The sequence below is a fragment of the Pseudophryne corroboree genome, chromosome 1 (genome assembly GCF_028390025.1).
Source record: "Pseudophryne corroboree isolate aPseCor3 chromosome 1, aPseCor3.hap2, whole genome shotgun sequence".
Lineage (NCBI taxonomy): Eukaryota > Metazoa > Chordata > Amphibia > Anura > Myobatrachidae > Pseudophryne > Pseudophryne corroboree.
Genome location: NC_086444.1, coordinates 718,197,889 through 718,269,977, shown reverse-complemented (window position 1 = coordinate 718,269,977; position 72,089 = coordinate 718,197,889). Strand labels below are relative to the sequence as shown.

Here is a 72,089-nt window from a genome sequence, read left to right as displayed (position 1 = left end):
CCATCTTTCTTCTCCACAAAGAAGAAGCCTGCACTTAACGGGGATTTAGATGGCCTGATAAATCCTTTCCCTAGGCTCTCTTTAACATACTCATTCATGGCCACAGTTTCTGGTCCGGACAATGCATATAACCTTCCCTTTGGCAATGTGGCACCAGGAATTAGCTCAATAGCACAATCATAAGGCCGATGGGGAGGCAGAATGTCTGCATTGCCCTTGGAAAATACATCAACAAAATCCTGGTATTCCACAGGAATGGGTTCGGGAATGGCAGCAGCTATTCTGATGGGAAACGTAATACATTCCTTATTACAGATGGTACCCCATTGTGAGATCTCCCCCGACTGCCAATCAATGATGGGATTATGAAAGGCCAGCCAAGGGTGACCCAGAACCACTGGAACTGCAGGGCAATGGGTAAGGAAAAATTCAATCTTTTCGGAATGAAGAGCTCCTACCGAAAGTAGAACAGGGGGTGTACAGAGGGAAATAACCCCATTGGACAAGGGACTCCCATCTAAACCATGCATGGTGATACGCCTACCCAAGGTTAACTGAGGAATACCTAAGGCCTTGGCCCACGTTAAGTCCATAAAGTTCCCTGCAGCTCCACTGTCAACAAAAGCCGACACCGAAGAACAGAGGCTGCCAAAGGAAACTTTAGCTGGGACTAACAGGGAATTATTCGAGGAGAAAAGCTGCAGACCAAAGTGAATCCCCTCACAATTCACTTGGTCGAGGCGTTTCCCGACTTGTTCGGACAATTACGGGCAAAATGTCCCTTACCCCCACAGTACAAACAAAGACCAGAATTTTGCCTTCTGGTTCTATCTTCAGGAGACAGCTTGGAGAGACCCATCTGCATGGGCTCCTCTAAGTCCACAGGAATGGAAAAAACACAAGGAGAAGACCCGACAGGTGCTCCTTTTTCAGCCCTCCGCTCTCTGAGACGACGATCAATCTTAATAGAAAGCTCCATGAGTTTATCGAGAGTCTCAGGAGCGGGATACTGAAGGAGACTGTCTTTTATAGACTCAGATAAGCCGAGGCGAAACTGACTGCGCAGGGCGGGGTCATTCCAGCCACAGTCGTTCGACCAACGGCGAAACTCCGTACAATAAATCTCTCCGGGATTCCTACCCTGTCTGAGAGCACGCAACTGACTCTCGGCGGATGCCTCTCTATCAGGGTCATCATACAAAAGCCCTAAAGACCCCAGAAAGGCGTCTACAGACAATAATGCCGGATCCTCTGTTCTTAAACCAAAAGCCCAGGTCTGGGGATCCCCCTGAAGTAAAGAAATAATAATTCCGACCCGCTGAGATTCCGTACCTGAGGAGATTGGTTTTAAGCGAAAATAAAGTTTACAAGACTCTTTAAAATTAAAAAACTGCTTCCTATCACCAGAAAAACGGACAGGCAAATGCATTTTCGGTTCAGGGACGACCCTCGGGGAAGTCCGTAAAAGATCTTCCTGCGACTTCACCCGAAGGGAAAGATCCTGAACCATCTGAGTAAGTTCTTGAATCTGGCTAACTAGAAGCTGGCCAGGATTTGGCCCTAAACCAGTGGGATTCATGAGGCCGACAAATCTTCCAAACTGAAATAAGGGAAAAAATCAAACCTTGTTTAATTTTAAGTTTTGGTGTGGCCGGTTATAATGTTATGATTCCAGTACTTCTGACCAGAGGAGATCTTATGACAAAGGCCAGAGTACTGGAAGGGAATGCTGGTTACGGCAGCAGGAAAGCCTAGTAACCCCTGGCGCCCTAACTCCGTTGTCTCGCCCGTGTTATCTGAAATCCCCTGCGAGACTATGGTTGCTTGAGCCCATGGCAGCCGCGTTTGAAGGGCGGATTATGTCTGCCCATCTCCGATGCCCCCTCAGGTCTTAATGGGAGACAAAGGGAAATCCGAAACAGGGTGATAACAAGGGGCCCTCTGACTAAACAACCAGGCCAGGGGCTACAAGCTAACTAAACTTAAACCAGAAGTATGTGCGGACAAACCGCCAGGGAAAAGGACAACCAAAATCCACTAATCCGTTACTCCTACCCAGCACCGCTGGATACCAGAGTGGATTTGTGGGAGCGGAATCCTCCGCAAAAGCTCCGAGACTCAATATAACAAATAATAAATAGTAAGCGGTCAAGCCGCAACACACGGCTACGCCGCGACTCACGAACACCACAGGATGTTAAAGGTGCTCGGTCAGGACTCCAGGAACAGATGACAACTTCCGAGTACTGGACCACTGAGGACAGGAACGACCGGAAAGAGCAGGACTGGAAACACTCTCTGCAACAGATACAGCAAACAGGAAGCTATAACCGGCGTCTGTGAGAAGTCCTGAGAGTGCCTTTAAATGGAAGCCCTCCAATCAGGTGCCAGACAGGGCTAATTACAAACATGCCGTGCAGCTGCCATACTGCACGGCCAGGAACAAGTGTGGTAATTAACTTTGGACCCAGCAACGGGGAACGCGGTCCGACAGTGGCGTCCCCGTTGCTAGGGTCTGTGCGGCTCCGTGCGCCCGGCGTCTAGCGTTGCCAGGGAGCCGGCGGCTGTCCGCGTATGGCGTCCCTGGTTGCTAGGCGCCGGGCCGCACTGACGAGCGGACCCTCGGCGCCTAACACATATAATGCAAAGTGCATCACAGTGACTGTCACATAATACAGAGAGCAACCCAGTGACTACCATATCCTTCAAGGAACACTGCAGTGACCACTTTATAATGCAGAGAGCATTGCAGTGACCTCCACATAAAACAGAGATCATCGCAGTGACCACCATATAATACCCAAATATAACACAGATAATGTGAATACACCATCACACCCACCGCATGCAACATTAATACACCACCCCACTGTTATGTCCTGATGTACATATCTTTACTTCAATTAATCATACAGTATGAAGATTATGTATTTTATTTCTTATTGGTAAGTAGTACTTGCATGGTTATAGATAGACATCAACTCCACATGCTGCTCTCCTCCTTACTCTCCTTCTACTTCCTACTTCCTTCTACTTCCTGATCACATGTTCATCTGTGCAGCCAGATTCTTAAAGGTACACTACCTCATCTAGCTAATGCACATAAACTATTTACATACTGTAGATACTACACCCACCACAGATAGTATTAAAACACATACCAACACCCCCAGGTAAAGAAAAAACAAAATCACCCTTACTCATTGTATAAATATACCACCCCCATAGATAACATTAAAACATTTTCACACCACCACTTCTTCAGAGTAGGATCCAGCTGCCACTAATTAATTAGTTCACCAGTGGGGCGGCTTCTCCTAGCTGCGCCCCTGTTTTCTGATACAACCAGAAGATGCTGTGCACCATCAGAGTGGTAACTTGGCATTTTAGTGCCCTAGGTGAGGAAGAACATTGGTGGCACACTAGTGGCACATTGTGGCTGCCTGGTTCTGCTGCTGCACAAGAAGGAGAGCTAATTATGTCAGTGTGCTCTGACTGGGGGGCTCTGACAGAGGGGGACTTGGGGTATTTACTGTGCTCCCCCCCCTCCCTTAATCTGGCTATGGTGGGGGGCAGTGGATAGCGGTGAGGAGAGGTGTAGGAAGCACTGGGAAAACAGGACAAGGCTCTAACTAAAATATATATATATATATATTTACCCTTTTTCCATTCCTTTCCTCACAATCCTGGGATCCCAAGATTGGATAGTGGTAATCCAGAAATACCGGGATTACAAATTTATTTCAGGTTTGGAATCCCTACTGCTGACTATGGAGATTATATGCAGATTATAGTTACTGATCCTATAGGTTAAATGTAATAACTACAGGCACCCGCAAATTTTCAGAAATCTAGTGGGAATCATTTAAAAGGCAAAGCTAGGTTGGTTTTGTCAATTCAATTATTTACTACTCTAAATCTAGTGGCTAATTTACATCAGTCAGAGACCATTTAGTGGTGGATTACAGGGAGTGGCGGCAAAAATGCAGGCATGTAGTGACCATTTTCAGGGTGTGTCTCAGCCTACGTCTCTTATCTCATACATAGAAAATATGGCTCCAGCGTTTCAATTCTTGCAGCCATTCTGTATGACCACAGGGTTAGTCAAATGGTTGATTATCGAAGAATCTGCGAGCACCACTGTCTATTTGTGCACAGATGCTGACAGAGGCGTATCTACCCATCGGCCAGGATGGCACTCACCAGGGGCGCCAGCCAAGCAGGGGGCGGCGCCCGACGGTGCCTCCCTCAGCCAATGGGTGGAATCCCTTAAGCTGTAGTGTCTGGCAATACCTGCTGTGCCGAGCTGCCTGTGCATTGCCTGGGATGGAGGGCAGAGGATCGCTCAGCAGGCAGGAGCTGACGCCGGTGTCCGGCACTGCAATGCACTACAGGGAAGAAACTGAAAATAAACTAAAATTCCCAGCAGCCCTTGCAGTCGGGTGCTCCCGGCGGCAAGGGCTGCTGGGAGCTGCAGTTTATTTTCAGTTTCTTCATGTAGTTTGGTGCGGTGCCGGACACCGGCGCTAGCTCCTGCCTGCTGAGCGTTCCTCCGCCATCCATCTCAGGCAGCTCGACACAGCAGGTATTGCCAGACACTATGGCTATCTGCTGGGATGTTGTGGGGTGGGGACTAGGACTATGTGCTGTGGGGAGAGGCTATGTATGTTCTGGGAGTGGGGGAGACTACTACTATGTGCTAAGGGCGGACTACAGCTATGTGCTGGGAGGGGGATGGGGACTATGGCTATGTGCTTGGGGAGGTGAGGGGCTATGTGCAGGGAGGAGGGAGGGGGACTATGGCTATCTATGCTAGCAGGGAACTATTGTTATGTGATGGGAGGGGAGTTGGGGACTACTGTATGACTGTGTTGGGAGAGGTGGAGACTATGGCTATGTGCTGGGGGACTACGGCTATTGCTTGGGGAAGTGGGGGCTATGGCTATTTACTGGGAGGGGACTATGGCTATGTGCTGGGAGGGGGGTGGGGACTATGACTATATGACCTTATACTGTGGGGGCATATGTGTATCTGGCATTGTGGGGGCATATCTAGCACTGTGGGGGCATATCTAGCACTATGAGGGCATATCTATTGCCATGGGGGCATGTGTATCTGGCAATGTGGGGGCATATCTAGCAACATGGGGGCATATCTGGCACTGTGGGGGCATATGTGTATCTGGCACTGTGGGGGCATATGTGTATCTGGCACTGTGGGGGCATATCTAACACCATGGGGACACATCTGGCACTGTGGGGGCATATATTGTATCTGGCACTGTGGGGGCATGTGTGTATCTTGTACTGTGGGGGCATATGTGTATCTGGCACCATTGGGGGCATATTTGTATCTGGCACTGCACTGTTGGGGTCATATGTGTATCACTCCCCCATTTTCATTGGCCATGCCCCATGTGGCCACACCCACAGTACCACTTAGGATTTTTTTTCTACTTGCACCACTGGGTAGTGCGCTGCACTGCACTTCTTTGCCCTACTATTTGATTATACTACCTGGCCTTGGGTGGCATTGCCATTTCAGCCAGGCCAGGCACTGCTGATGTTTCCTCAGTGTTATAAGAATTACTGTGTGGGCATAATGTGTAATGGGAACTGCTACTGTGTGAGCATGATGTGTATAAGGGTTACCACTGTGTAGTAACCCTTTCCCACAAGATCATGTCCCTTTTTTGCACATGCACCTATTTCAAATATGAGGGGCGCCAGTCCCTTACTTTGCCAGGGGTGCCTGAAACCCTAGATACACTCCTGGATGCTGATATTAATGAGGCCGCCACACATATGATGCATACAGGATCACAGCTGCAAATGCATTTGCGTACATCTCTGACTCAGGCCCTCAATTTGTTCCAGAACATCTTGCAGTCCTTCTTTCTTAGTTGTCTTCATGAAACAAACATAAAAGAATCACCTTAGGGCGTGATTCAGAGATGTACACTAATGAAAACAGTCGCAACACATCTGCATTCTTGCCGCCACACCCCTTAACTGCCCCAAAACTGTCCCTGACTGACAATCAATTTGTGAAGAAATCCTGATAGAGACTTCGCAATGGTATATTGGCACATGCACAGTTGCTCAACTGCGAAACCATCGGAATAGCGTCATCTCTGAATCAGGCCCTAAGTCTCTACATTTAGAAGCATTTGTGGCATACACTCAACACTTTCTGTCTTGACTGTCTACATAGAGATGTCAATGAACTATTAATGGTTAGCAGCTATTGATGGTTTGCCACCGATGGTCTGCCATCCCTGGAGGAGATCCAATGTTTCTCTATAATTAATGGCAGAGATACACTGATGTTTTTTCCCCAACTACACAGTGACAAGCCCAGTCTCTGTCATGTCCCTTAACTCCACATCCTTCCCTGCTTATTTTGCTGCCGTCCCATTACCAACAATAGGGATGCCCATCTATGGGCATCATGGATGATGTAATGGTTAGCATTACTACCTCGCTGCACTGAGGTCTTGGATCCAATTCCCACCACAGCCCTAACTTTGTATATTTTCCCCTTGCTTGTACAAATGTTTTCCAGTTTCATCAAACACTCCAAAAATATACTGGCAGGTTAATTGACTACTAACAAACTAGTGTGTGCGTACATGTGGTAGGGAGTATAGGGCCTGGTCAGAGCTGTACTCTAAGGCATTCGCTGCAAATGTGTACACAGCGAATGTGATGAAAATATGCTACTGCTGTAGCTGCCTGGAAATGTATAAAGAGGCAGCACTCGTCGTACCGATCTGATTAACCCTATTTGCACAGAATGGCCACAGGAACTGAGACGTTGGTGCTATGTTCTCTGCATACAGGATCGCAATCTGAAACAGGGCCCGAAAATGGTAGTGACACATCTGCGTTTTTGCTGCCACTCCCAGTTACCTCTCCCAAACAGTCCCTGACTGTCAATCACTTTGGGAATGAATCCTCACTGCAAGTGAAATCACTAATACCCCTTTTACACTCGCATGAAAATCCCGGGATATTGCACGTGAACGCGAATCATCCCGGGTTTTTTGTCAGTGTGAAAGGGTACAGGGACAGTTTCCCAGGTCGAGCATCCCGGGATTTCAACCCAGGTCTCGACCAGGGTTGAATCCGGGACCGTCCCGTGAAGCTGGGTAGTGTGAAAGGGCCCGTCCCGGGATTCACTACCCGGGGCTGTTAAAAGGCCTCCGATTGGAGCTTTCATGGGCTCAGAAAAGATGATGTCAGCTTCCAGATCCCTGGGGAGCGTCCTGGATGCGTGTGAGGAAGGCAGCATGGCGACCTGGACTGACCAGGAGGTTAGAGAGTTGCTGAGCATTAGGGGAGAGGAGGAAATAATGAGGCAGATCACAGGCACAGTTAAAGATACAGTGATTTATTAAAACATCTCCAAGATGCTGGAAGCCAGAGAAATCATCCGCACACAGCAGCAAGTGTTAAACAAAATGAAAACTCTTAAAAAGCAGTTCCTGAAGGTGCATGACAACAACAGGAAAAAGAGCGGTGTTGGCCGTATCGACTGGCAGTACTATGACATCTGTGCCAATATCTTTGGAAACACAGCTATATGCAGTCCGGTGAGTCTGTCTTCCAGTTCACAGTACACTGCTACAGAAGGCACTCCAGAAGAGACACAGACAAGCAGTGACGTCTGTCCGTCATCCCCGTTGTTAATTGACGACACACCTGAGGACAGCGACACATCCTCCCAGCCGTCCATAAACACATCCAGAAACGACGACAGCATAACTGCAACCATTGAAGACGTCGTGGATGCTCAGACCAGTGACAGTGGGACTGTACAAAGTACCGTCACCCCAACTTTACAGAAAAACAGTAAGTACATGTTTAGAAAATAACACTCATAACACAAATCCACAATTGTTAATCATCCGGTTATGTGTGTAGTATGAGTGGCCAGTGTGGCAGCAGCGTGGCGAGCGCAAATGAGCCCCTTGCAGGATCACTGCGCTCAGCACGCTGCTGGCACGGTGGCACGCTTTGCAATTTCTGCCCCCACCCAGGGGGGCTTTGCATTTTTATAAATAGTTCAATGTTGCAGAGTAGCTAGTGTGTAGGTGGATTAATGCCACAAACACATGTTTGCGAACGCTGCTATTTTTATATACGCTCATTTTGTATTTCTTCTCTTCACAGTTTACACCGTACCGCCTAGAAGGAAGAAACTGAACAGAGCGGAGCAAGTGGCTAAAGCCATGTCAAATGTCCTTGTCGACCAACTCCGAAAGATGGACGCTACAATGTCCGCACAGGAGGATGCAAGGCTCGACAGGTTTCTAGAGGCAGAACGCCAAATGCATGATGCATTTCTTTCCCAAGTCATGACAATGCAGGAACGCATGAGTAGAGAGCAGTATGACCGGCACAGGGAATTGCACCAAATGACCATGGCGTTCTATGAGCGTATGAGCAATACCTCAAGAGCACCAATTCAACACCACAACTCACAATACCCTGAGCAGGGTTTTTCATCATTTAATCCTGGCCCATACTATGCCCCAAATACTGCACCATCTAGCGCGCAAAGCACAGAGTTTACTGTATTGCGCAATTTGCCGTGAAACACAGTGAATTTCTTATTGTTGTTATTTGTTGTTAAATAACCACAGTGTGGTCAGTGTTTATGCACTGTCAAAGTCAGAAAAAATATCTCTATGCACACTACCATATTTGCACCTCACACAGGTCCGTGCTGCGCATGCGTACGCTCTCCCGTACGTGCGCATACTCACAGTCGCGGGCACCCGCAGGCGCATGGTATGCGTATTTACGGTAGAGTTTATGCGATTGTAGCGTGCGACTCAATCATTACATATTTTCACTAATAATGTATTTTGTAGATCATGGTCCCTTTGATAGATTCTGAAAGTTTGGTTAATATAGAATGTTTATGAACAGAGGAATCCCTCTTTGTGTGATACGAAGGGTCAGACAGGAGTAATACAGTGGTGTTTAGTATCCATCGGAAGAATATTTAATTAGAAATATTCCGGTGTTGGTTTGAAGCAGATCAATCGCTCGTGCGAATAGTTATGGACATAAGAAGTTTATGAACATTTACTTTATTTGCACTTTATTACCCATGCGGCGGGAAACCCAGTTTCTCTCCCACCTGAGCAGTTGGAAATAGTCACAGCCCACCTGTATGAATCAACCTATGACCTTTTGTTATAATGCAGAGCCGAATTCCTGTGTCCAATGAACAATGAGATTGTAGGGACCATTGAATTGTATTGTGTGTGGGGCATAAATAGGCAGGCCGACCGTATCCAGTTCTCTCTCTTCAACGGTTCTCATTGCTGATAATCGGGAGCTGGATATCGAGGCGCATGCGATCGTTCCCCTTGTGCGTAAGTTTTCTCCGTAATCATATTGTCTTACTGTGAGCCATCTCTCTCTCTCTCTCTCTCTCTCTACTCTTTCTCTCGTATTTTCCTTTAATTGTATTGTATTGTATTTCCTGTGTAGTTTATCTGGTTAGTTGGTTTATGTTATATTGTAGTGTATCATTTGTACTGTGATTCCTTTTGCAAGTATAATAGTTATAATACATATAATAGGTTTCGGACCCTAAGCCCAGGTATCTGTGTATTCTTTTTAGTGTTAAGTATTCCCTGAGCGTCGGTGACGCTCAAGCAGCTTTGTAGTTAATCAAGGTTACACAAGGTTGCACTTACACTTTGTCTCTACACTAAGGTTTGCTGTGTATTTCATTGCCAAAGGTATAGATATAAAGGTTTAACGTTGTAAGCGTCTGCACCGCTGGTGATCTCCTCGTGGTCCCGAGCGTACGCTACGCTATAGCGAATCATCACGTTAGTCGGCAGCCAATAGCGTGCCTGCCTGTGATCACTGGGCCGTAAGCGAACGTGACGCTTGAGCGTCTCGACTACGGTTGAGCGATCGCTACACAACTTGCGTACCCTTACGGTACTTCTTACGTAGACAGCGTACAGTGTTCTTAGACCTCTTAAGGGTTATATATACGATAAATATTCAGCTTTATCAATTGGCGGCTCGCCCGTCCTTCACATATCTGCACTAGGTAGATCAGCAGACATTATCCCTCAGCAAAGGGCGGGAGGTTGTATCCCTCGTAGTGCTGACAGGATAAGCGTCTGCTTCGCTTAGGTAAAGAGTGCTGAAGGAATCCGGGAACCGGAGGTAAGAACAAAACGCTAGTGTCTTTTAAAACTGTTTATTTTTCTGTCTTGCGTACACACGCACGCACACATATATATATCTGCATTTCTTTTTCTTTTTCATTTTCGTATATCACTCTCCTGTCTGCCAGTTTTTATAGTTGATAGAAGTGCTAAAAGGGATTTGCCGTTATTTCATAGTTTAAGAGTAAAGATAATATAGTTAAAAGATAGACAAACACACAGTTTTGCCTGGGAGATAAGGCGAAGTCAGTGTGTTTGTGTGGTAGATGATCAAGGATCATCTACATTGATAAAAGTATAAATTGTGTTACGGTGGATCTTTGCTTTGCGTATACGTGTCTCTAACAAAGACTTGCGTACGCAATCCAAAGGCCGACGCACGCAGCGTACGTTACGCAACGGAGCGTCCGGTTACGCCCACGTAGCTCAAGTCACGATAAGTTGATTTTTAACGCAAAGCGATAAATAACGCAAAGCGATAAATACCGCGAGGCGAGAAATAACGCAAGTCTATTTTTGGGTGTCCGAAATTTAATTAACAGATCCTGCTCCTAATTGGTAACACACCTGATCTGAAGAAAAATTTCTGCGCAGAAATAGAAATAGAAAACAAAAGTGTACATGTGATGAGTGAGTGTTTTTACAATTTTTAAAGGTTGAACCACAAGAAAAGTCGAGTACTCGTGAGGTACATGCGTGTAAGTGACGTGCACGGTGGCTAGGGAGGCATCTCTGGTTAAATATACAATTTTGAGCATTAGAGTATAGCAGACCAGGAGGTCATACTGTAACAAGACCAGGAGGTCATACTGTAACAAGACCAGGAGGTCATAACAGACCAGGAGGTCCAGGTACAGCCGACAAGGAAGTCCGCTATACAGTTCACAGGCACAACACCGAAAAGGGTTGGTGCAACACCCATATAGGCCATATAAGCTCTGGCTGAAGGAATTCGCAGTCGTAAGTTTCGATTCCATTGGTCTTTCCGTACATAAGCTTAGTTGTTTGTGTACTGAACGACTGGACCGCACGTAAGTGTGTGCAGTAGTTAGTAATCTGACCTAATACCATTAGAGTAAAGGGGTCACAAACGCTATCTGTACACTCTAACGTGATTTGTGTAATTTTTTTTATTTTAAGGGAAGTTCGCTGCTCACTCAGGAACTATCCAGCAACCAATAGTTACTGGAAAGAGTAAGTGTTCTTCGGATAACCCTCGCAGGTTCCAGTAAATAGAGGTTCAGGTCGCAGGGGCCCTAGGTCGAGTACGCCAGCACCATATCGGTGTGATCAGGTCGTATTGGTCGGCGTGGGCGAGTGAGTGGGGTACTCGGTAAACCGCCACCGTCAGCCTATTGTTGGCATTTGGTTTTGCGTAAAGGGTTGGCTAAATAAAGCAACACTTTCGAACTATGGGGGCCACTTGTTCAGGTAGGGGACGATCAACCTCGGTTCGGGTTGATTCAGTGGTCCGACCAATTGGGTCGGCCAGGTATATAATGTGTGGGAAATATGGAAGTCACACAGAAACTTTATGTGATGAATGGGAGAGAATGACTGTACATGACGGGGAGAAATTCCCAAGAATAGGGAGCTATAGCTCAGAAGTGTTACAAAATTTAAGGAGGAGGATATGTCTCATAAAATCAACAAAGAGACGAATCCAGCATTATGATTATTTACAGTTGTGGCAACAGGAAGGTGAGATACAGAGAGGTTTGGCTCAGGCGGCGGGATCTGGCTCTAACAGAAAACTGATTGCCACGGCCCCGCCGCCACCATACATATCAGGAGAGAAGTTGATTGCGGAGAAAGACGCACTAAGGTGTAACACAAAATCACTTAGTAACTGTGTAAATGTTAATGATAATGTTAACCCATTGACCCATGCAAGTATTAACCCGTGCAAGTTGTACCCTGTTTTGAACTTTCCTCAGGAGTGTGATCAAGAGGACGAATCGGCAACGATTTCAGCGCTCTCTCTAGCAGCCACCATAGCAGAGACCACAGTAGGCACAGCTCCACCCACGAGATTAGTAAAGGCCCCTAGCGGAGGGATAGGTGAGGTCGTATCAACTGGTAAGTACGGCACCATGCATTATGCTGAAACTATTTCACCACAGCCTGTAGAATCTACACAGAATGAGGTTGTTAGAATTACACCTGTTAGAGTAATAGCAGTGCCAAATGGGAAAACAGACGCATCAGGAGCCACTCCCATTAGGAACATTGCCATGTACACTCCATTTTCCCGAATGGAATTAAGGACCATAGTGTCTGAATTTCCTGACCCTAGAAAAGACTTAGTTGCCAGTCAAAAATACATCAGAGACTTAGGTAACACTGTAGAGCCCAACAATAAAGACTGGCAGATATTGCTGAGAGCATGTTTACCCTCAAATGTCGACGCAACTCAATTTTTAGCTGATTGCGGACTAGATCATGATGTACCTCTTACAGATGTGTACAACCAAGATAATGTGAAAAGAATAAACTTGCAGCTAAAAGAGTATTTCCCAGCAGTAGCTAAATGGAATAAGATATTCTCCATTAAACAGAAGGAGTCAGAGACAGCTGCAGAGTATTTTCACAGAGCATTATTAGAAATGGCAAAATACACAGGTATAGAGGACATTAAAACAGACACAAACCATCGGGAAGTAGCAGTATCGGTACTGATGGATGGTTTAAAAGAGTCATTGAAGACTAGGGTACAGACCACGCAACCATGTTGGCGAGGTCTGTCTGTGGCTACTTTGAGAGAGGCTGCTATTGATCACGATAGAAACATCACCAGACACAGGGAACAACAAGGTGACAAATTAATGTCAGTAAGTATACAGGCTCTGACCACAAGGCAGCCTTTGTTTGTATCACCAAATCCTGTGGGTAAGTCAAGTATGGTTACTTGTTATTCTTGTCACAAACAGGGACACATGGCACGAGATTGTAGAGTAAAGAATCCACGAAACTCATACCAAACCCCTAGACAACGACACGACACACGACATTGGGAGCAAGGTCCGCAGAAACGGAGTTATGAGCCACATACAGGGGAAACAAAAAGATATCCCCCAAACAGAGACTGGCATGCCTCTGGTAGTTCCCAACTATCTCCCTCACAAGTAGTTGCTGCCAGCGGGATTCAGGGAGGTCACCATACCCAATAGGGGTGTGGCCATACCTGTAATCTGCAGCCAGTAAAATTAATTGCCAATCTTGGAAGTGAACCCGAGATCGCAATTAATGTAGCTGGTAAAACTTTAAACTTTCTTGTAGACACAGGGGCGGCCAAGTCAGTGATAAATTCGACAGTGGGCATGAGAACCACTGGTAGGACAATTCCAGCCATGGGAGTAACAGGAGTAGTCCAGCACTACCCTGTTAGCAAACCAGCCGAGATTACAATAGGGCCTTTGCATACCAAGCATTCCTTTTTGCTGGCTGCATCGGCACCAACCAATCTCCTGGGAAGAGACTTACTGTGTAAAATGGGGTGCGTCATTTATTGTACTCCTGAAGGTGTATTCTTGGACATACCTGAGAAACACGCTCAGGAAGTGCGAGACATGTTAGACTCCCCATCAAAATTAATGTCACATACCATTATGACAAATAGGAATCCATCCCAAATAGAAGAGATGACATCTCAGATACCAGAGTCACTTTGGACAAAAGACGGACAAGACACTGGATTAATGGCAAACGTAGCTCCAGTAGTTGTACAAGTAAAAGATGGTAGGATAGCTCCAAAAATCCCACAGTACCCTCTGAAGCCAGAGGTGGAGTTAGGAGTTTACCCAGTAATAGAGCGCTTGCTACAACAGGGCATTCTGGTAAGAACGTCCAGCACTGCTAATAGTCCCATCTTCCCTGTGAAAAAGAGTGGGGGGAGGGGTTACAGACTAGTGCAGGATCTAAGGGGGATTAACAAAATAGTTGAGAGTCAGTTCCCCGTAGTGCCAAATCCAGCTGTCATCCTAATGCAAATCCCTCCCACTGCCAAATTTTTCACTGTTATTGACCTCTGCTCCGCTTTCTTTTCGGTACCTCTGCACCCTGACAGCCAATATTTGTTTGCATTCACATACAGAGGAGTCCAATACACGTGGACTCGATTACCCCAAGGTTTCATAGATAGTCCAAGTATATTTTCTCAGGCTTTGCATGATTGTTTACAGTCTTTCCAACCAGACAGTGGATCAGTATTGATACAGTATGTGGACGATTTATTACTGTGTTCAGATTCACTGGAAGCATCTCTGAAGGATACGAAACAGCTCCTGTTTCATCTTTCAGACACAGGACACAAGGTGTCCAAAGACAAGTTACAATTATGCCAAACTAAGGTAAAATATTTGGGACACTGTCTAACACAAGGACTGAGACACCTGACCGCTGATAGAATCCAAGCAATTAGAGACATGACTCTGCCACAAACCCAGCAACAGATCAGAACGTTTTTAGGAATGTGTGGGTATTGCCGTAATTGGATCCCAGGGTTTTCCATTTTAGCGTTACCTTTGCAGGAAATGGTCTCCTCAAACAAACCTGATAGGATTTCGCATACAGACGAGTCCGAAACAGCATTTGAGAGACTCAAACAGTGCCTAACGCAGGCACCAGCACTAGGTATGCCAGACTATGGGAAACCCTTTGAACTATACGGAACAGAAAGTGCTGGTTGCGCGGCAGGTGTACTAACCCAAAAACATGGTGATGCCAGCAGGCCAGTTGCATACTACAGCGCTCAGCTAGACACGGTAGCGCGATCCCTCCCCACATGCTTGCGAAGCGTTGCTGCGATAGCATTGCTAGTGACAAAAAGCTAAGACGTCGTGCTAGGCCACAACCTCACAATCCATACGCCACATGCAGTATCAGCCTTATTGAATTCTGCCCAAACCAGACACGTCTCATCAGCGAGATTTACAAGATGGGAATTGGCACTAATGGCCCCCGTAAACATCACCATAAGGAGATGCAGTGCATTAAATCCTGCAACGTATCTCCCAGGTGTGCCTGGTCAGGCACAAAGGGTGGAAGGTGAGAGTGATGGGGAAGGAGGATTTAATACAAAGGAAGATACACATGATTATATGGAATATTTGACCCAAAATTTTACCGCAAGGCCTGACATCAGTGACAACCCACTGGAAGATGCAGAACTCACGTTCTACACGGACGGTAGTTGCCATAGACAGTCAGACTCGGGAGACTTGTGTACTGGATACGCAGTCGTAGATGACCAAGACACCATAGAAGCGGAACCGCTAGGCCCACCTCACTCAGCCCAGGTTGCTGAACTGGTCGCCCTAACCAGAGCATGTGAATTGGCTAAGGGTAAGTCAGCCAATATCTACACCGATTCTAGATACGCATTCGGGGTAGTCCATGATTTCGGAGCCCTATGGCGCCTCAGAAATTTCATGACGGCAGCTGGTACACCGGTAGCGCATGCAGCTCACATAAAAAGGCTTCTAACAGCGATACAGGAACCCGACAGAGTGGCTGTTATCAAATGTAAAGCACACACATATAGCCAAGACCCGGTATCACTTGGTAACAGCCGAGCAGACGAAGCTGCTAAGTTAGCAGCTGCTACCCCCATACAGACAGACACCACACAATTAATGGTATTTAATACCATTAACACACAGAAGTTGTGTGAAATGCAAAATTTGTGTTCCACACAGGAAAGGGCAGTCTGGAAGGCAAAGGGATGTGGCCAGGAGTCTTCAGGACTCTGGACGGATGGACATGGTAAACCAGTGGCCCCCAGAGCATATCTTCCATGTCTGGCTGAAGCAGCTCACGGGCTGACTCATCTAGGCAAGGAAGGGATGTGCAAATTGGTAAGAGCCTATTGGTGCGCCCCAGGATTCTCCTCTCATGCGAGTAAAAGAGCAATGTCATGCCTTACCTGTTTGAGAAAGAATATTGGAAAGGCAATACCTACAGAACCATCCCATATCCCACCTGCCGGCGGCCCTTTCCAGGTAATACAAATTGACTTTATACAATTACCCCCTTGTCGGAATTTGAAATATGTACTTGTTTGTATAGATGTTTTCTCAAATTGGGTCGAAGCATTTCCTGCAGCTACAAATACCGCTATGTTTACTGCTAAGAAAATTGTGCAGGAATTTGTATGTAGATATGGTATCCCTAGAATAATCGAAAGTGATAGGGGTACCCATTTTACAGGTGATGTCTTTCAAGGAATGTGTAAATTGATGGGAATTGATAGCAAGCTGCACACTCCGTACCGTCCACAGGCGAGTGCGAAGGTCGAAAGAGTGAACAGCACTATTAAAAATAAATCGAGTAAAGTGATGGCAGAGACAGGATTGACATGGCCAGAAGCTTTACCCATTGTATTGTACAGTATCAGAACCACTCCCAGGTCCCCTCTTAATCTGTCTCCCTTTGAAATCTTGTTTGGTCGACAACCGCATGTCATGATTAACCCTCAGGATGATTTGAAATGTAACAATGAAGTAACTGTAAAGTACTTGATTAACATGAGTAAACAGTTAAGGAATCAAAATGATAATCTGAAGTTGGTGATTCCTGATCTACCTGATAGTAATTGTCATGACATTAAACCTGGGGATTATGTAATGATACGAAATTTTCTACGCTCAGGTTGCCTTATTGACAGATGGGAAGGACCATACCAGGTCTTATTGACTAGCACTACAGCATTGAAAGTTGCTGAGAGAGAGACGTGGGTCCATTCATCCCACTGCAAGAAGGTTGCTGATCCAGAGAAGTCCCGTGATAAGGAACAGACGGTATCACTGACCTGGTTTGGGAGTGTTGTGGACTCGGGGCTTCTTCCGATGACCGGGAAGAGGAACCGCCACTGGGTCGTAGTAGAGATGGCCGGATGTAGGTCTTCCTCATGCAGAACTAAGACGGCAGGCGGGAGGCCCAGAGGAATTCTTGTAGGTCTCCTGTAAGACAAGACTTGTAGAAATAATGAAGGCTGGGGTACTGAGATATTGGAGACACTGTGGTATTGAAGGCACTGAGGTACTGGGAGTACAGGGAGTGCGGGGAGACCCTTGGAGGCACGGAGGTGTTTGGAGGCACGGAGGTGCTTGGAGGCACGGAGGTGTTTGGAGACACCGAGGTGTTTGGAGGGACGAGGTGCTTGGAGGCACGAGGTGCTTGGAGACACGGAGGTAACTGGAGGCACGGAGGTGCTTTGAGGCGCGGAGGTGTTTGGAGGCACGGGGTGCTTGGAGGCACGAGGTGCTTGGAGGCACGGAGGTGCTTGGAGGCACGGAGGTAACTGGAGGCACGGAGGTAACTGGAGGCACGGAGGTAACTGGAGGCACGGAGGTGCTTGAGGCGCGGAGGTGCTTGGAGGCACGAGGTGCTTGGAGGCACGAGGTGCTTGGAGGCACGGAGGTGCTTGGAGGCACGGAGGTGCTTGGAGGCACGAGGTGCTTGGAGACACGGAGGTAACTGGAGGCACGGAGGTGCTTGTAGGCACAGGATGCTTGGAAGCACAGGTTGCTTGTAGGCACAGGATGCTTGGAAGCACAGGATGCTTGCAGGGACAGGATGCTTGGAAGCACAGGATGCTTGCAGGGACAGGATGCTTGGAAGCACAGGATGCTTGCAGGGACAGGATGCTTGGAAGCACAGGATGCTTGCAGGGACAGGATGCTTGGAAGCACAGGATGCTTGCAGGGACAGGATGCTTGGAAGCACAGGATGCTTGCAGGGACAGGATGCTTGGAAGCACAGGATGCTTGCAGGGACAGGATGCTTGGAAGCACAGGATGCTTGCAGGGACGAGGGAGCTCTGGATCATAGCTTCCACAGGAGAAACGAAGATACTCAGGCATCGGATCTCTGCCTGGTATCTGATTTTAAATTCCCCGCCCTAGCCTGATTGGCGGAGCAGGCAGGTGACGTCAGACCTGCTCCGCCTCCTTGCCCTTGCTTGTGATGGCGGCGCCCTTGCTTCCGGGAAGCCGCCGGAGAGCAGCGCCGACCCGCCGCTGAAGCCGGAGACTGACAGGGGAAGAGAGGCGCCGGGCAGACCAGGCCACCCGCAGGGACAAGCGCGGTCGCCGCTGCCCGAGGTTCGTGACAGTACCCCCTCCTCCAGGAGTGGCCCCTGGACACTTCCCGGGCTTAGTCGGATGTCTGGAGTGGAAGATCCGAATCAGACGAGGAGCCGTTACTTCAGTAGCCCCAATCCAACTTCTCTCCTCAGGTCCATAACCCTTCCAGTCCACCAAGTACTGTAATTTTTTATGAAGATAACGAGAGTCCAGAATAGCTTTGATTTCAAACTCCGCTCCAGCTTCTGCCACTACGGACGTTGGCCTTGGGAGTGCTGAGTGGAATCGATTCAGTATGAGGGGACGGAGTAGAGAAACATGGAAGGCGTTAGGTATGCGAAGATGGGCAGGCAAACCCAGTTTACAGACCACAGGATTTAAGACTTGTAGCACAGGGTAAGGACCGATGAACCTTGGAGCGAATTTCATGGTGGGCACCTTCAACCGGAGATTCCGTGTGGACAGCCATACCCTGTCCCCAACTTTATATTGAGGTGCGGCTTGCCGTTTCTTATCTGCAAAGAACTTGTACCGAACAGAAACCTGCTTAAGATTAGCATGAACCTTTCTCCAAATTTGTCCAAAGTGTCGTAGAGTGGACGCTACAGCAGGAACCTCTATTATCGGAAGGCTTGGAAATTCCGGAACACGGGGATGGAACCCGTAGTTGACGAAAAATGGTGATTCCCCAGTGGAAGAATGAAACAGATGGTTATGGGCAAACTCCGCCCAAGGCAACAACTCCACCCAGTTGTCCTGTGAAGGAGAGAGATACAACCGAAGAAAAGTCTCTAGATCTTGATTGACTCGTTCCGTTTGTCCATTTGTTTGGGGATGATAAGCCGACGAAAACTTAAGTTTAATGTGTAGAGTTGAACAAAGGGCTTTCCAAAACCTGGCGGTGAACTGTACTCCACGGTCAGAAACAATCTCTTGTGGCAACCCATGCAAACGAAAATGTTCTCGGATAAACAATAGAGCCAGTTTCGGTGCTGTCGGAAGACCAGTCAAGGGCACAAAGTGTGCCATCTTCGAAAAACGGTCAACGATAACCCAAACGGTGTTGCAACCCTTGGAACAGGGCAAGTCAGTGATGAAGTCCATGGAAATGTGAGTCCAGGGTCTCACAGGGATAGGCAGAGGACGAAGTAACCCTGCAGGAGGCAGACGAGGAGATTTATGTTGTGTACATTGGGGACATGAATTAACGCAATCTTGTACATCCTTCCTCATGGTGTTCCACCAGTAAGACCTTTGCAGAAACTTGTACATCTTCTGAGCGCCGGGATGACCGGAAAACTTGGAGTTATGGACCCACCGTAGTATTCCTGGGCGGAATCTAGCTGGTACGGACATTCTTCCAGGAGGAGGAGCTGGAGTAGTTAAAGCAGCAGAGACAGAAACTGGATTCAGAATTAAACCCCGCTCCGGAGGTTCATCCTCGTCTGTGGGAACCTGTGAACGGGAAAGCGCATCTGCTTTAATATTGAGAGTCCCGGCACGGTACTTGATAATGAACGAGAATCGGGAAAAGAAAAGTGCCCATCTCGCCTGGCGAGGATTCAAACATTGTGCGGATTTGATGTACAGTAAATTCTTGTGATCCGTGTAGATGGTAAACACATGTTTAGCCCCTTCTAGAAGATATCTCCATTCTTCCAAGGCAGATTTGATTGCCAAGAGTTCCTGGTCTCCAATAGAGTAATTTCGTTCGGCTGGAGAGAATTTACGAGAGTGGAAGCCACACGGATGTAATTTCTTATCAGAGGAATGCTGGGAGAGGACAGCCCCCACCCCGACTGAAGATGCATCAACTTCTAAGAAGAAGGGTTCCTCGAAATTTGGTTGTTGGAGAACTGGAGCCGTCGTGAAAGCTAACTTTAAGCGAGAAAAAGCTACAATGGCTTCCGGAGGCCACAAACTAGGATTAGAACCCTTTCTCGTCAGGGCAGTAATGGGTGCAACAATGGTGGAGAAACCTTTAATGAATTTCCTGTAGTAGTTCGCAAAGCCCAGGAACCTTTGTATTGCTTTCAGGGAAAGAGGCTGAGTCCAATCACGAATGGCCGACAACTTTTCCGGATCCATGCGAAGCTCCGTCCCCGAGATGACATAACCGAGGAACGGAATAGATGTTACTTCAAAGGTACATTTGGAAAGCTTGGCGTAGAGATGATTCTCTTGTAAACGGTGTAGCACCTCTTTGACTTGAGTCCTGTGTTCGACAAGATTCTTGGAAAAAATCAGTATGTCGTCCAGATATACCACAACGCTCTGATACAGCATATCACGAAAGATTTCGTTGACGAATCCCTGGAAAACCGCGGGAGCATTACTAAGACCAAACGGCATCACCAAGTATTCGTAATGCCCATCTCGGGTATTAAAGGCAGTCTTCCATTCATCCCCCTCTCGGATGCGTATAAGATTATAAGCTCCTCTCAAGTCGAGTTTTGAAAAAATGCGGGCACCACGAACCCTATCAAATAACTCTGTGATTAGTGGCAAGGGGTATTTATTCTTAATAGTAATGTCGTTTAGGCCGCGGTAGTCGATGCATGGTCTCAACCCCCCGTCCTTTTTCTTCACGAAAAAGAAGCCTGCACCAGCAGGGGAGGAAGAGGGGCGAATGAATCCCTTGAGCATATTGGACTTAATATACTCCGACATGGCTTGAGTCTCGGGAAGAGACAGAGGATATGTGCGACCACGAGGTGGCGTCTTCCCTGGGACAAGGTCAATAGGGCAGTCCCAAGGCCTGTGAGGTGGTAACAGGTCAGCAGCTTGTTCCGAAAATACGTCCTTGTACCCTTGATATGCCTCCGGAATGTGCTCTTCATCCGTTTTGGAGGTAACACGGAGCGGACAAACAGGAGTAAGACAATTAGTGTGACAAAAGGAACTCCAGGACAGAATTTGTGACGACTTCCAATCGATGTGGGGGTTATGACTTTTCAGCCAAGGCATTCCAAGAACCAGATCATGGGGCATTTCTGGGATTACCAAGAGTTCCAAATCTTCCTGATGTAGGGCCCCGACCCGCAGCTTAACTGGCCCCGTGCGCCACATTATGAGACCTTTGGAAATTCTAGTCCCGTTGATAGCCGTCAGTGAAATTGGCCGCTCGATAGGCCGTAACTTTAAACCCAAACTTTGGGCACAGAAGGAAGAAACGAAGTTCCCTGCAGCTCCGGAATCCAATAGGGCTTCACAAGACCTGGAGACTGAATTGGAGACTAGAGTTACTGGAAGCAAGCAGTCCGAAGTTGGAGAAGCTTTTGTCGTAACTCCCAGCTTGACTCCTCCGGAACAAGCTAGGTCTGCCCGTTTCCCGGACGGACTTTACAAGATTTAAGAAAATGATCTGCGGCTCCACAGTAAAGGCAGAGTTTACCCTCACGACGACGCTGTCGTTCTTCCGGAGACAGTCGGGAGCGGTTAATTTGCATGGGCTCATCTGAGCTAGGTGAGGCCACCGGCCTAGGAGTAGGATTCCGGAACCTGGAACGATCCGAACGGTTACGTTCTCTTCCACGCTCCTGCATCCGAAGATCCACCTTGACGCAAAGGGAAATCAAATCTTCTAATGGATCCGGCAGATCTCTAGTAACCAGCTCGTCTTTCAGCCGGTCGGAAAGACCGTTCCAGAAGGCAGCTCTCAGGGCATCATTATTCCAGCGTAGTTCGGAAGCAATGGTCTGGAAATGAACCACGTACTGGCCCACGGAACGGGCGCCCTGCCGAACACGGAGCAAATCGGAAGAAGCAGTGGTCATTCTGCCGGGCTCGTCGAAAATCCTTCGAAAGGACGAGATGAAGTTGGTGTAGTTGGAAACCATGGGATCAGATCGTTCCCATAATGGAGACACCCAATCCAAAGCAGAACCTTCCAACAGAGAAATAATATATGCTACCTTGGACCGGTCTGTAGGAAAGTTGTGTGCAAGTAGCTCGAAATGTACCTCGCACTGGTTCAAGAAACCACGACAATTTTTGGGATTCCCATTATAGCGGGACGGAGTAGGCAACTGAAGGCGTGGAGTGACACCGGCCGATGGTTGAACATTGCTGGCAACGGCAACTGGTGCGACTGCTGGAACAGGAGCCGGAATTACTGAGGCCAGAGACGCCTGAATCTGATCCAGACGCCCGGACAACTGCTGGAGGTACTGCATCACCTGACCTTGTGCTGCTTCCTGACTTTGCACTCGAGAAGCCAGGTTCTGGATGGCACTAGAGTCCGTGTTCCGATCCCCCGAGTCCATGGGGCCTGAGTATACTATCACTGACCTGGTTTGGGAGTGTTGTGGACTCGGGGCTTCTTCCGATGACCGGGAAGAGGAACCGCCACTGGGTCGTAGTAGAGATGGCCGGATGTAGGTCTTCCTCATGCAGAACTAAGACGGCAGGCGGGAGGCCCAGAGGAATTCTTGTAGGTCTCCTGTAAGACAAGACTTGTAGAAATAATGAAGGCTGGGGTACTGAGATATTGGAGACACTGTGGTATTGAAGGCACTGAGGTACTGGGAGTACAGGGAGTGCGGGGAGACCCTTGGAGGCACGGAGGTGTTTGGAGGCACGGAGGTGCTTGGAGGCACGGAGGTGTTTGGAGACACCGAGGTGTTTGGAGGGACGAGGTGCTTGGAGGCACGAGGTGCTTGGAGACACGGAGGTAACTGGAGGCACGGAGGTGCTTTGAGGCGCGGAGGTGTTTGGAGGCACGGGGTGCTTGGAGGCACGAGGTGCTTGGAGGCACGGAGGTGCTTGGAGGCACGGAGGTAACTGGAGGCACGGAGGTAACTGGAGGCACGGAGGTAACTGGAGGCACGGAGGTGCTTGAGGCGCGGAGGTGCTTGGAGGCACGAGGTGCTTGGAGGCACGAGGTGCTTGGAGGCACGGAGGTGCTTGGAGGCACGGAGGTGCTTGGAGGCACGAGGTGCTTGGAGACACGGAGGTAACTGGAGGCACGGAGGTGCTTGTAGGCACAGGATGCTTGGAAGCACAGGTTGCTTGTAGGCACAGGATGCTTGGAAGCACAGGATGCTTGCAGGGACAGGATGCTTGGAAGCACAGGATGCTTGCAGGGACAGGATGCTTGGAAGCACAGGATGCTTGCAGGGACAGGATGCTTGGAAGCACAGGATGCTTGCAGGGACAGGATGCTTGGAAGCACAGGATGCTTGCAGGGACAGGATGCTTGGAAGCACAGGATGCTTGCAGGGACAGGATGCTTGGAAGCACAGGATGCTTGCAGGGACAGGATGCTTGGAAGCACAGGATGCTTGCAGGGACGAGGGAGCTCTGGATCATAGCTTCCACAGGAGAAACGAAGATACTCAGGCATCGGATCTCTGCCTGGTATCTGATTTTAAATTCCCCGCCCTAGCCTGATTGGCGGAGCAGGCAGGTGACGTCAGACCTGCTCCGCCTCCTTGCCCTTGCTTGTGATGGCGGCGCCCTTGCTTCCGGGAAGCCGCCGGAGAGCAGCGCCGACCCGCCGCTGAAGCCGGAGACTGACAGGGGAAGAGAGGCGCCGGGCAGACCAGGCCACCCGCAGGGACAAGCGCGGTCGCCGCTGCCCGAGGTTCGTGACAGACGGTAGAGGTTGTATCACTGGAGTGTCTGTTCCAGGAGGACTGAGGCGGCACCTGAGCCTTGAAGACCGAGAGCTGTTGTCGACTCCCCACTCCCTTTTATTGTTTTTCTCCACTTCCCATCCCCTCTCCCTCAAATTTATTTTTCCTCCTTCTCATTCTTCTCCGTTTCCTCCTATAAGATATGGACTTGCCCCAAGAGACTGTGATCCGGATTTTCCTGTTGACCATGATGTTGACCAGAGCAGTCTGTTCCGGCGAGAGTACCATGGAGGTCGATAGAGGTTCTGGAATGGGTTCTGATGATAAAGATGGAGGCGTAGTTTTCCAAGATGAACCTAACCAACAAGCAAAGGCGAGTATCAGAAAACGATCCGATAGCATTGACCATAGAAGAAATTGTGACGGATTGTTAGCTGAAGAAAACTGTATCTGTAGGCTCTGTAACAATGTCATTGAAGATGGGTGCATTAAGAAATGCCAATCCAGTTTTAATATCCATATGGACCGGCATCCATTGAGTGACTATCACTCCTTAGTGGGTAATGTGTTAAACAAAACAGATTGTTGGGTATGCTCTCAAGTACCTCAAGGTCATAGCAAATCAGGGCTAGTACCATTTCCTTTAACGATAGGGGAGGTACTTGAGTTAAATGGTGGGAGACCGGTGGACAGGAGGTTTAATATCTCCAGCCCTCCTAGTTTGAAGCTCCACCAATACCATGTGGATAGGTCCCTATTATGTTTCAACATCTCCAATCCCAGAAAGCCGGGAAATTGGGAAGTGTCATGGAGTAACCACACCATGACCTTTTCGCATAGAGCAGATAGAATGCCTACAGATACAGAGCTTGTACGCCACATAGCCAGTAGAGGAAAATCTTTCCGGTATAGGTACACCTTAGGAAATAGGATTACGAGAGTTGGAGAAGTATCACCAGGATACTGTGCACATATCGTACAACCTGATACGTGTATTAAGCAGATGGAAGAATTAGGGTTAGGAGATTTCACCTGGAAGGTGTGTAATATGGTTATGTCCTTCTCCGTCCCATATGTTCTCCCCGATGATGCATATTTCATATGCGGGAGAAAGGCGTACAAGTGGCTTGCCCCAAACTCTGAAGGATTGTGTTATATTGGAAAAGTATTGCCTGAAGTAATGACTGTAACACATGATAAAATGAAAGACATACATCGTGGTGCCCAAGCTCCTTATACTCACACCCACTACGAGCACGTTGTTAAAAGGCACCTGATAGAGAAGACAGAGCATCCGGCCTCTGATCTGATAAGTGAATCCACCGGGATTCAATTCTTAATCGCGTTAGATTTCACCCGCACCGCTAGAGGAGTGCTAAATTATAGATACATTTCCGCACTCGCCAATTTGTTAGACAATATCACTGAAATGTATGATGACACGTTTAGATATACTGGAAGGGAACTTCAAGCTTATAAAACAGAACTGGTGCAGCATAGAATGGTTCTTAATTACCTCACAGCAGTGACAGGTGGATATTGTGTTACATTGGCAACACAGTACAGCGTGAAATGTTGCACGTATATCACGAATAGCACAGAGGATCCGGTCGAGGTCATAGACCAAAAGATGGACGATATTCTCCAATTGAAGTGGGAATTTCGCCGAAAACACAATCTCACTCTTGCTGCTGTAGGTAATGAGCTGACTGGTTGGGTGTCATGGTTGAACCCGCGAAATTGGTTCTCCGGTTTGGGAGACTGGGCTCAAGGAGTCATAATGGATGTTGGGAAGTTTCTCCTATGTATCTTAGGTGTTATCATAACGATCGGTTTGATATTTAGATGCGGTCAGGCTTTAATGAGGTGCAATCGTCGTACTAAGGTAATGAGTTTGAGGAGTGAGGAAACTGTAATTAACCTGGATTTGATTTATGACCTAATGATAGAAACAATGATGTGATGAAAATGCGATTATACGGTCCGTTTCTTTCACCTGTTTTTCTGGTTTTCCTCCAAGATAACAAGACCCCCTTGGACGAGGAGACGCTATACAGACAACGGATGGACCAAAGAAGGAGTTTTGACCACTTGAGATATGGACATTTGATGAACTTTGCCATGGATCCCCAGTTTCCCTAGAATTCTTAAAAATACGCTAGCCCAACATTTTTTTGTAAATCTAATGGCATTGACAAAGCTTATTGCTCACGCCTAATGAGCAAAACAGCGCAAAGAAGACGACTTTCAACTGATACCGAACAAAACTTCAACCGACAGATGTACATTAACCTGACATAGAATACCACCGCATTTACCGTAATTATGTCTTTTCTTCATTTCTACAACCCTCAGGTAATGACACACATAGTATAGGGAATACAGGCACAGATATCAGCAATCACATATTCCCCCATTCATGTATCATCAACTAAAATGTGCTCCCCATTTTGTTCAAAATCCGAAAAGAGCTCGGTAAAGTTTGACAGCCCATCCACAGACCCGTACCACGGGATAAGAAGGAATTCAAATGTATACTTCGCAATACCTCGAAGCTTGATTTACAACACGTACGGCACGATGATACATGACCCCCCAAACACGGATTCATACACACATGCTTCTGCTATCTCACTAGGTCATACCCTCTTCCCACCTACTCCTCTCTCCTCCCTTACCCAACCATGGAAATGAATTAACCCCTGACATATATTTTTCTCCTTTTGAAATGTTTTAGAAGGTGGCAGTTATTATTGACTGCCAAAGGGTGGACTGTCAAAGTCAGAAAAAATATCTCTATGCACACTACCATATTTGCACCTCACACAGGTCCGTGCTGCGCATGCGTACGCTCTCCCGTACGTGCGCATACTCACAGTCGCGGGCACCCGCAGGCGCATGGTATGCGTATTTACGGTAGAGTTTATGCGATTGTAGCGTGCGACTCAATCATTACATATTTTCACTAATAATGTATTTTGTAGATCATGGTCCCTTTGATAGATTCTGAAAGTTTGGTTAATATAGAATGTTTATGAACAGAGGAATCCCTCTTTGTGTGATACGAAGGGTCAGACAGGAGTAATACAGTGGTGTTTAGTATCCATCGGAAGAATATTTAATTAGAAATATTCCGGTGTTGGTTTGAAGCAGATCAATCGCTCGTGCGAATAGTTATGGACATAAGAAGTTTATGAACATTTACTTTATTTGCACTTTATTACCCATGCGGCGGGAAACCCAGTTTCCCTCCCACCTGAGCAGTTGGAAATAGTCACAGCCCACCTGTATGAATCAACCTATGACCTTTTGTTATAATGCAGAGCCGAATTCCTGTGTCCAATGAACAATGAGATTGTAGGGACCATTGAATTGTATTGTGTGTGGGGCATAAATAGGCAGGCCGACCGTATCCAGTTCTCTCTCTTCAACGGTTCTCATTGCTGATAATCGGGAGCTGGATATCGAGGCGCATGCGATCGTTCCCCTTGTGCGTAAGTTTTCTCCGTAATCATATTGTCTTACTGTGAGCCATCTCTCTCTCTCTCTCTCTCTCTACTCTTTCTCTCGTATTTTCCTTTAATTGTATTGTATTGTATTTCCTGTGTAGTTTATCTGGTTAGTTGGTTTATGTTATATTGTAGTGTATCATTTGTACTGTGATTCCTTTTGCAAGTATAATAGTTATAATACATATAATAGGTTTCGGACCTTAAGCCCAGGTATCTGTGTATTCTTTTTAGTGTTAAGTATTCCCTGAGCGTCGGTGACGCTCAAGCAGCTTTGTAGTTAATCAAGGTTACACAAGGTTGCACTTACACTTTGTCTCTACACTAAGGTTTGCTGTGTATTTCATTGCCAAAGGTATAGATATAAAGGTTTAACGTTGTAAGCGTCTGCACCGCTGGTGATCTCCTCGTGGTCCCGAGCGTACGCTACGCTATAGCGAATCATCACGTTAGTCGGCAGCCAATAGCGTGCCTGCCTGTGATCACTGGGCCGTAAGCGAACGTGACGCTTGAGCGTCTCGACTACGGTTGAGCGATCGCTACACAACTTGCGTACCCTTACGGTACTTCTTACGTAGACAGCGTACAGTGTTCTTAGACCTCTTAAGGGTTATATATACGATAAATATTCAGCTTTATCAGCACAACTGTTTGTGCATTCTTTAATTTTTTTTCTATGTTCTGTTTTGTATAGTGTCTACATTAAAGCACTTTTTATTTATTTTTTACACAGTAATAATATACTGCAGGGACACTGTGGTTTATGGTGTAGTATCTACAAGCCTACCAGTGGTTTTTTTTTTTATACCAATCAAAACTTGATTGCAAATCTATGCATAACATTCCCACTTGTGCGTAACAGTAGACCATGTTTTCAGTGTTTTCTACATTGTTTCTCCATATATACACAGGTGCTGGCAATGTGTTTTTTTTTTTGAAAATCATAAATATTGAAACCAAAGATCAAAGGTGGAATACAAAATAAAAAAAATGTAATTCACCAAACATGTTGTGCTGATTCTTAAACACTATTGTACCAGTGCTGCAAGGTTGGACGTAATAGTGTGGCGTATTTGTTCTGCAGCGGAGTTTGAGGCAGTCCCAAACAAAGCACCTTCCACATGTGGGTTCATAACCTCAGGGTCCAGCACAGTCCACTCAGGAAGGAATACCTCATTTTTCAGTTCACAGATGTTGTGCAGTATACAGCACGCAGCTACTACATTAGGCATATTCTTTAGGTCCACATCATTGCGCTTCATCAAACAACGCCATCTTCCTTTTAACCTGCCAAAGGCGTTCTCAACCACCATCCTTGCTGAACTCAGGGTGTGAGTATAGGTTTGTTGCTCTGGGGTTAACTGGACCTGTTGGGTGTAGCCTTTCATAATCCAGGGGCGTAAAGGGTATGCAGCATCCCCGATGATGTGGACAGGGATCTCCACCCCATTCACAATCTTTGCACACTCTTTGGGGTACAGCCAGCCTCCCTGCTTCTCCTCTACGATGTTGTACAGGTCAGAATTGGCAAGAACTCGGGAGTCATGAGATCAGCCTGGCCAGCCAATAAACACATCTAGGAAACTAAAGAACAGTAAAATTTAAAAAAAGTTAGAATGTAAAACTCACACATGCAACTCATCCCACCAACCCAAAAATAAACACTTACCAATATTTGTGGTCCACAACAGCCTGTAATATGATGGAGTGCCAGACCTTCATATTAAAATAGTCAGCATGTTTGTCACGTGGGGCAATAATGGGGATGTGTGTCCCATCAATCGCTCCTCCACACTGCGGATAGCCTCGCTTCATAAATCCTTTGATGGTATCCTGTAAGCGCTGTCCTTGTGGTAGAGATATGAAGCGCTTGTATAAGGTAGATACAATTGCTTTAGTCACCTGGTGGACTATGACACAGCAGGTGGAGATCGCAACACCGAACAAGCATGAGACTGAGCGGTACTCTCCTGGGGTAGCATACCACCACAATGTAATAGCTAGCCTCCTGCGTGCCTCGATGGGTCTCCTAAGCCTGGTGGTCTGCATGTCAAGTGCTGGGGTAAGTAATTCCAGGATGTAGTTAAAGGTTGCACGAGACACACGGAAGTTAGCCATCCACTCCTCATCCTGGTAAGCTTCCACGCTCCTCATAAAGGCTTCTCCGTGCCGGCGATCTCTGGACCAAAATGACCGGTTAGGCCCCATACTCACGCTCAGGATGGTACTCATCCTGGATGATATGAGGGCTCTCCTCCTGCGCAAATATTGGCGGCGACTAGTAGCCCTATCCACCATAAATTGCGCCCTCCTCCTCCTCATAAAATATATGTGCAGTATACTACACAGTGTGACAAGCTGCATCATGCTGTCACTGGCTGTATGAAACATCTGCAAAGCAGAAAGAATCATGAGCTCAGGCATACACACTGGTACTCCGTCGGCCATGACTGCAGTAATGGTGTGAGCAGGCACCACCCCTCCCTCTGTTGACTACTGTGACCTCATCTATGTGAGCCAGAAAAAGGCCATTTCTAATGACATACATATGCATTTGCAGGGATATCCCGGGATCAGTGTAAATGGGGCTGTCCCGGGTCGATCCCAGGTCTTAGTGCAGTGTGAAAGGGGTCAGTCCCGGGAATGCATCCGGGGACGCATCCCGGGAGTGACCCGGGTGTGCGAGTGTAAAAGGGGTATTAGATACCTTGTCATGTGCGCTATGTGACTTAGGGGAACACTTACTAAGCAGTGATAAGAGTGGAGAAGTGAGCCAGTGGAGAAATTTCCCCATCAACCAATCAGCATCTCTGTATCACTTTATAGTATGCAAATTATAGCTGTTACTTCAGTGCTGATTGGTTGCCATGAGCAACTTCTCCACTGGCTCACTTCTCTGCTCTTATCACTGCTTAGTAAATGTCCCCCTTAGACGGATCCTGTGTGCACACCAGAATAAGTCATGAAGAATGGCGTGACAGATTGCTTCATCCTTCATTTACATTTAACTAGGTCGCTAGCGCTTGGTTGGCCATGCAGCAGGGCTGATCGGGTAATGTCGCTAGCGACCGCTGGCACCCGCATATATGGGCACCCGCATATATGGGCATACAAACTGAGCGATATGCCCCATATGTCCTTCGATTTGGCCAGAAACTACATATCAGGCCGATAGTGTCTCAGTGTGTACCCAGCTTTAGACTCTGGCACTCTGTCAGAGTCTACTGCGCATGAGCAGGTCTCTGGGGAAATGGTGTGGTGGCCATTCATGTCGATTTTCCCACTGCATATGCGCAAAACACCACAAACATGGCGGCCACAACATTTCTCAGTGATTTGTGTAGCCGCTGCAGACATACGGAGAGGTAGGTATTCAAAGAAATGGGTGCAGACTCAGAGTGTATGGTGTAGGCCTACATGGACTCGGGGACCCGTGTACACTGCACACCCTGCATCCATTATAGATACGCCACTGTTTGCAATATATAAATTACTGGCAATAAATAAATAATGGATCCATCTATAAATGTAAACGCTGGTGACACCCTCAATGACAATTCATGTGTCTGCTTAAACCAGTCTTCCTCATTACAAAATAGGCTATCCATCTATGATTCATATTCATCGATGGTTTATGGCTGATGTTGAATGCTTTGCCATCGATGAGGTAGAACCAGATGGTTTCCCTCTATCAATGGCACAACACAAGGGCATAGCTACCATAAGTGCAGGGACTGCAGCTATGGGGCCCAGAGCTGAGAGGGGCACACCTTCCCTATCACAGTTACATGTGTTATAATAAGATTTTACTCACCGGTAAATCTATTTCTCGTAGTCCGTAGTGGATGCTGGGGACTCCGTAAGGACCATGGGGAATAGCGGCTCCGCAGGAGACTGGGCACAGCTAAGAAAGATTTAGGACTACCTGGTGTGCACTGGCTCCTCCCACTATGACTCTCCTCCAGACTTCAGTAAGGATACTGTGCCCGGAAGAGCTGACACAATAAGGAAGGATTTTGAATCCCGGGTAAGACTCATACCAGCCACACCAATCACACCGTATAACTCGTGATAATATACCCAGTTAACAGTATGAACACAACAGAGCCTCTCAAAAGATGGCTCAACAATAACCCTTGTAGTTAACAATAACTATATACAAGTATTGCAGACAGTCCGCACTTGGGACGGGCGCCCAGCATCCACTACGGACTACAAGAAATAGATTTACCGGTGAGTAAAATCTTAATTTCTCTGACGTCCTAGTGGATGCTGGGGACTCCGTAAGGACCATGGGGATTATACCAAAGCTCCCATACGGGCGGGAGAGTGCGGATGACTCTGCATCACCGAATGAGAGAACTCAAGGTCCTCCTCAGCCAGGGTATCAAATTTGTAGAATTTTGCAAACGTTTTTGCCCCTGACCAAGTAGCAGCTCGGCAAAGTTGTAAAGCCGAGACCCCTCAGGCAGCCGCCCAAGAAGAGCCCACTTTCCTCGTGGAATGGGCTTTTACAGATTTAGGGTGCGGCAGTCGAGCCGCAGAATGTGCAAGTTGAATCGTGCTACAGATCCAGCGAGCAATCGTCTGCTTAGAAGCAGGAGCACCCAGCTTGTTGGGTGCATACAGGATAAATAGCGAGTCAGTCTTCCTGACTCCAGCTGTCCTGGAAACATATACTTTTCAGGGCCCTGACTACGTCCAGTAACTTGGAATCCTCCAAGTCCCAAGTAGCCGCAGGCACCACAATAGGTTGGTTCACATGAAAAACTGATACCACCTTAGGAAGGAATTGGGAACGAGTCCTCAATTTCGCCTTTCCCATATAAAATACAGATAAGGGCTTTTGTCAATTCTGATACACGCCTGGCTGACGCCAAGGCCCACAGAATGACCACTTTCCACGTGAGGTATTATAGCTCCACGGATTTAAGTGGCTCAACCCAATGCGACTTCAGGAAATCCAACACCACGTTGAGATCCCACGGTGCCACTGGAGGCACAAACGGGGGCTGACTATGCAGCCCTCCCTTAACAAAAGTCTGAACTTCAGGCAGTGAAGCCAGTTCCATTTTGGAAGAAAATCGATAGAGCCGAAATCTGGACCTTAATGGAACCCAATTGTAGGCCCATAGTCACCTCTGACTGTAGGAAGTGCAGAAATCGACCTAGCTGAAATTTCTCCTTTGGGGCCTTCCTGGCCTCACAGTACGCAACATATTTCCGCCATATGCGGTGATAATGGTTAGCGTTCACTTCTTTCCTAGCTTTAAACAGCGTAGGGATAACTTCCTCCGGAATTCCCTTTTCCTTCAGGATCCGGCGTTCAACCGCCATGTCGTCCAACGCAGCAGCGATACATCTTGGAACAGACAGGCCCCCTGCTGCAGCAGGTCCTGTCTGAGCGGCAGAGGCCATGGGTCCTCTGAGATCTTTGTAACTTTTAGTTGAGGCGGGATGCCATCATGTCCACCTGTGGCCTTTCCCAACGGTGTACAATCATTTGGAAGACTTCTGGATGAAGTACCCACTCTCCCGGGTGGAGGTCGTGTCTTCTGAGAAAGTCTGCTTCTCAGTTGTCCACTCCGGGAATGAACACTGCTGACAGTGCTAACACAAGATTTTCCGCCCATCGGAGAATCCTTGTGGCTTCTGCCATCGCCATCCTGCTTCTTGTGCCGCCCTGTCGTTTACATGAGCGACCGCCGTGATGTTGTCTGACTGGATCAGCACCGGTCGGTGTTGAAGCAGGGGTCTAGCCTGACTTAGGTCATTGTAAATGGCCCTTAGTTCCAGAATATTTATGTGTAGGGAAGTCTCCTGACTTTTCCATAGCCTTGGAAGTTTCTTCCCTGTGTGACTGCCCCCCAGCCTCGAAGGCTGGCATCCGTGGTCACCAGGACCCAGTCCTGTATGCCGAATCTGCGGCCCCCTAGAAGATGAGCACTCTGCAGCCACCACCACAGTGACACCCTGGCCCTTGGAGACAGGGTTATCCGCCGATGCATCTGAAGATGCGACCCGGACCACATGTCCAACAGATCCCACTGGAAAATCCTTGTATGGGACCTGGCGATTGGAATTTCTTCGTAAGAAGCTACCATCCTTCCCAGGGCTCGCGTGCATTGATGCACCGACACCTGTATACGTATTAGGAGGTCTCTGTCTAGAGACGACAACTCCTTGGACTTTTTATCCTGTTCTGTGTCCAGAACCATACTCAGGAACAGTAGATGCGTCGTAGGAACCAGCTGCGACTTTGGATATTCAGAATCCAGCCGTGCTGTTGTAGCACTTCCCGAGATAGTGCTACTCTGCCGAACAACTGCTCCCTGGACCTCGCCTTTATAAGGAGATCGTCCAAGTACGGGATAATTATTTCGGCCATTACCTTGGTAAATACCTCGGTGCCGGGGACAGACCAACGGCAACGTCTGGAATTGGTAATGACAATCCTGTACCACAATTTTGAGGTACTCCTGGTGAAGAGGGTAAATAGGGACATGCAGGTAAGCATCCTTGATGTCCAGTGATACCATGAAATTCTCCAGGCTTGCAATAATCGCCCTGAGCGATTCCATTTCGAACTTGAACCTTCGTATATAAGTGTTCAAGGCTTTCAATTTTAGAATGGGTCTCACCGAACCGTCTGGTTTCGGTACCACAACATTTTGGAATAGTAACCCCGGCCTTGAAGGAGGGGTACCTTGATTTCACCTGCTGGAAGTGCAGCTTGTGAATTGCCGCCAGTACTACCCTTTCTCCGAGGGCAGCAGGCAAGGCTGAAGTGAGGTAACGGCGAGGGGGAGTCGCCTCGAACTCCAGCCTGTATCCCTGTGATACTATTTGCAGAACCTAGGGATCCACCTGTGGGCAAACCCACTGGTCCCTGAAGTTCCCGAGACGCGCCCCTACCGCACCTGTCTCCACCTGTGGAGCCCCAACGTCAAGCGGTGGACTCAGAGGAAGCGGGGGAAGATTTTTGATCCTGGGAACTGGCTGCTGGTGCAGCTTTTTCCTTCTTCCCTTGTCTCTGTGCAGAAAGGAAGCGCCCTTGACCCGCTTGCTTTTCTGAAGCCGAAAGGACTGTACCTGAAAATACGGTGCTTTCTTAGGCTGTGAGGAAACCTGAGGTAACATTTTTTCCTTCCCAGCTGTTGCTGTGGATACGAGGTCCCAGAGACCATCCCCAAACAATTCCTCCCCCTGATAAGGCAGAATCTCCATGTGCCTTTTATAGGCAGCATCACCTGTCCACTGACGGGTTTCTAATACCCTCCTGGCAGAATGGACATTGCATTTATTCTGGATGCCAGTCGGCAAATATCCCTCTGTGCATCCTTTATATATAAGACGACGTCTTTAATATGCTCTATGGTTAGCAAACTATTATCCCTGTCTTAGAGTACTAATATTATCTGACAGGGTATCAGACCACGCTGCAGCAGCACTATTTATGCTGAGGCAATTGCAGGTCTCAGTATATAACCTGAGTGTGTATATACAGACTTCAGGATAGCCTCCTGCTTTTTATCAGCAGGCTCCTTCAAGGTGGCCGTATCCTAAGACGGCAGTGCCACCTTTTTTGACAAACGTGTGAGCGCCTTATCCACCCTAAGGGATATCTCCCAACGTGACCTATCCTCTGGCGGGAAAGGGTACGCCATCAGTAACTTTTTAGAAATTACCAGTTTCTTATCGGGGGAACCCACGCTACTTTACACACTTCATTCATTCATCTGATGGGGGAACAAAACACTGGCTGCTTTTTCTCCCCAAAAATAAAACCCCTTTTATGTGGTACTTGGGTTCATGTCAGAAATGCGTAACACATTTTTCATTGCCGAGATCATGTAACGGATGTTCCTAGTGGATTGTGTATATGTCTCAACCTCGTCGACACTGGAGTCAGACTCCGTGTCGACATCTGTGTCTGCCATCTGAGGTAACGAGCGCTTTTTTGAGCCCCTGATGGCCTTTGAGACGCCTGGGCAGGCGCGGGCTGAGAAGCCGGCTGTCCCACAGCTGTTTTACGTCATCCAGCCTTGTAAGGAGTTGACATTGTCGGTTAATACCTTCCACCTATCCATCCACTCTGGTGTCGGCCCCACAGGGGACGACATCCCATTTATCGGCCTCTGCTCCACCTCCACGTAACCTTCCTCATCCCACATGTCGACACAGCCGTACCGACACACAGCACACACACAGGGAATGCTCTGACTGAGGACAGGACCCCACAAAGTCCTTTGGGGAGACAGAGAGAGAGTATGCCAGCACACACCAGAGCGCTATATAATGCAGGGATTAACACTATAACTGAGTGATTTTTCCCCCAATAGCTGCTTGTATAAACAATATTGCGCCTAAATTTAGTGTCCCCCCTCTCTTTTTAACCCTTTGAGCCTGAAAACTACAGGGGATAGCCCGGGGAGCTGTCTTCCAGCTGCACTGTGAAGAGAAAATGGCGCCAGTGTGCTGAGGGAGATAGCTCCGCCCCTTTTTCACGGACTTTTCTCCCGCTTTTTTATGGATTCTGGCAGGGGTATTTATCACATATATAGCCTCTGGGGCTATATATTGTGATATATTTGCCAGCCAAGGTGTTTTTATTGCTGCTCAGGGTGCCCCCCCCCCCCCCCCCCCAGCTCCCTGCACCCTCAGTGACCGGAGTGTGAAGTGTGTATGAGGAGCAATGGCGCACAGCTGCAGTGCTGTGCGCTACCTTGGTGAAGACTGATGTCTTCTGCCGCCGATTTTCCGGATTCTTCTTGCTTCTGGCTCTGTAAGGGGGCCGGCGGCGCGGCTCCGGGACCGAACACCAATGGCCGGTTCCATGCGGTCGATCCCTCTGGAGCTAATGGTGTCCAGTAGCCTAAGAAGCCCAAGCTACCACCAGTTAGGTATGTTCGCTTCTTCTCCCCTTAGTCCCTCGCTGCAGTGAGTCTGTTGCCAGCAGATCTCACTGTAAAATAAAAAACCTAAAATATACTTTCTCTCTAGGAGCTCAGGAGAGCCCCTAGTGTGCATCCAGCTCAGCCGGGCACAGGATTCTAACTGAAGTCTGGAGGAGGGTCATAGTGGGAGGAGCCAGTGCACACCAGGTAGTCCTAAATCTTTCTTAGCTGTGCCCAGTCTCCTGCGGAGCCGCTATTCCCCATGGTCCTTACGGAGTCCCCAGCATCCACTAGGACGTCAGAGAAATATCTTTTTCACCACTGGGTTATACATAGGGGCCCTTACACACTTTTACTTTGGGGCCTACAATATATCCAGTTACTTTACTGGTCCTGCTTATTGTAATTTGGTATGAAATGAACTGGAAGGTCTTTATAATGTTACATAATATGAATTGGGGCACGGTAATGTGGCATAACAAAAAGTGGAGGCACTATAGTGTGGCACAATATGAACTGGGGACCCTGTATGTTATACTGTAAATTGGGGGTATTGTGCTGCATAATATGTACTGGCAGACCTATACAATGTGACATAATGTGAACGAGGGCACTATTATGGGTCATAAAATAAACAAGGGCACTACTATGGGGCAGAACAGTAACTAAAGAGCCCTACACACTGGGCGATTTGAACAATGACCAATATAAACAATGAGCGATTGTTCAGTAACGATTTTTTGCATACACACTGAACGATTTGTTTGAACGATTTGACATCGCAAACATCAATATTGTCCAAATTGGCTTGCAATGATAAACGGTGATAGACCAACGATAAACGACTGCAGGGACATGCATCGTTCATCGTCGGTGCCTGAACGATATATTCAGGGCCGGTTCTAGACCTTATGGCGCCCAGGGCGAAAGTTTCCTTTGGTGCACCCCCCCGACAGGCAAAGTAGGTTAGTGTGTGCCAAAGGCGCGCATCAAAAAATAGGGCATGGCTTCATAGGGAAGGGGCGTGGACACAGTTATGCCCTCTGTAGTTGTGCCCCCTGTAGCTGTGCCCCCAGTAGTTTTGCCCCCTGTAGTTGTGGCCCTACTAGCGCCACTTACAAACACACACACAAAAAAATACTCACCAGCCCCACTCCTGCTTCCCGACCACTGATGCTGTCTCTGGACGGCTGCCCGCTCCTCAGATTGAGCTCGGAAACGAGCACCGTACAGACACTAGATGTCAATTAGGACCTCTAGCGTCTGCGGTAGCGCCCACAATGCTGTGCGGTGCGCAATGACGTCAGGCGCACCGCACGGAAGCATGAGAAAGTGGGAGGGTCAGCGCTGACTGTGCTGAGCTGCATTTACATATTAAACATAATGGCGCCAGGCGCCGTGTAAGTAGGCGGCGCAGCTGCGGCAGCGCCCTTATAGCTGCTGCGCCACGGGCAAATGTCCTGCGTGCCGGCAACAAGAGCCGCTCCTGGATATATTTTTCATTTTTAAATGATATCTTTCATATCTTTCTAAAATGTCGTCCAGTGTGTAGGGCCCTTAAGGCACTACTATGGTTTAAAAATGAACTGCTGTGGAAAGATGTTTCTCTACAACATAGGTGTCAAACTCGCGGCCCCGGATGCCTACTTTTGCGGCCTGCGGGTTGCGCGCTGACCTGAGAAGGGCTAAAGCGGACTTTTGATATTTTAAGGAAGGCGCCGGTTCCTGAGCCAATCAGAGCTCGTGGATCGGCAGCTGCGGTTCTTGATTGGCTGCTGGACCGCGAGCTTTCTTTGGCTCACGAAACGGCACCTGATTCTGCTCACAGGGCCGTGCCGGAGGAGACAGGGAGACACTCGCATCTGACTGACACCAGCGGCCAGGCACAGCATGTTCGGAGGCGGCGGCACTGCTGGGGGCTAAATATATATGGCCAATAACAAGTAATATAAATAGTATAGTAGTTTCTGTGTGTGCCAGGAGCTGTTATTCACCCTCATATATAAAATGCGGTCCTCTCTCCCCTATATAGTAATAATAGTACTTATTTATTTTATAGGGGAGAGAGGGCCGCACTTTTATATATGAGGGGAAGAACAGTTTCTGGCACACACTGAAATATAAGTAGTATTATTACTAAATAGGGGAGAGAGGACCGCATTTTTTTTTATAAATGAGGGCGAATAACAGCTTCTAGCACACACAGAAATATACGTAGCATTATTATATAGGGGAAAGAGGACCGCATTTTTATATATGAGGGGAATAACAGCTCCTGGCACACTCAGAAAGATTGGAGTGTTGTTTTACAGAGAAGCAAAAAAAAAGGGCTGTTTATTATGTCTCTCTGGGGCACGCTTTGTTTCAATTGACTGATTGGTGAAGGTGTAAAGCTATTACAATGTATATGATAAAAATATAATAAAACTGAACTTTTAATTTTTTATGCAGACGAAAAAATAATAAAAGTATTGCTATAAATCAGCTGACAGGTATCTACTTGACTCTCTACAGTCACACCATGCTGGACATGCCCGTTCTCGTCTGATCTTTGAAGCCAAGCAGCATTGGGCCTGGTCAGTACCAGAAAGGGTGACCCTCTGGGAATACTGGGTACTGTAGTAATAAGGAACATACCTTCCGCTGATCAGCAAATTCCATCGCAAGTAAATTTTGCAGTGCATTCACCTCAGCTGACTAACCTAACAGGAGTCCGGATTCGTTTAAGCCGGTTTTCTTTTATCTCTCTTATGATCATACAAGTGTATATCATATCATAAATTGATAGAGATAACAAGAATTTCATATTTTCGCTTTTGACTAACGTCGAACATTAACACTCGCTCATAATCCAGTGGGTGTACAGATAAACTTTCTGCCACCCACTCCACATCAAGTGAGTGACATATCACCTTATCGTCATTGTTTAATAATTGTTTTAATCAATTTTGCTGATTTACAGCAATACTTTTATTATCTTTTCGTCTGCATAAAAAATTAAAAGTTCAGTTTTATTATGTTTTTCTCATATACATTGTAATAGCTTTACACCTTCACCAATCAGTCAATTGAAACAAAGTGTGCCCCAGAGAGACATAATAAACAGCCCTTTTTTTTGCTTCTCTGTAAAACAACACTCCAATAGTTTGTTCTGAACTAATGTCTGGGAGCACCGCCAACCCTGTTCTACCTTAAAAGCCTTATAGGCGAAGTCGGTAGCTTTATGTTGGTCATTATTCTTGTCACATATGGTATATAAAAATTGTATGACAATCATTATACAATCTGGTCCAGTGCAGATTCCTAAAACCTCCACCCATCACACTCAGAACGATAGTAGTTTCTGTGTGTGCCAGGAGCTGTTATTCCTAGAGATGAGCGGGTTCGGTTCCTCGGAATCCGAACCCCCCCGAACTTCAGCCTTTTTACACGGGTCCGAGGCAGACTCGGATCTTCCCGCCTTGCTCGGCTAACCCGAGCGCGCTCGAACGTCATCATCCCGCTGTCGGATTCTCGCGAGGCTCGTATTCTATTGCGAGACTCGGATTCTATATAAGGAGCTGCGCGTCGCCGCCATTTTCACATGTGCATTGAGATTGATAGGGAGAGGACGTGGCTGGCGTCCTCTCCGTTAGAATAGATAGAGACACTTGAGTTGATTACTTAGTAATTTTGGGGAGCATTAGGAGTACTCAGAGTGCAGAGTTTTGCTGATAGTTAGTTACTAGTGACTGACCACCACCAGTTTTATTTATTATTTAATATAATCCGTTCTCTGCCTGAAAAAAAACGATACACAGTCACATACCATATCTGTGCTCAGCCTCAGTGTGCTGCATGATAATATCATCTATGTATATCTGACTGTGCTGAGTGCTCACTGCTCACACAGCTGAATTGTGGGGGAGACTGGGGTGCAGTTATAGCAGGAGTACAGTGCACACTTTTGCTGCCAGTGTGACTGACCAGTGACCACCAGTATATTGTCTGCCTGAAAAAGTTAAACACTCCTGTGGTGTTTTTTTTTTTTATTCTATAAACGCATTCTGCTGACAGTGTCCAGCAGGTCCGTCATTCATTATATTATATAAATATTTACCTGCAGTAGTGTTATATTTTTTTTGTTCATCTCTATCATCTTTATCATCTCTATATTAGCAGACGCAGTACGGTAGTCCACGGCTGTGGCTACCTCTGTGTCGTCAGTGCTCGTCCATAATTGTATACCTACCTGTGGTGGGGTTTTTTTTTCTATCTTCTTCATACTAGTAGTTTAGGAGTCTGCTGACAGGGTCCAGCAGGTCCGTCATTATATTATATATACCTGCAGTAGTGATATATATATATTTTTTATATCATTATCATCTCTATACTAGCAGACGCAGTACGGTAGTCCACGGCTGTAGCTACCTCTGTGTCGTCAGTGCTCGTCCATAATTGTATACCTACCTGTGGTGGTTTTTTTTTTTCTATCTTCTTCATACTAGTAGTTTAGGAGTCTGCTGACAGTGTCCAGCAGGTCCGTCATTATATTATATATACCTGCAGTAGTGATATATATATATTTTTTATATCATTATCATCTCTATATTAGCAGACGCAGTACGGTAGTCCACGGCTGTGGCTACCTCTGTGTCGTCAGTGCTCGTCCATAATTGTATACCTACCTGTGGTGGTTTTTTTTTTCTATCTTCTTCATACTAGTAGTTTAGGAGTCTGCTGACAGTGTCCAGCAGGTCCGTCATTATATTATATATACCTGCAGTAGTGATATATATATATTTTTTATATCATTATCATCTCTATATTAGCAGACGCAGTACGGTAGTCCACGGCTGTGGCTACCTCTGTGTCGTCAGTGTTCGTCCATAATTGTATACCTACCTGTGGTGGGGTTTTTTTTTCTATCTTCTTCATACTAGTAGTTTAGGAGTCTGCTGACAGTGTCCAGCAGGTCCGTCATTATATTATATATACCTGCAGTAGTGATATATATATATTTTTTATATCATTATCATCTCTATACTAGCAGACGCAGTATGGTAGTCCACGGCTGTGGCTACCTCTGTGTCGTCAGTGCTCGTCCATAATTGTATACCTACCTGTGGTGGGGTTTTTTTTTCTATCTTCTTCATACTAGTAGTTTAGGAGTCTGCTGACAGTGTCCAGCAGGTCCGTCATTATATTATATATACCTGCAGTAGTGATATATATATATTTTTTATATCATTATCATCTCTATATTAGCAGGCGCAGTACGGTAGTCCACGGCTGTGGCTACCTCTGTGTCGTCAGTGCTCGTCCATAATTGTATACCTACCTGTGGTGGGTTTTTTTTTCTATCTTCTTCATACTAGTAGTTTAGGAGTCTGCTGACAGTGTCCAGCAGGTCCGTCATTATATTATATATACCTGCAGTAGTGATATATATATATTTTTTATATCATTATCATCTCTATACTAGCAGACGCAGTACGGTAGTCCACGGCTGTGGCTACCTCTGTGTCGTCAGTGCTCGTCCATAATTGTATACCTACCTGTGGTGGGGTTTTTTTTTCTATCTTCTTCATACTAGTAGTTTAGGAGTCTGCTGACAGTGTCCAGCAGGTCCGTCATTATATTATATATGAACAAGAAAAGGAGCGACCCGGCACTGGTCATATAGATAATACACATTTAATCAAGAGGTACCAAAAAATGGACAATTAGATTGGTAAATCCTAAATTCCGTGTCCAGCTTGGTGGTGCGCCCAGAGCTAGAGAGGACATATATAAGGCAGGGGAGAAAAAAGAAAGCTCTTGTGTGGGCGCACTCTTATCTAATTGTAATCACTTATCGTGATTATCCAATTAATCATATGAAATACTGATAAAACATAATTTTATTAAGGTATTCATTAAGATCAATGAAATTGCCCGATCTAAGGTAAACTTTTTTACACACATAGGAAAAATGTAATAAAATGTTCTGGTCCTGCCTCAGAGAGATGAGATAAGAAAGGGTGTAGACACTGCGAAGTCATACGTCCATTTCAACCCGACCAGTACAGGCAATCTGTATTAATGAGATCTATTTGATCAATTAGAGTGATGAATTTGTAAACAATCAAAAGAGATTATTGTCATTGACAGGACAATATTGGATTTGTGCTGTTATTAGCTCAACTTCAATTGGTAGGCTCGGGCTGTATATATGCTAGGAGAACTATGATTGGTTCTTCAACCTAGGATATGCACCCTCCTAAAAGAAAAGTAGGTAAAATTTAAGAAACAAGTGGTGATACTGCTGTTGAAGTCACATACCACACATCATATGATATGATTGATGCTCTACAACACTGGGTATTCCCTGTGAGTCTCCTCCTCAGGTACTGACCCAGCCCAACACTGTTTCGCTTCCAAGATCGGACGAGATCGGGCATTAGCAGTGCGGTTTGATAGTAGAGAGGGTGGGTCAGACTCCAATGAGAGTGCACCTATATAAGGGAAAGGTGACTATTATAGTCACAAGAATAAAGTGTGGATCTGCTTTTCATGTTAGGCAGAGAACATCAAATCCCACATTGGTGGTATTGTGTCCCTGGATCATAAATGAGAGTCCACGGAAGAAAAAGTAATGAAAGAGAGAACACAATTTTCTTTAATTACTATGTTGCATGCAATAGTAATACAGCCATATATTGATTCAATTTGGACTGTTCAAAGGTCGGGAGGTGCACACAAAATGATAATATCACAGAGTAGCAGCTGAACTTTAAATTCATATAGTGTGCAGAATTGCTCTAAATGATATTGGTACAGATTATGTATATGATTAAATATTTCTGCATACAAAAGCAATACACCTGTACAGAGATTTGAAACACATAGAGATCACTGCAATCATATATAAAGACAATGTTGTGGGTTGTTAATGCTGGTACATGAAGTTGAATCTTCGTGGAAAAATACACCAAGGAATATTTCTACATTTAAGCACAAAGGAGCTTGTACCGAAATTTGAAGCACAAAGAAATCACTGTAGTCATATAAAATGACGATAGTATAGATTACTAATACTGGTATATCAATTTGGATCTAAATAAGAGTCTCAGTAAAATACACTAAGAAATAACCATGGTCACATAAAAAAAAAAAAAAAATAATAATGACAAAGGCTATAAGTTGTTACTGCTGGTGTATGCAAATAAATGTTTAGTGAAAAAATGCACTATTATGAACTGTGGCTAGAGTCAGAAAAATAATTATAGCCACATAATGGAATACCTGACCTGAATATATTCAGGGATAGAATGCAGTTTTCTAATGCAGCGGCTGATGCCAGTAATATGAATTTGAGGCAAGGACCAGGAATCCTGTGTGACCAAATAGAAGGGACCCAAAGGTACTGAATTGGAAAACGCGTTTCACCCCATAGGGCTTGTTCACTTCCTGGGTCTGTATGTGTCTAGCTGGGCGGTTTAAAAACGCCTGATTAGGGCGTCTGGGCCAATCATTGCTGAGTTCTAATTGCTAATTACGGAGTGTAACACTTGCGCTACATATCCCCGGATGCGGCTGACGTCAGCGGTAATAAGGTCCGGGGATTGGAGGCAATGTGAAAGACGGAAGTCAGGTGCGCCATATTGGAAAAGGGCAATTATGCCCTTAGTAAAGAAATATATAGTTATTAGCTAGTCGCGGCGCCAGGTAAAGTAACGGGCGGGTTAATTTCAAAGATGAGTAATGAACGGTTATAGGTTAGGGATGAGCCTGCCTACTATTATATTTATTAATGAAGTGTACATAATTAGAAGCCGCTGACATCAGCGGCTGCTGTTGAGTAGATCTGAAAGTACTTATTCTCGCGGGAGGATATGTATGGCCATAAGGAAAAAGGGTACCGGTGTGGGCAGATTAACATTAGATTCTGGTAGTAACAAAATAGTACCTGTTAATAAGGAATGAATACTATGAAAAATTAGTACATACAATTATCATAGCTATGAGGAGCAATAATGAGATAGAAAAAATTGTTAAAAAGGTGAGAAATGAAATATAAATATAATTAGGTATAAAATAAAAATAAAGCAGAATGGAAGGTATACAAAAGCGGATGATATTGCAATTGTTGTAATTGAAATGATATAAACCCATTGGGGTATAGAGGATTGTTACTGAATGTAATTGCTGATTGCAAATGGTATAAGCTGCGTTAAAAGGTGATAAACTGAAAAGTAATTAGGGTGAGGGAGGTCATGGGAATGGGGAAGATGTATGATGGGTGAGGTTGATGTGTATTAAAGGGGACGTGTACTGTTATAGAGTGACGATTGGGGAAGGTAGTATACTGGGATAGGAATTGTTTACAAAGATTGTATGAAATCATGATAGCACGATATTGGGTGATATGAGCAGGAGTGATGAAACTATAAATAAAATGTTGGAGTGAGTGAAGATTACTAATTAAGGTGAAAAAAAGAAAAAGTGGTGATTATGGAAAAGGGTGATTTGATGAAAAGGAATAATTAGGGGAATTATACGAGAGGAGGAAACAGGTTTGGAGAGAGATAAAGGAAAGAGAAATAAAAGAGAAAGGGAAAAAGAAAAAAGAAAGAATAATTATTGGCGTGTTATGTGGATAAAATGACACAAAATTATGTAGAGGGAAGGTAGGGTAGGATTGTGTATGAAGAAGTGAGAGTGGAAAAGGATGAGGTAAAGGTTAAATAATTCTTAATAGTTAGAAAAAGAAAAAGAAATAAAAGGCATTTATTAAATCATAAAAAGACACCATAATTTATGTTCTCATTGAGTCCAAGTGGTTTCAAACTGCCCAATCTGAAGATCCATTCACTTTCTCATTTTGATAATTCATGGGTGATGTCCCCTCCACGAATTCCCAGCTTAATGTGATCCAGACCGAAGACCTTCAGATCTTTTGCTGATCCTTTGTGGACCGAATGGAAGTGTCTGGCAACAGAGGTAAGTTGTTTCATTCGAGTGATGTCTTGTTGGGCATTTCTAATATTGCCCATATGTTCTAAAATCCTCTCTTTTAGTTTCCGAGTGGTCATACCTATGTATTTTAAATCACAGCTGCAAGTTAGACAGTAAATTACTGCCTGTGAGTTGCAGTTGAAAAAATGTTGTATTTTGACTGATTCCCCGTGTCTGTCTATGACCGTCTTCTTTTGTACAATTTGTGGACACAGTTTACAGTGACCACACGGAAAAGAGCCAGTTATTGTGGGTTTCTTGGGAGTTGTGGTCAAAAAATGGCTACGGACCAATTGGTCTTTGATGTTCTTCGACCTGCGCCAACTCATCTGAACTGGAGTTTTTACAAATGATGCAAGGTCAGGATCCGATTGTAGTATCGGTAAATGCTTGGATATGGCATTCCTCAGCATTTTCCATTCTGGGCAGAAGGTGCCGATAAATCTGATATTGTCATCTGGTTCGGGTTTCCCTTTTCTCTTTCCAAAAATGAGATCTTCTCTTTTGATCTTCTTGGTGGCTGAATAGGCACGTTTGAGGGATCGTTTACTGTAACCCCTCGCTTGGAGGCGATTTGTTAATTCCCAACTTTTTTTCTTAAACACAGGATCTTCCGAACAATTCCTTCTCAGTCTCAGGTATTCCCCCTTCGGAATATTTTCAATGGTTGGGGGGAAATGTGAACTCGTCTGATAAAGAAGGCTATTTGTTGCTGTCTCCTTCCGGTATAATTCAGTAGCTAAATAGCCTGTATCTGATTTGTAGATATTCAAATCCAGAAATGGAACAGTTTCCGAGCTAATGGTGTGTGTGAGCTGAATGTTCAGATCATTGGTGTTCAGCATTTCAATGAATTCCAATAATAATTCTCTTTCCCCATTCCAAATGATGAAAATATCATCGATGTATCGGAGCCACATGATGACATGTGTGGTGTATTTCTCATTAGCGGAATTGAAGACAAAGAAATGCTCCCACCATCCTAGAAAGAGATTAGCATATGTGGGCGCACAAGCTGCGCCCATTGCTGTCCCTCTTACTTGTAGGAAAAATTGGTCTTTGAAGACAAAATAGTTTTTGGCAAGGACGAAATGAAGCAGATGTTGGAGAAAGTTGGAAAAATCACTTTCTCCTCCCTGGTCCAGAAAAAATTAGACTGCTGTGAGGCCGTGCTGGTGACTAATGCTAGTATATAGCGCCTCTACGTCAAGGGTTACCAAAAGAAAATCTACTTCAAAATGTATGTCGTGAATCTTTCTTAGGAGATCTGCAGTGTCCTGTAAATAAGAAGGTAATGAAAGTACAAATTCCCGAAGATGTAGGTCGAGAAACCGACTTGGTTGCTCCAGAAGACCCCCGTTGCCTGACATGATGGGTCTTCCAGGGGGTCGTACTGCATCCTTATGTACTTTAGGTAATAAGTAAAATGTGGGTGTTTTAGGATTTAAGACTGTCAAATATTTCAATTCTTGTTGTGTAATGGTACCTTGTGCTGCAGCATCCTGTATTATCTTAGTATATGACTGAAGGAAAACAGAAGTTGGGTTATTTAGAAGCTTCCTGTAGCAGGTGGTATTGTGTAGTTGACGTCGAGCTTCCATAATATACATTTCCTGTGGCCAGATAACAATGTTACCCCCCTTGTCCGAGGGTTTGATGATAACATCCCTCCAGCCTTGGAGTTCCTGTAATGCCTGTCTCTCATTGAATTTTAAGTTGGTAGGAAAACGATGTAAGCCCTTCCTAGTCTGGACATGTATATTATCAAATTCTTTTGAAACCATATTGAGAAAGACTCGAATTTCAGGGCTATTTTGATCTGGGGGAAAGAAGGAAGACTTGGATCTGCATTTGGGTCTGGATATTGGTGATTCATTACCAACAGATTCCATGTGTAGTTCCTCTAAAATATTGAGAGCGTTTAGAGCCTCCATAGAAAGATTGGGATCTGGTGTTGTTGCCAGAAGTGTTTGTTTAGAAAAGAATTTTTTAAGGAGAAGTTTTCTCCCATAGAGTCTAAGGTCTTTTTCCCAAAGGAAACGATCAAAAGACCTCGATGGTGAAAAAGAAAGTCCTTTCGTAAGTACAGCCATATGATCGGGAGATAAGATTTTATCAGATAGATTGATAACTTGTAATTGTGATGTTGAGACTGAATCTACCGTGTCGTCTTTCTCTGTCGCACCGGGTACCTGGGATTCCTGGGAATATCCCAATCTGAATTTCTTGGATTTTCTCTTCTGTCCCCCTCGCCTTGTCTTCCTCTTGGTTTGATACGGCCTCTCCCTCTCTGGCCTCGGTCTAAAAAACGTGGGGAGAATTCTTCACTGTCTTCCCGGTCAAAATTCTCACTGGCCGAATCACCACTATTAGAGGATTCAAATTCGGACAGCGTTGGATCCTCCCGAGTTTTCTTATTCCTATTGTTGGGAGGTGGAGGATTCCACCTAAAAATATCTCCTCTCAGAAAATCTCTCTTATCTCGCATGAACTTGCCTCGTTTTCTATCTACAATATTATGTTCATAGTTATCAATTTCTTTTTTAAATTTCTCAAAGGCTGTTTGAAAGGCTGAGTCTTTTTCCCAGGTCTCCAAAGTCTTCCCCAGGTCTACAATTTCTTTTTCTACCTGATCTATTATTAAAGTGTCATGTTTTATTAATATATGTAGCAATTCATTGGAGCATTTAAGTAGGGCTGTTTCCCACTCTGCTTTTAGGTTATCCGTGGCGAGTGGGAAAGACGGGAAAATCTTGGGTCTTAGGCCTCTTGGAACAATTTTATGTTTTATGTAGTTCTCTAGAGTGGTCACATCCCAAGACAAACGAACTCTCCTCTGTAGGTTCTTCTGTAATTTGGAAAAACTAGTTCGCCAGTCAGTATTGAGGGAGGTTAGTTCAGATGTATCTGAGAATGGGTCACCGAAGTTTTCTGGATTTTGGCGCCTTGTTAATTCATTTTTTAGAGAAAAGGTGGTCATAGCGAAATATAATTGACAGATGGTATGAATATTACTGTAATTAGCAACAAAGTATATATGGTCACAAGAATGCACTGTTAAAAGTTGGATCAATGGGCTATGTAGTTTGAAGGTGAGAAAATGAGAAGTTAATGCTGGACCGTGCCTATGGGTCAGAGGCTGATGTTCACATCAGCATAGAACACAGACTAGAACAAGAAAAGGAGCGACCCGGCACTGGTCATATAGATAATACACATTTAATCAAGAGGTACCAAAAAATGGACAATTAGATTGGTAAATCCTAAATTCCGTGTCCAGCTTGGTGGTGCGCCCAGAGCTAGAGAGGACATATATAAGGCAGGGGAGAAAAAAGAAAGCTCTTGTGTGGGCGCACTCTTATCTAATTGTAATCACTTATCGTGATTATCCAATTAATCATATGAAATACTGATAAAACATAATTTTATTAAGGTATTCATTAAGATCAATGAAATTGCCCGATCCAAGGTAAACTTTTTTACACACATAGGAAAAATTTAATAAAATGTTCTGGTCCTGCCTCAGAGAGATGAGATAAGAAAGGGTGTAGACACTGCGAAGTCATACGCCCATTTCAACACGACCAGTACAGGCAATCTGTATTAATGAGATCTATTTGATCAATTAGAGTGATGAATTTGTAAACAATCAAAAGAGATTATTGTCATTGACAGGACAATATTGGATTTGTGCTGTTATTAGCTCAACTTCAATTGGTAGGCTCGGGCTGTATATATGCTAGGAGAACTATGATTGGTTCTTCAACCTAGGATATGCACCCTCCTAAAAGAAAAGTAGGTAAAATTTAAGAAACAAGTGGTGATACTGCTGTTGAAGTCACATACCACACATCATATGATATGATTGATGCTCTACAACACTGGGTATTCCCTGTGAGTCTCCTCCTCAGGTACTGACCCAGCCCAACACTGTTTCGCTTCCAAGATCGGACGAGATCGGGCATTAGCAGTGCGGTTTGATAGTAGAGAGGGTGGGTCAGACTCCAATGAGAGTGCACCTATATAAGGGAAAGGTGACTATTATAGTCACAAGAATAAAGTGTGGATCTGCTTTTCATGTTAGGCAGAGAACATCAAATCCCACATTGGTGGTATTGTGTCCCTGGATCATAAATGAGAGTCCACGGAAGAAAAAGTAATGAAAGAGAGAACACAATTTTCTTTAATTACTATGTTGCATGCAATAGTAATACAGCCATATATTGATTCAATTTGGACTGTTCAAAGGTCGGGAGGTGCACACAAAATGATAATATCACAGAGTAGCAGCTGAACTTTAAATTCATATAGTGTGCAGAATTGCTCTAAATGATATTGGTACAGATTATGTATATGATTAAATATTTCTGCATACAAAAGCAATACACCTGTACAGAGATTTGAAACACATAGAGATCACTGCAATCATATATAAAGACAATGTTGTGGGTTGTTAATGCTGGTACATGAAGTTGAATCTTCGTGGAAAAATACACCAAGGAATATTTCTACATTTAAGCACAAAGGAGCTTGTACCGAAATTTGAAGCACAAAGAAATCACTGTAGTCATATAAAATGACGATAGTATAGATTACTAATACTGGTATATCAATTTGGATCTAAATAAGAGTCTCAGTAAAATACACTAAGAAATAACCATGGTCACATTAAAAAAAAAAATGACAAAGGCTATAAGTTGTTACTGCTGGTGTATGCAAATAAATGTTTAGTGAAAAAATGCACTATTATGAACTGTGGCTAGAGTCAGAAAAATAATTATAGCCACATAATGGAATACCTGACCTGAATATATTCAGGGATAGAATGCAGTTTTCTAATGCAGCGGCTGAGGCCAGTAATATGAATTTGAGGCAAGGACCAGGAATCCTGTGTGACCAAATAGAAGGGACCCAAAGGTACTGAATTGGAAAACGCGTTTCACCCCATAGGGCTTGTTCACTTCCTGGGTCTGTATGTGTCTAGCTGGGCGGTTTAAAAACGCCTGATTAGGGCGTCTGGGCCAATCATTGCTGAGTTCTAATTGCTAATTACGGAGTGTAACACTTGCGCTACATATCCCCGGATGCGGCTGACGTCAGCGGTAATAAGGTCCGGGGATTGGAGGCAATGTGAAAGACGGAAGTCAGGTGCGCCATATTGGAAAAGGGCAATTATGCCCTTAGTAAAGAAATATATAGTTATTAGCTAGTCGCGGCGCCAGGTAAAGTAACGGGCGGGTTAATTTCAAAGATGAGTAATGAACGGTTATAGGTTAGGGATGAGCCTGCCTACTATTATATTTATTAATGAAGTGTACATAATTAGAAGCCGCTGACATCAGCGGCTGCTGTTGAGTAGATCTGAAAGTACTTATTCTCGCGGGAGGATATGTATGGCCATAAGGAAAAAGGGTACCGGTGTGGGCAGATTAACATTAGATTCTGGTAGTAACAAAATAGTACCTGTTAATAAGGAATGAATACTATGAAAAATTAGTACATACAATTATCATAGCTATGAGGAGCAATAATGAGATAGAAAAAATTGTTAAAAAGGTGAGAAATGAAATATAAATATAATTAGGTATAAAATAAAAATAAAGCAGAATGGAAGGTATACAAAAGCGGATGATATTGCAATTGTTGTAATTGAAATGATATAAACCCATTGGGGTATAGAGGATTGTTACTGAATGTAATTGCTGATTGCAAATGGTATAAGCTGCGTTAAAAGGTGATAAACTGAAAAGTAATTAGGGTGAGGGAGGTCATGGGAATGGGGAAGATGTATGATGGGTGAGGTTGATGTGTATTAAAGGGGACGTGTACTGTTATAGAGTGACGATTGGGGAAGGTAGTATACTGGGATAGGAATTGTTTACAAAGATTGTATGAAATCATGATAGCACGATATTGGGTGATATGAGCAGGAGTGATGAAACTATAAATAAAATGTTGGAGTGAGTGAAGATTACTAATTAAGGTGAAAAAAAGAAAAAGTGGTGATTATGGAAAAGGGTGATTTGATGAAAAGGAATAATTAGGGGAATTATACGAGAGGAGGAAACAGGTTTGGAGAGAGATAAAGGAAAGAGAGAAATAAAAGAGAAAGGGAAAAAGAAAAAAGAAAGAATAATTATTGGCGTGTTATGTGGATAAAATGACACAAAATTATGTAGAGGGAAGGTAGGGTAGGATTGTGTATGAAGAAGTGAGAGTGGAAAAGGATGAGGTAAAGGTTAAATAATTCTTAATAGTTAGAAAAAGAAAAAGAAATAAAAGGCATTTATTAAATCATAAAAAGACACCATAATTTATGTTCTCATTGAGTCCAAGTGGTTTCAAACTGCCCAATCTGAAGATCCATTCACTTTCTCGTTTTGATAATTCATGGGTGATGTCCCCTCCACGAATTCCCAGCTTAATGTGATCCAGACCGAAGACCTTCAGATCTTTTGCTGATCCTTTGTGGACCGAATGGAAGTGTCTGGCAACAGAGGTAAGTTGTTTCATTCGAGTGATGCCTTGTTGGGCATTTCTAATATTGCCCATATGTTCTAAAATCCTCTCTTTTAGTTTCCGAGTGGTCATACCTATGTATTTTAAATCACAGCTGCAAGTTAGACAGTAAATTACTGCCTGTGAGTATATTATATATACCTGCAGTAGTGATATATATATATTTTTTATATCATTATCATCTCTATACTAGCAGACGCAGTACGGTAGTCCACGGCTGTGGCTACCTCTGTGTCGTCAGTGCTCGTCCATAATTGTATACCTACCTGTGGTGGTTTTTTTTTTTCTATCTTCTTCATACTAGTAGTTTAGGAGTCTGCTGACAGTGTCCAGCAGGTCCGTCATTATATTATATATACCTGCAGTAGTGATATATATATATTTTTTATATCATTATCATCTCTATACTAGCAGACGCAGTACGGTAGTCCACGGCTGTAGCTACCTCTGTGTCGTCAGTGCTCGTCCATAATTGTATACCTACCTGTGGTGGGTTTTTTTTTCTATCTTCTTCATACTAGTAGTTTAGGAGTCTGCTGACAGTGTCCAGCAGGTCCGTCATTATATTATATATACCTGCAGTAGTGATATATATATATTTTTTATATCATTATCATCTCTATACTAGCAGACGCAGTACGGTAGTCCACGGCTGTGGCTACCTCTGTGTCGTCAGTCACTCGTCATCCATAAGTATACTAGTATCCATCCATCTCCATTGTTTACCTGAGGTGCCTTTTAGTTGTGCCTATTAAAATATGGAGAACAAAAATGTTGAGGTTCCAAAAATAGGGAAAGATCAAGATCCACTTTCACCTCGTGCTGAAGCTGCTGCCACTAGTCATGGCCGAGACGATGAAATTCCATCAACGTCGTCTGCCAAGGCCGATGCCCAATGTCATAGTACAGAGCATGTAAAATCCAAAACACAAAATATCAGTAAAAAAAGGACTCAAAAATCTAAAATAAAATCGTCGGAGGAGAAGCGTAAACTTGCCAATATGCCATTTACCACACGGAGTGGCAAGGAACGGCTAAGGCCCTGGCCTATGTTCATGGCTAGTGGTTCAGCTTCACATGAGGATGGAAGCACTCAGCCTCTCGCTAGAAAAATGAAAAGACTTAAGCTGGCAAAAGCACAGCAAAGAACTGTGCGTTCTTCGAAATCACAAATCCACAAGGAGAGTCCAATTGTGTCGGTTGCGATGCCTGACCTTCCCAACACTGGACGTGAAGAGCATGCGCCTTCCACCATTTGCACGCCCCCTGCAAGTGCTGGAAGGAGCACCCGCAGTCCAGTTCCTGATAGTCAGATTGAAGATGTCAGTGTTGAAGTACACCAGGATGAGGAGGATATGGGTGTTGCTGGCGCTGGGGAGGAAATTGACAAGGAGGATTCTGATGGTGAGGTGGTTTGTTTAAGTCAGGCACCCGGGGAGACACCTGTTGTCCATGGGAGGAATATGGCCATTGACATGCCTGGTGAAAATACCAAAAAAATCAGCTCTTCGGTGTGGAAGTATTTCAACAGAAATGCGGACAACAGGTGTCAAGCCGTGTGTTGCCTTTGTCAAGCTGTAATAAGTAGGGGTAAGGACGTTAACCACTTCGGAACATCCTCCCTTATACGTCACCTGCAGCGCATTCATCATAAGTCAGTGACAAGTTAAAAAACTTTGGGCGATAGCGGAAGCAGTCCACTGACCAGTAAATCCCTTCCTCTTGTAACCAAGCTCACGCAAACCACCCCACCAACTCCCTCAGTGTCAATTTCCTCCTTCCCCAGGAATGCCAATAGTCCTGCAGGCCATGTCACTGGCAATTCTGACGAGTCCTCTCCTGCCTGGGATTCCTCCGATGCATCCTTGAGTGTAACGCCTACTGCTGCTGGCGCTGCTGTTGTTGCTGCTGGGAGTCGATGGTCATCCCAGAGGGGAAGTCGTAAGACCACTTTTACTACTTCCACCAAGCAATTGACTGTCCAACAGTCCTTTGCGAGGAAGATGAAATATCACAGCAGTCATCCTGCTGCAAAGCGGATAACTGAGGCCTTGGCATCCTGGGCGGTGAGAAACGTGGTTCCGGTATCCATCATTCCTGCAGAGCCAACTATAGACTTGATTGAGGTACTGTGTCCCCGGTACCAAATACCATCTAGGTTCCATTTCTCTAGGCAGGCGATACCGAAAATGTACACAGACCTCAGAAAAAGACTCACCAGTGTCCTAAAAAATGCAGTTGTACCCAATGTCCACTTAACCACGGACATGTGGACAAGTGGAGCAGGGCAGACTCAGGACTATATGACTGTGACAGCCCACTGGGTAGATGTATTGACTCCAGCCGCAAGAACAGCAGCGGCGGCACCAGTAGCAGCATCTCGCAAACGCCAACTCTTTCCTAGGCAGGCTACGCTTTGTATCACCGCTTTCCAGAATACGCACACAGCTAAAAACCTCTTACGGCAACTGAGGAAGATCATCGCAGAATGGCTTACCCCAATTGGACTCTCCTGTGGATTTGTGGCATCGGACAACGCCAGCAATATTGTGTGTGCATTAAATATGGGCAAATTCCAGCACGTCCCATGTTTTGCACATACCTTGAATTTGGTGGTGCAGAATTATTTAAAAAACGAGAGGGGCGTGCAAGAGATGCTGTCGGTGGCCAGAAGAATTGCGGGACACTTTCGGCGTACAGGCACCACGTACAGAAGACTGGAGCAACACCAAAAACGCCTGAACCTGCCCTGCCATCATATGAAGCAAGAAGTGGTAACGAGGTGGAATTCAACCCTCTATATGCTTCAGAGGTTGGAGGAGCAGCAAAAGGCCATTCAAGCCTATACAACTGACCACGATATAGGAGGTGGAATGCACCTGTCTCAAGCGCAGTGGAGAATGATTTCAACGTTGTGCAAGGTTCTGCAACCTTTTGAACTTGCCACACGTGAAGTCAGTTCAGACACTGCCAGCCTGAGTCAGGTCATTCCCCTCATCAGGCTTTTGCAGAAGAAGCTGGAGACATTGAAGGAGGAGCTAACACTGAGCGATTCCGCTAGGCATGTGGGACTTGTGGATGGAGCCCTTAATTCGCTTAACAAGGATTCACGGGTGGTCAATCTGTTGAAATCAGAGCACTACATTTTGGCCACCGTGCTCGATCCTAGATTTAAAACCTACGTTGTATCTCTCTTTCCGGCAGACACAAGTCTGCAGGGGTTCAAAGAACTGCTGGTGAGAAAATTGTCAAGTCAAGCGGAACGCGACCTGTCAACATCTCCTCCTTCACATTCTCCCGCAACTGGGGGTGCGAGGAAAAGGCTCAGAATTCCGAGCCCACCCGCTGGCGGTGATGCAGGGCAGTCTGGAGCGACTGCTGATGCTGACATCTGGTCCGGACTGAAGGACCTGACAACGATTACGGACATGTCGTCTACTGTCACTGCATATGATTCTCTCACCATTGAAAGAATGGTGGAGGATTATATGAGTGACCGCATCCAAGTAGGCACGTCAGACAGTCCGTACGTATACTGGCAGGAAAAAGAGGCAATTTGGAGGCCCTTGCACAAACTGGCTTTATTCTACCTAAGTTGCCCTCCCACAAGTGTGTACTCCGAAAGAGTGTTTAGTGCCGCCGCTCACCTTGTCAGCAATCGGCGTACGAGGGTACTTCCAGAAAATGTGGAGAAGATGATGTTCATTAAAATGAATTATAATCAATTCCTCCATGGAGACATTCACCAGCAGCAATTGCCTCCACAAAGTACACAGGGAGCTGTGATGGTGGATTCCAGTGGGGACGAATTGATAATCTGTGAGGAGGGGGATGTACACGGTGATGAATCGGAGGATGATGATGAGGTGGACATCTTGCCTCTGTAGAGCCAGTTTGTGCAAGGAGAGATTAATTGCTTCTTTTTTGGTGGGGGTCCAAACCAACCCGTCATTTCAGTCACAGTCGTGTGGCAGACCCTGTCACTGAAATGATGGGTTGGTTAAAGTGTGCATGTCCTGTTTATACAACATAAGGGTGGGTGGGAGGGCCCAAGGACAATTCCATCTTGCACCTCTTTTTTCTTTCATTTTTCTTTGCGTCATGTGCTGTTTGGGGAGTGTTTTTTGGAAGGGCCATCCTGCGTGACACTGCAGTGCCACTCCTAGATGGGCCAGGTGTTTGTGTCGGCCACTAGGGTCACTTATCTTAGTCACACAGCTACCTCATTGCGCCTCATTTTTTTCTTCTTTGCGTCATGTGCTGTTTGGGGAGTATTTTTTGGAAGGGCCATCCGGCCTGACACTGCAGTGCCACTCCTAGATGGGCCAGGTGTTTGTGTCGGCCACTAGGGTCGCTTAGCTTACTCACACAGCTACCTCATTGCGCCTCTTTTTTTCTTTGCGTCATGTGCTGTTTGGGGAGTGTTTTTTGGAAGGGCCATCCTGCGTGACACTGCAGTGCCACTCCTAGATGGGCCAGGTGTTTGTGTCGGCCACTAGGGTCACTTATCTTAGTCAAACAGCTACCTCATTGCGCCTCTTTTTTTTCTTCTTTGCGTCATGTGCTGTTTGGGGAGTATTTTTTGGAAGGGCCATCCGGCCTGACACTGCAGTGCCACTCCTAGATGGGCCAGGTGTTTGTGTCGGCCACTTGGGTCGCTGAGCTTAGTCATCCAGCGACCTTGGTGCAAATTTTAGGACTAAAAATAATATTGTGAGGTGTGAGGTGTTCAGAATAGACTGAAAATTAGTGGAAATTATGGTTATTGAGGTTAATAATACTTTGGGATCAAAATGACCCCCAAATTCTATGATTTAAGCTGTTTTTAGGGTTTTTTGAAAAAAACACCCGAATCCAAAACACACCCGAATCCGACAAAAAAAATTCGGTGAGGTTTTGCCAAAACGCGTTCGAACCCAAAACACGGCCACGGAACCGAACCCAAAACCAAAACCCAAAACCCGAAAAATTTCCGGTGCACATCTCTAGTTATTCCCCCTCATATATAAAATGCACTGAGGGGGCATATGTGTTATCTGGCACCGAGGGGGCATATGTGTTATCTGGCACCGTGGGGGCATATGTGTTATCTGAAACCGAGGGGGCATATGTGTTATCTGGCACCGAGGGGGCATATGTGCTATCTGGCACTGTGATGGGATGTGTGTTATTTGGCACCGTGGGGGCAATTATGTGTATCAGGCACTGCCAGTGGTGATATACTGTATAAGGGGGAATAACAGCCCCTGGCACACACTGATATATGGTATTATTTATTATTATTATTATTATTATTATTATATAGGGGAGAGGGGACCACACAGTTATATATGAAGGGGTATAGCACAGCTGTCAGCTCACACTGATATGTAGTATTGTTGTTATTATTATTATTATATAGAGGAGAGTTACCCTCACTGTGTGCTCCTCTGACCTTGAAGAGCAGGAGGAGTTGTCTGCGATGCAGATTCTGCATTGAAAAGTAATTGTTAGCTGTCAAGGAGGAAGGAAATAATAAGATTTTAAACCTACCGGTAAATCTATTTCTCCTAGTCCGTAGAGGATGCTGGGGACTCCGTAAGGACCATGGGGTATAGACGGGCACCGCAGGAGATAGGGCACCTAAAAAGAACTTTGACTATGGGTGTGCACTGGCTCCTCCCTCTATGCCCCTCCTCCAGACCTCAGTTAGAGAACTGTGCCCAGAGGAGATGGACAATACAAGGCAGGATTTAGAAATCCAAGGGCAAGATTCATACCAGCCCACACCAATCATACCATGTAACCTGGATCATACATAACCAGTTAACCGTATGAACAACAACAGTAACGGTCCAAGACCGATTCCAACTGTAACAGAACCCTTATGTAAGCAACAACTATATACAAGTCTTGCAGAGTTTCCGCACTGGGACGGGCGCCCAGCATCCTCTACGGACTAGGAGAAATAGATTTACCGGTAGGTTTAAAATCTTATTTTCTCTTACGTCCTAGAGGATGCTGGGGACTCCGTAAGGACCATGGGGTTTATACCAAAGCATCCAATCGGGCGGGAGAGTGCGTATGACTCTGCAGCACCGACTGAGCAAACGCTAGGTCCTCATCAGCCAGGGTATCAAACTTGTAGAATTTAGCAAAAGTGTTTGACCCCGACCAAGTCGCCGCTCGGCAAAGCTGTAATGCCGAGACGCCTCGGGCAGCCGCCCAAGAAGAACCCACCTTCCTAGTGGAATGGGCCTTAACCGAATTTGGTACCGGCAATCCAGCCGTAGAATGAGCCTGCTGAATCGTATTACAGATCCAGCGAGCAATAGTCTGCTTCGAAGCAGGTGCGCCAATCTTATTAGCAGCATACAGGACAAACAGGGCCTCTGTTTTCCTAATTCTAGCCATCCTAGCTACATAAATCTTTAAGGCCCTGACTACGTCCAGGGATCTGGAATCCTCCAGGTCACTTGTAGCCACAGGCACCACAATAGGTTGATTCATATGGAATGAAGAAACCACTTTAGGCAAAAATTGCGGACGTGTCCTCAATTCAGCTCGATCCACATGAAAAATCAAGTAGGGGCTCTTGTGTGACAAAGCCGCCAATTCTGACACTCGCCTTGCTGATGCTAAGGCCAACAACATGACCACCTTCCAGGTAAGAAATTTCAACTCAACCTTGTTAAGCGGTTCAAACCAGTGTGATTTTAGGAACTGCAACACCACGTTCAGGTCCCATGGTGCCACTGGAGGCACAAAAGGGGGCTGGATGTGCAGCACTCCCTTTACAAACGTCTGGACTTCTGGAAGAGAAGCCAATTCCTTCTGAAAGAAAATCGTGAGGGCCGAAAACTGTACCTTAACAGAGCCTAATTTCAGGCCCATATCCACTCCTGTCTGTAGGAAGTGGAGAAAACGACCCAGATGAAAATCTTCCGTAGGTGCATTCTTGGTCTCATACCAAGACACATACTTTCGCCAGATACGGTGATAATGTTTTACCGTCACCTCCTTCCTAGCCTTTATTAAAGTAGGGATGACCTCTTCCGGAATCCCCTTTTTCGCTAGGATTCGGCGTTCAACCGCCATGCCGTCAAACGTAACCGCAGTATGTCTTGAAATACACAGGGCACCTGTTGCAACAGGTCTTCCCTCAGAGGAAGAGGCCAGGGATCTCCTGTGAGCATCTCTTGCAGATCCGAGTACCAGGCCCTTCGAGGTCAGTCTGGGACAACGAGTATCGTCTGTACTCTTCTTCGTCTTATGATCCTCAACACTTTTGTGATGAGAGGAAGAGGAGGAAACACGTAGACCGATTTGAACACCCACGGTGTTACCAGAGCGTCTACTGCTACTGCCTGAGGGTCCCGAGACCTGGCACAATACCTCCGAAGCTTTTTGTTGAGGCGTGACGCCATCATGTCTATTTGAGGAGTTCCCGAAAGACGCGTTACGTCTGCAAAGACTTCTTGATGAAGTCCCCACTCTCCTGGATGGAGATCGTGTCTGCTGAGGAAGTCTGCTTCCCAGTTGTCCACTCCCGGAATGAAGACAGCCGACAGAGCGCTTACGTGATTTTCCGCCCAGCGAAGAATCCTGGTGGCTTCTGCCATCGCGACTCTGCTTCTTGTCCCGCCTTGGCGGTTCACATGAGCCACTGCTGTGACATTGTCTGATTGAATCAGAACCGGTAGGTTTCGAAGAAGACTCTCCGCTTGTCGAAGGCCGTTGTAAATGGCCCTGAGTTCCAACACATTGATGTGTAGACAGGACTCCTGGTCTGACCACAGTCCCTGAAAATTTCTTCCTTGTGTGACTGCTCCCCATCCTCGGAGGCTCGCGTCCGTGGTAACCAGGATCCAATCCTGAATTCCGAGCCTGCGACCCTCCAGCAGGTGAGTACTTTGCAACCACCACAGGAGAGACACCCTGGCCCCTGGGGACAGAGTTATTTTCCGGTGTAAGTGCAGATGGGACCCGGACCACTTGTCCAGAAGGTCCCATTGAAAAGTCCTTGCATGGAACCTTCCGAAGGGAATGGCCTCGTAGGCCGCCACCATATTTCCCAGAACTCGAGTACATTGGTGAACTGACACCCTTTTCGTTTTTAGCAGGTCTCTGACCATGTTCTGGATGTCCTGAGCTTTCTCCAGTGGGAGAAAGACCTTCATTTGTTCCGTATCCAGTATCATACCTAGGAACGTTAGTCGAGTTGTCGGAATCAACTGTGACTTCGGTAGATTTAGAATCCAACCGTGTTGCTGGAGCACTCTCAGAGAGAGCGCCACACTGCTCAGTAATTTCTCTCTGGATCTCGCTTTTATTAGGAGATCGTCCAAGTATGGGATAATTGTGACTCCATGCTTGCGCAGGACCACCATCATTTCCGCCATTATCTTGGTGAAAATCCTCGGGGCCGTGGAAAGCCCAAACGGCAACGTCTGAAATTGGTAATGACAATCCTGTACAGCGAATCTCAGATATTCCTGATGGGGGGAATATATGGGGACATGAAGGTACGCATCCTTTATGTCCAGAGACACCATAAACTCCCCCTCCTCCATATTGGCTATTATCGCTCTGAGTGATTCCATTTTGAATTTGAATCTTTTTATGTACAGGTTTAGGGATTTCAGATTCAAAATAGGTCTGACCGAACCGTCCGGTTTCGGGACCACAAATAGGGTTGAGTAGTAACCTCTTCCCTGCTGGTTCAGGGGAACCCTGATTATTACTTGCTGTAGACACAGAGTTTGAATTGCAGCTAAGACTACATCCCGTTCCGATGTGGAAGCTGGTAGGGCCGATTTAAAAAATCGGCGCGGGGGCACCTCCTTTAATTCCAGTTTGTAACCCTGGGAAACTATTTCCAACACCCAAGGATTCAGGCCTGAGCTGACCCAGGCCTGGCTGAAAAGTCGAAGACGTGCCCCCACCGGTGCGGACTCCCTCAGGGGAGCCCCAGCGTCATGCTGTGGGCTTTGGAGTAGCCGGGGAGGACTTTTGTTCCTGGGCACCTGCCGAAGCAGGTGCTCTTTTGCCTCTGCCCTTACCTCTGGCGAGGAAGGAGGATCCCCGACCTCTTCTGGACTTGTGCGACCGAAAGGACTGCATATGATAGGGTGGTACTTTCTTTTGCTGTTGGGGAATAAATGGTAAAAAGTTTGATTTACCTGCTGTAGCTGTGGAAACCAGGTCCGTCAGCCCATCCCCAAACAATACATCTCCCTTATAGGGTAGAACTTCCATATGTTTTTTGGAATCTGCATCACCCGTCCATTGGCGAGTCCATAAGGATCTTCTCGCAGAGATAGATGTGGCATTGGCCCTAGAAGCCAGCCAACCAATGTCCCTTTGAGCATCCCTCATAAATAAGACTGCGTCTTTAATATGGGCTAGAGTTAAGAATATAGTACCTTATCCATCTTATCAAAATCAGCTGTCAGCTCATCTGTCCAAGCTGAAATCGCGCTACACACCCATGCCGACGCAATTGTCGGTCTAAGGACTGCTCCAGTATGAGAATAAATACACTTTAAGGTAGTCTCTTGCCTGCGATCTGCAGGGTCCCTAAGGGCAGCTGTGTCAGGAGTTGGTAGCGCCACTTTCTTGGACAAGCGCGTCAGGGCCTTGTCCACAGTGGGAGGTGATTCCCAACGCTCCCTGTCCTGTTTAGGGAAGGGGTATGCCATATAAATTCTTTTGGGTATCTGCGGTCTCTTTTCCGGAGTCTCCCAAGCTTTTTCAAAGAAATCATTTAGTTTCTTTCCCTTAAACATGTGCACCCTTGTGTCGGGGACCGAGGGTTCATCCGCAATATGCAACACATCCCTTATTGCCACAATCATACACTGAATGCTTTTTGTCACCCTAGGGTGCAATTTCACTTCGTCATAGTAAACACTGGAATCAGAGTCCGTGTCGGTAGTAGTGTCTTGTGTTAAGGGACGCTTTTGAGACCCCGACGGGCCCTGTGAGTTGGTCCAATCCGAGGATTGACCCCCTGATGTCCCCACTAATTCAGCCTTATCAAGCCTCTTATGTAAGGATGCCACACTTGCATTCAACATATGCCACATGTCCATCCATTCCTGAGTCGGCACAACCGACGGGGACACACCACTCATTTGCTCCACCTCCTCCTTGGAAAAGCCTTCCGCTTCAGACATGTCGACACCACGTACAGACACCCCACAGACACAGGGATTAACCTATAAGGGGACAAAACCCCAACCAGGCCCTTAGGAGAGACAGAGAGAGAGTATACCAGCACACACCCAGCGCTTAATAACACTGGAAAAATATGACCAGATAGCGCTTTTATATATATAAAATAACCAGATTCCCACTCACTGCGCTCAAAATGCCCCCCTCCTCTTTTTTCCAGCCTGAATGTTCGGCAGGGGAGAGACCAGGGAGCCAGCGTTTTCCTCATGCAGCTTCTGTGGAGAAAATGGCGCTGGTTAGTGCTGGGGATCAAGCTCCGCCCACCCGACGGCGGGCTTCGGTCCCAGTGATTTTTTTATAGAAAATGGCGGGGGATCATAGAATTACTGCCCAGCAGCCTAATCTACCTTGTCAGTGCCCAAATGTGAGGTTTATAGCTGCCCAGGGCGCCCCCCTCCTGCACCCTGCACCCTTCAGTGCTGCTCTGTGTGTGTGAATGGGAGCAATGGCGCACAGCTTACCGCTGCGCGCCCTACCTCATGAAGATCTGATGTCTTCTGCCACCTATGATGTCTTCTGCCTTCTCATACTCACCCGGCTTCTATCTTCGGCATCTGTGAGGAGGACGGCGGCGCGGCTCCAGGACGAACCCCAGGTGAGACCTGTGTTCCGACTCCCTCTGGAGCTAATGGTGTCCAGTAGCCTTAGAAACAGAGCCCAACCGTTAAGCCAGCCCTGCTTCTCTCCCCTCAGTCCCACGATGCAGGGAGCCTGTTGCCAACAGGACTCCCTGAAAATAAAAAAACCTAACAAAATTATTTTTCAACAGAAAACTCTGGAGAGCTCTCTGCAGTGCACCCATTCTCCTCTGGGCACAAGATCTAACTGAGGTCTGGAGGAGGGGCATAGAGGGAGGAGCCAGTGCACACCCATAGTAAAAGTTCTTTTTAGGTGCCCTATCTCCTGCGGAGCCCGTCTATACCCCATGGTCCTTACGGAGTCCCCAGCATCCTCTAGGACGGAAGAGAAAAGTCTCCTGCTAGGTCCAGATTGACAGACTTTCATCTGGGTTCAATTTTAAAAGTTATAACACCCAATAAGATTTTTCCTGAAATTGGAAAGTTGGTGACAGCAAAGAGATGTCAAGTATCAGTAAGAAAACATTAAAGTAAGTGTTTTTCTAATAACTCTTTGAAAATTGCATATAAGACTCTTTCTTTTTTTTGCGGCCCACACAAGACTTAGACCTTGGTTATTCGGCCCAGTTGGGATTTTGAGTTTGACATGCCTGCTCTACAAGTATTGGGACAGGGACCCTTCAAAATGCTGCTATGGGGCCCACAAAGTTCTGGCTACGCCCCTGGCACAACATAAACATTTTTTTTACTTTTTACAGAGTGAAACCATCGATGGTAATCAATTGCCTAGTTGGCAACAGTCGATGGCCACTTGCTTAATCGACATTGATAGTAGCCATTGACGGTAGCCACACAGATAGCATACCACAAACATTTATTTGTGTTTCTACTCCCACTCTCCCTTTACACTATGGTAGATGCTAGAATCAAGTGGGCTAAAGGACCTCTGGCATCAGGGGGCGGAGCCACAACATGAGGGGGAGGAGCTATGCCAGCTGGATAGTTTTTCTACTATCCACACCACCAACTACTCTCTTTAGTAAGCCCATGCCCGAAGCGTGGCGAGCGTACATTTCGGGTACCCTGTTCGGCCATGGCTCCTCCCCCTGGTGACGCCAGAGGTCCCGTCTCCAACTTGGTTTTAGTCCAACTTGGTTTTAGACCTAACCTACAGTGTCGGACTGGGGCATGTAGGGCCCACCGGGAAAATGCAGTGGTAGGGGCCCATGTTCGGGGTGTGGTCAGTCTGCAGAGTGGTTGTGGCCTACCACCTCATTGGTTTGACTAACCATTAGAGAGTGCAACTTTTGGGCCCCTTCATAAATATATACAGTAAATTCAGTTTAACAGATTAATAACAGCAATGTACTGTAGAAAATACACCATAGTCCAGTATAAGGTAACATATGTATAATGTAATGTATAATGTATAATTCAAGCGCACAGTCTGGAACCTGATCCTTAGAGCAGGAGGTGGGCCCCCAGGCAGTGCCACTGCGGGCCAGTCCAAGCCTGCTAACCTACTGTATGTCCAGCATTATTGGAATAAGATCTTAAAAGAGGTGTGGATCATTACATCGACAGTGTCTAGGTCGACAATGTTTAGGTCGACCACTATAGGTCGACAGTCACTAGGTCGACAGGGTCAGAAGGTCGACATGTTCTAAGTCGACAGGTCAAAAGGTCGACATGTTTTTTTATGTTTTTTTTGGTGTCGTTTTCTTCATAGAGTGACTAGGAACCCCAAATAGTGCACCGTATCCCCTCGCATGGCTCGCGCTTCGGTCAAGGTGCCTCGCTCCACTACCGCTTCGCTCGGCACTGATTACCATTCCAATTGTAGTCCACGTGGATCGTTAAGTATGAAAAAGTAAAAAAAAATAAAAATTTAAAAAAGACCTTTTGACCTAGAACATGTCGACCTTCTGACCCTGTCGACCTAGTGACTGTCGACCTAAACATTGTCGATCTTCAGGCCGGATCCCCTTAAAAGAATGCGAGAAATCAGGGTCCCTCTGCTGGTCACCAGCTGTATGTTCATGCAGTGTTTTGATACCATTGTTCTTTGTATTGCTGAATAAAGAGCTGAAAACACTAATATTTTTGGGGGAAAAAAGGAAGATAAAAATCTGAAAACAAGCTGTACTTTGCCCCCGCTATCCGAGGTGTAAAGTGCTCAACTAACTTTATTGTAACGTTGCAAAACCATAAAAGCACCTACGCTGTTTTCTTTCTTTTAATTGATTGCCACTTTCTTAGTTAAGCAATCCCGTGGGTAGCCAGAACTCGAGTAGTGGACCACGGCTCAATACACATACACACGCGCAGCAGTGCCGGCGCCGGCCCGGTTGCTATGGAGACGCGTTGTGTCGGCTTTTCCTGTATTGATTCGAAAGAAGTGACGTTGCAGGCTGTTCCCGTCATGCACTGCGAGAACCGAGCGTGAAAGGGGAGGGTGAGCGAGATACAGCAGCGCCGCCATATTGGCACCGCGGAACAAACCGAAATTTGGGAGACCGGGTATCAGGCAAGTGAGGAACCCAAATGTGGGGTAGGCGGTGGGTTATCTATACACACACATATAGCATGTATACTCAGGTGCTGTAGGTCCGTTCATTTCAGACGGCTGATACCCGCCTACGCTCCCCGCCCCCCAGTGCCTGTAACACAAACACCTCTCACCCCTCTGCTCTGTCCATGTAGTCCCGGTAGCTGATAGATAACAGATCCTTCTTATTGACAGAGTACAGTGTGATGTATATACGCTATAGCATGTCATTGTACCTGCTGTACGCGTCCTTCCTCAGATGTAATGCCAGTACATATATCCCATCTCCTCTGATGAATTTTGGCCATACATCACTGTTACTCCTACATGGCACATCTGCCCCCCTCCTCTGTCTCACCCATGTCCTTCATCACACTCGTACATAAATAAAGGGCAGTATGTGTGTAGTATGTGCCAGCAGCGGTGTGTGACCCTGCTCAGCAAGCTGCTAGTCCCTTCAGTCCTTATTTACAACGATTGTCTATTCGGTTTGATGCATGTCACTCTGATGAGTGTTTATGATGTGTCCATGTATCATAGCTGATTATACACCTTTCAGAACAAATGTTTTGCTATGGTGTGTCAGACGAGTTCTTGCTTGACTATCCTGTCACACATCTGGTGTGTTTTAAATTGGGATTGAGGCTTCTATGGCCATATACCTGAAGAACATGTTTGTAAATTATATTTCTCTAACGTCCTTGAGGATGCTGGGACTCCGTAGGGACCATGGGGAATAGACGGGCTCCGCAGGAGATAGGGCACTTTAAGAAAGCTTTGGATTCTGGGTGTGCACTGGCTCCTCCCTCTATGCCCCTCCTCCAGACCTCAGTTTTTACACTGTGCCCAGAGCAAGATGGGTGCACTGCAGAGAGCTCTCCAGAGTTCTCTGCCTAGAAGCATTTTTGTATGGATTTTTACTACTTTTTCACAGGGAGCACTGCTGGCAACAGGCTCCCTGCATCGAGGGACTGAGGAGAGAGGGGCAGACCTTCTTGTCAAAGATAGGCTCTGCTTCCTCGGCTACTGGACACCATTAGCTCCAGAGGGGGTGAACGCAGGTTCTTACTGGGCGTCCACCCCTGGAGCCGCGCCACCGTTCTCCTCACAGAGCCAGAAGACAGAAGTCGTCAGGCGGCAGAAGCCTTCAGCTTCACTGAGGTAACGCACAGCACTGCAGCTGTGCGCCATTGCTCCCATACACCTCACACACTCCGGTCACTGGCAGGGTGCAGGGCGCAGGAAAGGGGGCGGGGGCGCCCTGGGCCGCAATATAAACCTCTGCATGGCAAAAAGACTATATACATGTACAGGTGGGCTCTGTACATGTATATAAAAGAGCCCCCGCCATATTTTACTAAGTTTGTGCGGGACAGAAGCCTGCCGCCGAGGGGGCGAGGCTTCTCCCTCAGCACTCACCAGCGCCATTTTCTCTCCACAGCACTGCTGAGAGGAAGCTCCCCGGACTCTCCCCTGCTTACACACGGTGAAAGGGTGCTTAAAAGAGGGGGTGTTACATATTTGGCGGTTAACATATTACACAGCGCTGCTGGGGAAAAAACTATTTGTGTGATCTCCAGGGTTTTTGCGCTGGGGTGTGTGCTGGCATACTCTCTCTGTCTCTCCAAAGTGCCTTGACAGGGATACTGTCTTCAGAAAAGGGGTTCCCTGTGTGTGTGTGAAGTGTGTCGGTACGCGTGTGTCGACATGTTTGACGAGGAAGGCTCGCTTACTGTGGAGGGGGAGTGTTTGAATGTCAGGTCGCCGTCGGCAACGCCGACACCGGAATGGGTGGATATGCTGAATGTCTTGAATGCAAATGTCAATCTATTGCATAAAAGGTTAGACAAGGCAGAAGCTAGGGATCAGTCAGGTAGCCAGTCCATGCCTGTCCCTGTGCCTCCAGGCCCGTCGGGGTCTCAGAAGCGCACCATATCCCAGATCGATGACACAGATACCGACACAGAGTCTGACTCTAGTGTCGACTATGAAGATGCTTATGGCCATTAAAGAGGTTTTGCATATTACTGAGGAACCCCCTGTCCCTGACACGAGGGTACACATGTATAAAGAGAAAAAGCCTGAAGTCACTTTTTCATCATCATTTGAATTAAGTGAATTGTGCGAAAAGGTTTGGGAATCTCCAGATAGGAGACCACAAGCTCCCAAAAGGATTCTTATGGCGTATCCCTTTCCACAAACTGATAGGATACGCTGGGAATCTTCACCAAAAGTGGACAAGGCGCTGACACGCTTGTCCAAAAAGGTGGCACTGCCTTCTCAGGATACGGCTTCCCTCAAGGAACCAGCTGATCGCAGGCAGGAAATTACCTTGAAGCACATTTACACTTACTCAGGTACTATTGCTAGACCGGCTATGGCGTCGGCCTGGGTTTGTAGTGCGGTTGTGGCATGGGCAGATTCCTTATCTACGGAGATTGACACCTTAGATAGGGATACCATTCAAATGACCTTAAAGCAGTCATTCCCAACCACGGTCCTCAAGGCACACCAACAGTGCAGGTTTTAGTGATATCCAGGCTGCAGCACAGATGGTTAAATCAAAATAACTAAGCTACTAATTAAGTCACCTGTGCTGAAGCCTGGATAGCACTAAAACCTGCACTGTTGGTGTGCCTTGAGGACCGTGGTTGGGAAAGCCTGCCTTAGAGCATATCAGAGATGCTGCCTTGTATATGAGAGATGCGCAGAGAGACATTTGTTTATTAAGCTCCAGAATAAATGCTATGTCTATTTCTGCTAGGCGGCTCCTGTGGACCCGGCAGTGGACGGGAGATGCCGATTCTAAGCGGCACATGGAGTCCTTGCAGTACAAGGGGGAGGAGTTGTTTGGAGACGGCCTCTCGGATCTCGTCTCTACGGCTACGGCTGGTAAGTCGAATTTCTCTATCGTCCTAAGTGGATGCTGGGGTTCCTGAAAGGACCATGGGGAATAGCGGCTCCGCAGGAGACAGGGCACAAAAGTAAAGCTTTTACAGGTCAGGTGGTGTGTACTGGCTCCTCCCCCTATGACCCTCCTCCAGACTCCAGTTAGATTTTTGTGCCCGGCCGAGAAGGGTGCAATTCTAGGTGGCTCTCATAAAGAGCTGCTTAGAGAGTTTAGCTTAGGTTTTTTATTTTACAGTGATTCCTGCTGGCAACAGGATCACTGCAACGAGGGACAGAGGGGAGAAGAAGTGAACTCACCTGCGTGCAGGATGGATTGGCTTCTTGGCTACTGGACATGAAGCTCCAGAGGGACGATCACAGGTACAGCCTGGATGGTCACCGGAGCCACGCCGCCGGCCCCCTCACAGATGCTGAAGCAAGAAGAGGTCCAGAATCGGCGGCTGAAGACTCCTGCAGTCTTCTTAAGGTAGCGCACAGCACTGCAGCTGTGCGCCATTTTCCTCTCAGCACACTTCACACGGCAGTCACTGAGGGTGCAGGGCGCTGGGGGGGGGGCGCCCTGGGAGGCAAATGAAAACCTTTAAAAAGGCTAAAAATACCTCACATATAGCCCCAGAGGCTATATGGAGATATTTACCCCTGCCTAAATGTACTAAATAGCGGTCAGGAAGGCTCCCAGGTCTCTCCCCTGCACTGCACTACAGAAACAGGGTATAACAGAGAGGGGGGGAAAAATAAATGGCAATATATTAATATAAAAGCAGCTATAAGGGAGCACTTAATCATAAGGCTATCCCTGTCATATATAGCGCTTTTTGGTGTGTGCTGGCAGACTCTCCCTCTGTCTCCCCAAAGGGCTAGTGGGTCCTGTCTTCGTATAGAGCATTCCCTGTGTGTCTGCTGTGTGTCGGTACGTGTGTGTCGACATGTATGAGGACGTTATTGGTGTGGAGGCGGAGCAATTGCCAAATATGAGGATGTCACCTCCTAGGGGGTCGACACCAGAATGGATGCCTTTATTTGTGGAATTACGGGATAGCGTCAACTCGCTTAAGCAGTCGTTTGCCGACATGAGGCGGCCGGACACTCAATTAGTGCCTGTCCAGGCGCCTCAAACACCGTCAGGGACTGTAAAACGCCCCTTGCCTCAGTCGGTCGACACAGACCCAGACACAGGCACTGATTCCGGTGGTGAAGGTGACGAATCAACCATATTTTCCAGTAGGGCCACACGTTATATGATTTTGGCAATAAAGGAGATGTTACATTTAGCTGATACTACAGGTACCACTAAACAGGGTATTATGTGGGGTGTGAAAAAACTACCAGTAGTTTTTACCGAATCAGAAGAATTAAATGACGTGTGTGATGAAGCGTGGGGTGCCCCGATAAAAAACTGCTAATTTCAAAGAAGTTATTGGCTTTATACCCTTTCCCGCCAGAGGTTAGGGAGCGCTGGGAAACACCTCCTAGGGTGGACAAAGCGCTAACACGCTTATCAAAACAAGTGGCGTTACCCTCTCCTGAGACGGCCGCACTTAAAGATCCATCAGATAGGAGGATGGAAAATATCCAAAAAGGTATATACACACATGCAGGTGTTATACTACGACCAGCTATTGCGACTGCCTGGATGTGCAGTGCTGGGGTAGTTTGGTCAGAGTCCCTGATCGAAAATATTGATACCCTGGACAGGGACAATATTTTACTGTCGTTAGAACAAATAAAGGATGCATTTCTTTATATGCGTGATGCACAGAGAGATATCTGCACACTGGCATCACGGGTAAGTGCTATGTCCATTTCGGCCAGAAGAGCTTTATGGACACGACAGTGGACAGGCGATGCGTAGAGGAGTTATTTGGGGTCGGTCTATCGGATTTGGTGGCCACGGCTACGGCCGGGAAATCCACCTTTCTACCTCAAGTCACTCCCCAACAGAAAAAGGCACCGACCTTTCAACCGCAGCCCTTTCGTTCCTTTAAAAATAAGAGAGCAAAGGGCTATTCATATCTGCCACGAGGCAGAGGACGAGGGAAGAGACAGCAACAGGCAGCTCCTTCCCAGGAACAGAAGCCCTCCCCGGCTTCTACAAAAGCCTCAGCATGACGCTGGGGCTTCGCAAGCGGACTCGGGGGCGGTAGGCGGTCGTCTCAAGAATTACAGCGCGCAGTGGGCTCACTCGCAGGTAAATCCCTGGATCCTGCAGATAATATCTCAGGGGTACAGGTTGTAATTAGAGACAGAGCCACCTCGCCGTTTCCTGAAGTCTGCTTTACCAACGTCCCCCTCAGAAAGGGAGACGGTTTTGGAAGCCATTCACAAGCTGTATTCTCAGCAGGTGATAGTCAAGGTACCTCTTCTACAACAAGGGAAGGGGTATTATTCCACTCTTTTTGTGGTACCGAAGCCGGATGGCTCGGTAAGGCCTATTCTAAATCTGAAGTCCTTGAACCTGTACATAAAGAAGTTCAAGTTCAAGATGGAGTCACTCAGAGCAGTGATAGCGAACCTGGAAGAAGGGGACTTTATGGTATCCTTGGACATCAAGGATGCGTATCTCCACGTTCCAATTACCCCTCACACCAGGGGTACCTCAGTTTCGTTGTACAAAACTGTCACTATCAGTTTCAGACGCTGCCGTTTGGTTTGTCCACGGCACCTCGGGTCTTTACAAAGGTAATGGCCGAGATAATATTTCTTCTTCGAAGAAAAGGCGTATTAATTATCCCATACTTGGACGATCTCCTAATAAGGGCAAGGTCCAGAGAACAGCTAGAGATGGGTTTAGCACTATCTCAAGAGGTGCTAAAGCAGCACGGATGGATTCTGAATATTCCAAAATCCCAATTAATGCCGACAACTCGTTTGCTGTTCCTGGGGATGATTCTGGACACAGTTCAGAAAAAGGTTTTTCTTCCCGAAGAAAAAGCCAAGGAGTTATCTGACCTGGTCAGGAACCTCCTAAAACCAGGAAAGGTGTCTGTACATCAATGCACAAGAGTCCTGGGAAAAAATGGTAGCTTCTTACGAAGCAATCCCTTTCGGCAGATTCCGTGCAAAGGGATCTGTTGGACAAATGGTCAGGGTCGCATCTTCAGATGCACCTGCGGATAACCCTGTCGCCGAGGACAAGGGTATCCCTTCTGTGGTGGTTGCAGGAGGCTCATCTATTGGAGGGCCGCAGATTCGGCATGCAGGATTGGATCCTGGTGACCACGGATGCCAGCCTGAGAGGCTGGGGAGCAGTCACACAGGGAAGAAATTTCCAGGGAGTGTGGTCGAGCCTGAAAAAGTCTCTTCACATAAGCATTCTGGAACTAAGAGCAATCTACAATGCTCTAAGCCAGGCGGAACCTCTGCTTCAAGGAAGACCGGTGTTGATCCAGTCGGACAACATCACGGCAGTCGCCCATGTAAACAGACAGGGCGGCACAAGAAGCAGGAGGGCAATGGCAGAAGCTGCCAGGATCCTTCGCTGGGCGGAGAATCACGTGATAGCACTGTCAGCAGTATTCATCCCGGGCGTGGACAACTGGGAAGCAGACTTCCTCAGCAGACACGACCTTCACCCGGGAGAGTGGGGACTTCATCCAGAAGTTTTCCACATGCTATTAAACCGTTGGGTAAAACCAATGGTGGACATGATGGCGTCTCGCCTCAACAAAACACTGGACAGGTATTGCGCCAGGTCAAGAGATCCGCAGGCAATAGCTGTGGACGCGCTGGTAACACCTTGGGTGTACCAGTCGGTATATGTGTTTCCTCCTCTGCCTCTCATACCAAAGGTATTGAGGATTATACGGCAAAGAGGAGTAAGACTAGTGGCTCCGGATTGGCCAAGAAGGACTTGGTACCCGGAACTTCAAGAGATGGTCACGGACGATCCGTGGCCTCTACTTCTGAGAAGGGACCTGCTTCAGCAGGGTCCTTGTCTTTTTCAAGACTTACCGCGGCTGCGTTTGACGGCATGGCGTTTGAATGCCAGATCCTAAAAGGAAAAGGCATTCCAGAAGAAGTCATTCCTACCTTGATAAAGGCAAGGAAGGAAGTCACCGCGAAGCATTAT

At 46.4% G+C, this 72,089-nt stretch overlaps 1 protein-coding gene and 3 pseudogenes across 3 annotated transcripts in view; 2 read left to right on the top strand and 2 right to left on the bottom strand.

The window, feature by feature from the left end:
* Nucleotides 1-38,777: 38,777 nt before the first annotated feature.
* LOC134948845 (5S ribosomal RNA) lies at nucleotides 38,778-38,896 on the top strand (annotated as a pseudogene).
* A 3,702-nt stretch (nucleotides 38,897-42,598) lies between these two features.
* LOC134944632 (5S ribosomal RNA) lies at nucleotides 42,599-42,717 on the bottom strand (annotated as a pseudogene).
* A 6,403-nt stretch (nucleotides 42,718-49,120) lies between these two features.
* Nucleotides 49,121-49,239, bottom strand: LOC134944631 (5S ribosomal RNA; annotated as a pseudogene).
* Nucleotides 49,240-64,861: 15,622 nt separating this feature from the next.
* FZR1 (fizzy and cell division cycle 20 related 1) overlaps nucleotides 64,862-72,089 on the top strand; it is a 366,770-nt gene continuing 359,542 nt past the window's right edge. Inside the window, exon 1 of one of the 3 annotated variants that reach the window (XM_063915431.1) lies at nucleotides 64,862-65,089. The gene's annotated coding sequence lies outside the window, so the exon portion shown is untranslated. Of the gene's footprint in view, nucleotides 65,114-72,089 lie in introns of all 3 variants that reach the window. The other 2 variants (XM_063915413.1, XM_063915422.1) reach the window with 2 other exon arrangements.